This window comes from Epinephelus fuscoguttatus, linkage group LG8 (assembly GCF_011397635.1).
Source record: "Epinephelus fuscoguttatus linkage group LG8, E.fuscoguttatus.final_Chr_v1".
Taxonomy (NCBI): Eukaryota; Metazoa; Chordata; class Actinopteri; order Perciformes; family Serranidae; genus Epinephelus; species Epinephelus fuscoguttatus.
The window spans coordinates 39,833,110-39,894,057 of record NC_064759.1 but is presented as its reverse complement, the minus strand read 5'-3'; the positions used below and the strand labels follow the sequence as shown (position 1 = coordinate 39,894,057).

Sequence of the window (60,948 nt, the reverse complement as noted above, 5' to 3'; positions counted from 1 at the left end):
GCTCTGTGGAACTTTCATATTTACAGTTTTTATATTTTGGTGGTACTTTCTGACCTAGACAGTAAGGTCGTAACATTTAAAATCCTCAGAAGAAAGTAGTACCGAACAATACACTCATTTCTTGTTCATAGCCTCATTAATGTTTATTTACTGTACTTTTCTCATTTATTCCACTAAAGCTACATGTTGTTTCCGTGCTCTGTGATCTGTACCGAGAAAGCAGAGTCGTCTTCTGCCTAACTTTAAAGTCTCTCTACATAATTTGAGATATTTTGCTATTGCCATAGTCATTTTTGATTGGCCAGGTGGCATGTCATAAGTAATAATAAAGAATGAGTTGTCTTGATAGAGAGAAAAAAATACGGTTGAGTACGGTGGCCCTGAGAGCTCAGCGATCTGCAAAATAAGAAAACACATGCAAATAGACACAGCAAAAGCAAATGAAGAAGCATGTTCCCCTATTTTAAGACACATGCAAAGCATTTACAGCAAGAAATACCGCTGCAAGAAGCTCACAACACAACAGAAACAGTTTCCAAGGGACATTAAAAAGTGTTGGTGGGGACATGCTTGCAGGCCCCCAGGAAGTGCATCAGGCTTGGGATACAATTTTTGTCGAGGCCAAACAGTGGAATTACAACTTCTGAGTCTGTCACATGATGCCATAGGGCCCCAGATTTCTTCTCCATAGACCTACATTGTAAAATAGAAGTTTGTACATCAGTGGACACATTTTTTGTGTCACAACCCCCATGAAATTACTTGTTTCATCATCAGAATTTGATCCATTTGGTTTGATAACATTAAATTAATTAATAACGTCTAGAAGAGCCACACGATTGAATCATTTTATCCTCTTTAGTCTCTTGTGTGCTTGCTCTGTGGGCCCAATGATGCGAGCAACTGAGCAAATTTCATAGGAATAAACAGAGCCCTGCCTCCAATGCTGTTTCCACTTCTTATCATACATCCGTAGGACACACTTGTTGTCGCCATGGTTGGTGGCTTATGAAGATATTTAAGATTGCTATCCATCAGCAGTGTTGGAAAACTACCTCAAATGTTTTTGTTGTTTTTTTTGCTTATTTTAACATTATTATGACATGATTCATTTGTTATTGCAAATATCTACTGCTAACCTTGTTTTAGCCTTTTACCCATTATTATAATATCTGAATCATGTGATCACAATGATTGACAGCTGATTTTAATAATTTCATAAGCCACAAACCATGACAACAATTGTGTCCCAGTCTCTGTAACACTTTCTAGTGTCTACTGGAAATCGTTTCCATTAGGGATGCATGAAGATATTGGCACCTCATTGGTATTGATATTAGCTGTAAATCGAAATATAGGAATCGGCCAACATGCTGATTTCTACCGATAATAAATATCTATCTTTACATATATATATATATATATATATATATATACATACATACATACATAGTACATACATACATACTCAAATTTAAAGGAGACATTCTTTGTAAATGCATATAAATCAGACAATAATAGTAATACACAATGCAAACTTACATGGCTTAACTGGGTTATTACATAAGTAGGCCTACATAAATGAAGATACATATAAAAATTAAGATAAACCGGGATACAAGCATAATGAGGTATATTTCGTCAGCGGATTTGGGAATTAAAGTGCATAATTTTCCATAATTTATGGATATATCAATATTAGTTATCAGCCAAATGAGTTGGTATATATTGGCATTTTGGATATTAGCAAAAAATCCAATATCATGCATCCCTTGTTTCCATTGCAATGTGAGCTTCTTGCAGTGCTTATTCTGAATGCTGCTCAAGTGAAGATGCTTTCTAAATGCTCCAAATTTGTCTTCAATTTGGTAAAGATAATTGTAAATACTGTGCATGTCCTGACAACAATGAAGATGTTACTTCGTAGATTGCTGCAAGAATGAGTCTGAAAACCTTGAAATGAGTTAGCTTTTTTTTTTTTTACTCCTGGTTCCCTTGTCTTGAAGTCAGTGGATTTCTCAAATTAGTTTTTTGTTAGATGCCAAAAGTCTGTGGTAAGCTTAAGAGACTTTCATGTTTTGTTCTACAACATGAATTCGTCAGTAAATACCCCACTCATAAATGTTGAAGCCTGAACGTGTCTTAAATAAGGTTGTTTGCTAACAAGCGGCAATGAGACTACAGAAAGTCACTCCGCCATTACTCAGATTAACAATGTGTTCAAACTAGATAAACAAGTTCTTTTAAATCATACAAACTCACTTGACAATCAACATAGGCAACTAAACTGAAGAAAATAGCCAGTTAGTTAGCAGAGTTGGGTAAGGATTACATTAAAAGTAATCAAATTACTTTACTGCATTACTTTTTTGAAAAGTAACCAGTTACTTTACAAAGTTATTCCCTGAGAATAGTAACTCAAGCACTTTTAAAGTACCTTTGAGTATTCTACATTTCCTATTGGGCAATGGACCACAGGGCGCTAAGCCTACATTTTTTTGTCTCCAAAATTAAAGTTATGGACCACTTGCCCTTCACTGAGATCCAATTCTCCCATCACAGCCGCCACTTTGACCAGTAGAAACACAGAACGATCTGCTGCCGTAGACAACTGTATGACAACAACACCCCAGCATTTTTAATATTTCCTCTAGGGATGTTACCACACAGAGTAAAAGGGGGAAATGATGGTGTGAAACAGCAGAGGCACTTTGTCAACCCGCTGAGTTACTGTCATTAGCATCAAGCTAGCAAACAATGGTACATCCTCATGGTTGGACATAAAGTAATAAACATTAACAAATAGCGGTGGGGCTTTTACTCACCACAACTGCAGAGGCTCCCAGCTTCATTTGAAACAAACTACATTATAGACGGTCCGTTATTTATTAATCACTCTGTGTGTTTATATACTTACTTTTTATCCCCTCCGTTGTCTTTGTAAAGTATAGTTATAAACATATTGTGTCATCATTTCAAACTCAACACTGAATTGTTTCAAATTAAAAGCCCCTTATAACCTCGGTTGAGAGAATCCCTCCATTTTCTAAAGCTTCTAAGGCTTTTATTGTGAAACATTTGTAGAAAGTTGATTGTGGAGGATACAATAGCTTGTATGGTTACGTACTTCAAATGTAGCTCCTGCCATCTGCTGGCGCTTTAAGGTGACTACAACAACATTTCAGCACAGTGACTCAAATAATAGTAAAAGTAATTAAAATAAGACAAGAATAACCCGATGACATCACACACGCCGTGAAAGATGGGGATAATTGGTGAGTACCATTGTGTAGTGTGTCATGTCTGTCGGCCAAGTCACAGCACGATTTTATGACTCCACAATCGTGTAATGTGACATAGTGACTTTCAGAACGGGCAGAAAAGTCATGTAGTGTGTACCAGGCATAATACAAGTCCTGAGTCTGACCTGTCTGTCAGCGAGTCCTATGAATGAGACGTCATGGTTAACTCAGAGGTCATACGAAACTCATTTCTGAAACAATTTGCAATGTTGGAGCCTGCACTATTTTGGCCATGTCTGCCATTGCACGAAATGTCCAATGAAATTTACTTACCACAGTAGTGTGTGTGTGTGCACAGTTTTTCTGTGTAAACAGGGATCATTACAAAATTTTACCAGTCTTACCTTTTAAAAAAAAGGTAGCTTATCTGGATAAGCTGTTGACTTGTTTCTGACTTGTCTGACTGTCTGACTCCTTATGTTTTTCGACCCATCGGATGCAATTTATTGTGGTGTTGCTGTGTTCCTAGACCTCAGCAAAGTGATGCAATCAGCCTTGGTGAATACAGTTATGTCTTAACTAAACACACACACACACACACACACACACACACACACACACACACACACACAGAAATGCCAATGTATCAACTATTAAAGAAAAAATATTCTTAAGCAGCACGTTTGAACATTTATTTTATTGGTCAAAGACGCTTTCTGCAAAGCATTCTACACAATGTACTCTACAAGCAGTCAGGCTGTGCAGGGTTACTTTCCTGACTCATACTCAAGAGTTAAATAAGCTCATCAAAGTAGTCTGGCAATTTTTTTCTCATTCTGACTACAAAGCAGCCAAACATGTCAGTCAAGCTTGTTTAAAACACATTTGCAATTTCATCACAATTTTTTGGAAGAATCACAGAACTATTAAAGTTGTCACATAGAGATTTTACATCAGGAGTACATCACATTTCTATGCTAATGTGGGCTGCTGGCTGTCGAAGAGAGGCAAGAAGATTGGGGCCAATTATGTACGTCTCTTTCGCCTTATAATGTGCAGATGCGTAGATCTGGTCAATGTGTTTGTTGTTGTTGTTGTATCTCACCAAAACTCTGTCCATGTTACTGTTAGGGTCGCTGCGGTTGTAGTACTTCCTGACTTCATACGGCAGGTCCTTGGCATGAGGATAGTTGAGGTTTCCGATGGTGTAGTACGTGTATTGCTTTTTATCCTTTATTACTGGAAGCAGATGCCAGGGCTTGAGGTTCTGAAATTCATGAAATCCATACTCTCCTTGAGTAGGATCACACAGAGCCACCATGTTGTTGTCCACACAGTCCTGAACGTACCACACCAGCAACTTGAGGCCGTGGCGAGGTGGCGGTTGACCGAACCCACTGTCCTGCAGCTCTTGTTCTGAGTCTAGGGTCTTCAGAGCTGAGGTCAGAATGACTGACAACACCAGTGCCACATGGAACAGGAGCTGCATCTCTTTGACATGCGCCATATCAAGGTTGTCTGTGAAAAAAGACCCATCATAATATCCTGTTGAAAGCATTCACTGTGCATGAGTGCAACTACAGCACATACAGTTGTAACCTTTCACAACTTACCTCTGAGTTAGTAATAAAAGGAGCAAGTTTTTCTGTAACAGCCGTCTCCAAATGTACCTGCAACTACAGCTGAAGTCTATACGTTGTGCTACAGATGAAAACTGTGGCGCCCTGTGGTTTATTCTTGTTGTCTTGTGCGTGCAGGATGAAAGCAGCACAGTTGTTGTACAACTACTTTCACTCCCTATTTGCAGTGAAAGAGGAAGTGCTGTAGATGCTGCACAGCTGGGCTCTGCAGACAGTTGGGTTTAAATTTAGACAGGTTACGCCTCTGCTTGAAATCACCAGGTATGTCATGTTCACAATTGCAAAGCAGAGGTATGACACCACAAGTTGCATGTGTAAAAACTGATTATAGTAAATTATACATGTTTTTTGCAACTAGCACTGTGACTACACTGTGACAGAGGGGAGCAAGTGCAAATTAAGATCTAGAATCAAAGGACTTTGTGTTCATGAGTACAAATGGGGAAATAGTTTTGCTTCCATTCCCACGTGATAATAACATCTGTTGTCAAATGAAGTACAGCACAACTGCTCTGCTATAGCAAAGCAGCAACATTGTACTTTAAAAGACTACTCCAACAATTTGGGAGTTATGCCCTTTCTCTATCATTTTCATATTGAGACAACATGATCAATATCTTTTTTGTGTCTGTGCATTCAGTGGCTGGGTCTCAGCAGTTAGCATTGCACTTATAGGGGGTCAGTACGTCCTGTGCTGTAATCCGCGGAGGGATACACCGGTGAGCAGGCACAGGCACAGACGTAGCCTGTAAACAAAACTCAGTTGTTTAGCCTCGCAATATCTCCGGACTATAGTAGCTGCAATGGACGACTTTGAACGCGATTTTGAAGAGTTTCTTGTAGGGGACACAGATCCAGAGCCATACCTGTTTGAGCTGGAGCATACAGATGAGGAACTCCATGTGTTGGATGCTGAGCGAGTGAGAAGAGAGGCTGAATCCTCTGAGGCAGCGGAACAGCAAGGGGCCGAGGAGCTGATGGACAGCTTTCATTTCATTTTAAAGAAATATTTCAGTGGAAACGGTTGACGATGTGTTTTTTAAACATTTTGAGTGCTAAAATACATCACATCGTTTTTTGTAATATCCATGATGTCTCCACATTACGACTTAAACGCTAATGAACACACAATGAAATAAGAACGACTTCCCGACATGGGAAATCGGACCGTCCGAGGCGCACATGAATGATACTTGGTGGTTTAAGTATGACGAAAACACTTTGGGGCAAGCCCTCCTGGAACCCATAGAGATTGCACTGGAGTGCCTGCATTTAGAAAAAAAAAAGCATTTTACATGGAAGTCCATGAGAGTGAGTCGGAGACTGACTGATAACGCCCCAAAGGGTCGGAACGTGACTTCACACTGCATCTGATTGGATATTCAGAGCCAGGATGAGCTGTTTCAAGTGAAAATTATCAGAATAATTAATATATTGTGTGTGTATATATATGACAATAATGATGATGATAATCATACATTTATTATCATCTTTTCTTTTGTGGCTCAAGGAGGGGCGGTGCTCTATCGCCCTCTATTGGCCAGCCGCCCCTGCCGGTGTATCCCTCCACGCAGGACGTAAACACACTATACTTCCATGTATGAAATTTCTTCTTAAACGACTAAAAAGGACTCTCGTTTTTTGAATTAATGTTTAAACATGTTTATTTTAAATGCACGTGCAGAAATACCAGCTTCAGGGTTTCTGTAACGTTTATTTGTTCACGTTTACCGAGTAGGGTACTGACTCCCTGTAAGTGCAATGCTAACCGCTGACACCCAGCCACTGGACGTACAGACATAAAAAAGATATTGATTATGTTGTCTCAATATGAAAATGATAGAGAAAAGGCATAACTCCCAAATAGTCGGAGTATTCCTTTAAAGTAAAGTCAAGTAGTCGAGAGGAAGTCCATCAGACTAATGCAGACATTAAACTTGCGAAAATACATCTAAAAATCTCTTTAGATCTGTGGTGACATGGGTAACTGAAGATCACAGAGGCTTGCAGAACTGTCACCCTCCAGATCTCCACATTGCATGGTGCAGCCCTGCATGTCAAACAGCAGATTGTTTGAACTAATTTCCTGTATGATGACAGGTACATACTACATCAGAATCAGGCCGATCTTGACCCTGCTTCACCCTACTGACAATCGTCAGCCAAGCCCTGATTTTTTGTAGGTTCTAAAGATCGTCTTGTGAGATTTTTCTGTGGTGTGGGGTATTTTGAGGGTATTTTTTTCCCCAAATCTGATTAAAAGTCCATCCAATCGACATTGATTTCAACTTGCAAGTATCAAACAATTTGATATACATTTATGATCCGATACCCTGTGGTATAGAGGGAACCCAAAGGGGGTAGCGGTCCTGCAGGTTTTGAAGGGTTTTAATGCAGTATCGACTGGGATTTGACTCAGAACAGTGTCAGGCTTGTTACACTAAAAATGTAGTAAATTACTAATTACTCGTTACTCTTTTAAAAAGTAAAAAAAAATACCTTACTTATTACTCCTTGCCAACAATAATTTGTTACATTACTCATTGTATTACTTTCCCGTTACATCCCATGAACTTGGTAATTGCATATCTCCCCAAATTTAAGATAAGTGTGCCTCTGTGTGAATGTCACGGTAATCGCCAGTAAGCGTAGCTAATGCTAGATAGCGTGCAAATGATCTTTTTTTTTTTTTTTTTTTTACCTCGGGGTCTTCATTCACCACATATCTATCCACAACCTAGTTCCTTCTTTGTATCCTGCAGCTGTTTTTAAAAGAGACTGTATGCAAGCTGTAGATTTCCCGTGAAAACGGAAGTGTAATTTGAAAACAATGCATGTAACAGGCAGAAGTTGACACGGCGTCACAGAATGTCAGCAACCAACGCACCCAGGGTACCTTGCACGTCACATCTTGTCCATGCCCAAGCGTTGATATGTGACGAGGTCGGAGTGGGAATTTGTGTTGGTGAGCTCACACAAAGCCAAATAACAAGAAAACCTCCTCACACACAGTGGTCACCGAAGGACATAAAAGTTAATTAAGTAACAATAACTAAAACCGCCATTCCTCTGTCCCTGTTTTTGACCACTTTTAGCAGCAGAACAAGATGTGAACACAAGATGAGCATATTATCACCTTGTAAAGCAGTTGTGGTAAACATGTTAATAGTCGCCTATTTCCACATCTGTCAGACATGGAGTCATGTCTCTGGACACCTGATAATACTGCAGTTCCTATCTGATGATATAACCGAATTACACTGCTACAGTTAATCCTGGAAGTGCTTTTCTGATTGCTACAATTTGATGTTTACACAGTCAGGATCAAACTTTAGTTAGTTAGTATAGCCAAGCTGTGGGTACATAATTTGGTTAGCTGGGGTGTAAGCACACAATCAAACACTCCAATATTCACTCTCCTTTTAGCTCTGGTTTGGTCTTCACTAACTCCTGAGAAAAATATCTGTCTCTTTAGCTGCTTAAATGATCCACTGTGTTCCCCAGCTGGTCTCTAACTGTGTTTGTCTGCTGTTTGGTGCTGGACAGGGACTGTACAGTGGCTTTATCAGAGCTTCTCTCACTGAAAACAGCTGCCTGCTGTTGCTGCTGGAAATGAGGTGGGTGAGAGCAGTAAATGGAGGGGAATTACAGAAATGGTAATTCTGAGTGGGTTTGTCACTGTAAGTGACACCTTTCACATGACACTCATTTCATCCATTGTTAATATAAAAATATGTATGTATATGTAAACAAAAACAGCCACACCTGTGCACATCTGCTCTAGTGCAAAGAGGAATGTGCCACATTATATAGGCTACCATTCAGTCTGTAGTATGTGTTTTTGATAGTTTGTGGTTTGCTTGTCTAAGCTGGGCAGAGCTCATCAGGGTGAGTTTGTGTTACTGAGCCAGAGTCCTAAACTGTGCCCCATTTCAGGGTGTTCTTTGAAAGACCCAGCCTGTGATGGTGTAGCCCTCAGGGGACTGAGGCTAATAGCTGAACCTGCACCTCTTCCCCACATGAGATGTCATCACCAGGTCCTGCCCCTCAGTATGCCCCCACAGAGGCTGTGCTCGTTATTCACTGTGAGGCAGAAGGGCCTGATGCTGAAGTTAGCCATAAAAGTAAAGTGAAAGTGGCACCTGGCTGTGGAGGCACACAGGGGAATCCCATATATTATAATTAAAGAATTGCAATTGTAAAAAATGTTTAGCTTCTATACAGTAATAACTCTGAACAGCTTTGTGCAGTTTGGCTGCAAAACACACAGCTGCAAGGATAAACAGAGATAAAGAGCTAAATCACATCTTGTAGAAATACTTTGAGTGGTCACCAAAGGCATTCTCCTGGGAAATACATGAGAGAGATACATTTATCTCAAGGTAACCGTCTCTACCCACAGCCTTTATTGTGAAAGTGTAGCACACTTTTTTCCCCCCTGTTGTTTTCTTAGCAACAGTCTGGGTGCTGACAGGTTGTACTGGGTCATCCAGCAGACTGAGGCTACATCCACACTAATTTTTTGTTTTAAAAACATTAACTATTGCTAAACTAATGCCTAGCTCCCACACTACTCTGGTGTTTTGGAACCCCAGGAACGGAGACCTTTGGAAACGTTGCTGATCCTGTTCTGGTTTGAAAACTCTGGGGCTGCGTTTGTGTCTGGACGTGTGGAAACTGAGACTTTTGGGAATTATGACATATACAGGGTAGGACAGAGAACAGAATTTGGCCCTGGCAATTATTCTCTGAACTGGCCCCATCGCTACCATCCATTAACTGTCACTACATGAGCTAGCCTTGCATAAGCTGTATCACCTGCTGAGGTTGTCATATTGCTTGTCCTCAGCAGTGGGAAGCAACCTCCTGTTCATGCCCCTTGCCTGTAACATTACTAACACTGATATCAGCCTGCGGCTGATCTGTCCACTCCTTCCTCCTCTTTATTTGGTGCCTTTGCCATACTTTTGTTATTATTATTAGCACTGCTGCTAAGATTACAAACACTTCGCAGCATCAGTCTTGACTACTTCTTTATTTTGTCTCTGACCTTTTCTGCTCCACATTTCTATTTTCATTCCACATACTCCGCACTCTCTGGGCCTTTCCCAAACCACCCCCTACACCCTCCCCCTGTCTACTTCCACTCTGTTCCTGCGTTCAAGTGGAGTGTCCGCCACATTAAGTGCCATCCAACCAACTAGTGAGGAGTGGAAGTGGGTTATGAACTGTGTTCGTCATGGAAGAATCTATCTATCTATCTAGCTAGCTAGCTATCCAGCTATTGTTTTTCAGCTGTGAAGGTGACACTTCGAGATCCACCTGAAGGGTTGGATCAGTCTCTCACCACATAACCATATTTGCTTTATATGACTCTCAATCTGTTTATTCATGACATAAGTGAAATCTCTTGGCATCAAACTTTATTTTTGGGCTTGATGCTTATTATAGGCGTATCCCAGTTATGGTCATATTCAGGATATGGTGTTTACATGAGCACAGGGAAATTGGGTGATTCCTTGTATAGATCCCATTTTTTTTGTGTGTGTGTGTGTGTGTGTGTGTGTGTGTGTGTGTGTTTTTGTGAATACTCCAGCTAGCATATTTGGGTTTCCATGCTCAAACGCATAAATGGGATACCCCAAAAATCTAATCATAAACATTTTATTCATGTCCTTGTAAATGCATTGAGTAAGGAGTTGGGTCTGGGGGGTCTGTTAGATGTTGCCAACGCAGTCTCACTCTGACCTCATCACATATCGATGTTTGGTCATGGACTTTCCATGTTGAGATATGACGTGCAAGGAACCAAGGGCGCGATGGTTGTTGATGTTCTGGGATGTTGTGCCAACTTCAACCTGTTACATGCATTGCCTGTTTTCAAAATACACCTGTACAGGAAATTTACAGTTTGCATACAGTCTCTTTCAAAATAAACGCACTATGTTAGTACAACACCAAATTGACATTTTTCACCCTTCAACAAAAAACACATTTGGTAATGTTTTGCCAACACACGCACATGGTTAACTTTATGCAACAAAACACACTTTAGAAAAAAAAAGAACAGGGTTTGGCTTTACGCTCATATGGTTGTTTGACCTACCTACCACTCCTTCTGCCCACCTTACTCAAAATTCTGGCCGTTTAACTTTCATTTTTGTCTCACTGCAATTTCCCCTGATGACCCCAGGCACCATTAAACAATAACAGCGCCCGGCTACATATCATGCCAAGGTAAGAGGCTGGCTTTTCTTTTTCTTTCCTGGTTTCTTTATGCATTGTGGTGCTGTTGGGCTGTCCTCTGAAGAGGGTTTCTCTGAGTTCTCATCACAACACACAACTCTGATTACTTGGGCAGACAATTTTTTGAAAACACAATTCCAAAGAACCTACAGGCAGGCCCTCTGGGATTCTGCTTTTAAAGGGAAAATCCACCATAAAACAGAATTCACATTGTGCTGTTCTAGTGACCTTGGACAGTTGAAGACAGATGAATTACAATTTTTCTCAGTTGCTTTAGTGCATTTCTCTGATCAGAATTAAAATTGTCATAACCGTTAGTTCGGGCAGCACGGTGGTGTGGTGGTTAGCACTGTCGCCTCACAGCAAGAGGGTTGCCGGTTCGATCCCGGGCATGGGAGCCCTTCTGTGCGAAGTTTGCATGTTCTCCCTGTGTCAGCGTGGGTTCTCTCCGGGCACTCCGGCTTCCTCCCACAGTCCAAAGACATGCAGATTGGGGATTAGGTTAATTGATAACTCTAAATTGTCCGTAGATGTGAATGTGAGCATGAGTGGTTGTTTGTCTCTATGTGTCAGCCCTGCGATAGTCTGGCGACCTGTCCAGGGTGTACCCTGCCTCTCGCCCAATGTCAGCTGGGATAGGCTCCAGTGGTTAGAAGATGAATGAATGTTAGTTCAACCTCCACAACATTTAGTCATTTGTGCACATCAAAATAGCAGTTTCTCATTCCTTCCAACAAATTGCAAATGCTTTTGGACATGCATCAGTTGCTTTCATACAATTTTATAACATTATCATTTGCTTATGTCATGTCAGTCAGAATGAACTACACTTATGAATGCTGAATAGTCATTCCCTATAAAACTAATACTCCTCATTTCATTGCCTGAGCCTAACCTGTCTGTCAGCGAGTCCTCCTCCACCAATTTTTAGACTCCACCGTAGACAACGGCAGCATTTCTTCTACCACGTAGCGAGCCACAAGCTTCATGGCTTCTTTCAGACTGATAGGTTGAATGTTATCTCCGTTATTGGAACCAGAAGACAGCCGTTGCTGTTTTGGAGCTGAAGGACCAGCGTTCTAAAAGTAACGGAAGTAACTGATGGCTTGTTTGAAAATGTACTCAAGTATTTGATTACTCAAACAACAAACTAACGCGTTAGGTTACTCGTAACAGCAAAAACTAATCTAACTAAGTACTCAGTAACGCGTTATACCCAACTCTGATCATCACATTCATTTAGTTGTATGTTAATACTTATCAGTTATGTGTGTAGTCAATAATCTAATAAAGCTTTTCATTCAACATTTGATTAAGTGGTTTGTGTGTATGAAACATTACGTCACTGTACACTATTGCTACTTTGTCTGGAACTCAAAAGCAACTTTCAGAATTGAGACTAATTCATTAATTGGCTATCTGTTTCTCTTTTTGAAGGGTGGTACCCTGAGGTGGATTTAATGTAAGTTAAATTTTGTTATTTAAATGAAAAGTGAGGATTTCTGAGAGCCGAAGTTGAGTGCAATCACTCTCCTTTGTCTTTTGTGAACCCTGATGTGTTTATGATGCATATTTTTGGAGCCACTTGAGGCTTATGAATACTAATTATTATACTGTTACATATTCTGGTATCATTTAATGCATTTGTGCTAAGGTGACCGATCTTTTTGTGCATGTACAGCAATTCAGGCTTTAGTATTTATGTTGTTTACTTTATGAATACAATACCTAGCCTTTTCACACCATAATCACACATGCACAGAAATGTAATGAATTTGGCAAAGGGAAGAGGACAGGGGGATCTCTGGGCCCTGTGCATAATAAGCAGTCTTATAGGGTCCCTTCCCCTCTTAATACAATCAATTCTCACACATTTACATACAGTGGTGGAAGAAAAGTACTCAATGCATCAACATTTTTTTCATTAAACATATTTCCAATGCAGCTATTCACATGAAATTTATTTACACCCGACATCTTAATAAAACTATATAGATAAAGAAATCATAACATTACAATGTATAGAAACAGAGGAAATCAATCTCTCACAGTGATCAGATGATATTTTGGTCCATTCTTCCACATGGATAATCTTTAAATCTAGAAGATTTTGAGGGGCCTGCTGGTGATTCTTGATCTTCAGCTTCCTCCACAAATGTTCTATCAAGTTTCTGTCAGGTGACTGACTGGGTCAATTAAACACCTTTATGTTCCTCCTTTGGAACCAGTTGAGAGCAGTTTGTTTTGGATTGTTATCCTGCTGGAGTGTCAGTCTGCACATCTCATCCTGACTGTCCAGACAGATGCAACAGAATCTTCTCAGGACTCATATTGCATGACTCCATTCATCTTCCCTTTGATAATGTGGATTCTGTTGGTACCATGAGAAGAGAAACAGTCCCATACCATGATGCCTCCACCTCCAAACCACACTGTAGGTGTGTTTTTTTCTAAGGTCATATGCATAACTATTTCTCCTGCAAACATGGTATATTGTAAGTGCAAGTGACTCTGTGAGTTTTTAAAAAACAGTCTTTATTTTAAATTCCAGTGAATTTCTAACAGAGGTTTTACTTTGAAGTGCTGTTTCCTGCTGTAGAGTGACTAACCGACCACTACTTGAGAGCTTGACAGCAAATTAGCTCAAGGACATGGCCAAACGCAAGTATGACCCTGAATGTATTAAACTGTGCAGACCTTGAACTAATAACTAAGGAGAAATCTGGACCAGTTGGGAACCACTGTGCTACACAACATTTGGAGAAACCTGTAAATTACTGGAAGAACATAGTGTGGCCGAATTAGACAAAAAATCAACAAAAATTACTTTTCTGCAAAATAGTATGATTTGTTATGTTTGGAGGAGAAATGGCTCTGCTAATGACCTTTCAAACATCATGTCTAAGGTGCAGTTTGGAGGTGGAGGCATCTTGGTATGGGACTGTTTCTCTTCTCATGGTACCAGCAGAATCTGAATTAATCAAAGTAGGGGTGCACAATAACTATCGGGCTGATAACAGGAAATTATTACGTCATTCCAATAAGTCCGATATCATGACGAATAGCCCCGATAACATATATAATTTTGTCAGCACGGCAGTGTCCCGCTCCCACTATGAGACCTGAATGCCCTGCAGTGAATGCTGCGTTCAAGTGACGTCAGCATAATCAGAAAAACTCTTTCTGACTGGAAAGAGTCAAGAATACCCCCTCATGTCGGAAAACAACTCGTTAACTCAGTCATAATTTCACACAGATGCGCACACACTCTCTCTTTCACACACACACACACACACACACACACACACACACACACACACACACACACACAGATGCGCACACTCTCTCACACACTTTGCACGGTATACTGGTACCAACGGTAGACTGCGGCACTAAAACTCCACAGTACAAATCAGTGTTTCCACTACATTCATTTAGCAGCAGCGTGTCGCCGCTGCTAAATTATTGGCGTCGCTGCTGCTCCTTCAAAACATTTTTTGCAAATGCACCACCACTCTGAGACATCTGTGCACTTGCACAGCGCAGCAGCCAGTGTAATGAGGAGAGCAGTAGTGAGGGGAGTGGGGAGTGGGGGAAGGCTCCTATGTAGGGATGCACCAAATATATTCGGCCGAATATTGCAAAAAACACACATTCGGTATTTGGTGGAATAAGTGAAAAGCAAGGCCGAATAATAGCGGTGTGTTTTGATAACGCAATCAAACAACGTGCGGTGACGGACAGAGTAAAATGTCGGCAGTGTGGCGATAAACAGTAACGGCGAATCCCGTTGGTTGTGGGTTGAACGGGGCTCACAGACATGGACAGGAATAGGCCTATGTATTCCTGTCAAATACGGCGGCGCATTATAACGGCGTACCGGCGAAGAAGTCCGGCTCCAGGTGAATAACTTGTTGTCATGACTGCCCAAAAGTATCTGAACAGCTGAGCCATGGCAGCACACAGTATGTGGCATATCAGAGGAGAAACTGTAGGGACTGTTCGTTACTTATGAAGGGACTGTTCTTTACTTATGAAGGGACTTGTCAGGGGAGGAGGATGGCTGGTTGATTTTTATTTTATTTATTTATTTTATTTTGATCCCCCCTATGTTAATCACTGATTGATGCTGTTTTTGAAGTATGAATAAGTCAATAAGTAATTTATTCCATTGAAATATCATTGATGTATTATAGAAACATGATTTATCTTTTTATAAATGACAAAAGGTACATCTGCCTCATTTTCACTGTGGTATAGTGATACTGTCACTAGTATCGTACCGTGGGTCCCAATTTTGGTACCATGGCAACACTATCTGAAACACACACAGACTCTGTGTCTCTGTCTCTGTCTCTGTCTCTCTCTCTCCTAATATGAGATAAAAGAACAAGTGAACCCCAGTTACCTTAGTGAAAAGGTATTCATTTGAATGGAACCATAAGCCAAAATTCTTTAAACTTATTTTTTTGTTACTATGGAATGCACTTTTTCCAGTTTGTTTACATAGACAAGTCTGACTTGTTCAGTGCAATCATTTTCTATTTATTTTTTTGAACTTCTGGAATGAACTTTTTCAGTTTGTAATCCCGATGCATGTATTTGCATCAGTTTAAGGGGCCTTTATTTTTATATCAGTAAGTAATGCACCTGATTTAAATTGATGTTCATTTGAGATATCAAATAGTTTTTTGTTTGATATCTTTTCGAAAATGTTTGAGATGCTTGCCAATAGTTTTTCATTGGAAAAAACAAATATCTCTTCATTTAAAGAGTCAAAACTGTTTTGGTTTTGTTCATATATATATATATATATATATAAAATGTATATGTGTGTCTGTGTGTTATCGGTTATCAGTTATCGGTATCGGCCTTTAAGAGCTGAAAGTTATTTGTATCGGTTTAAAAGAAAAGTTATTGTGCATCCCTAAATCAAAGGGAAAATAAATGGAGCCATGTAAGAGTTCCTTGAGAAGAATCTGTTGCATCCACCAGGATGGTGAGGATGAGGCGCAGGTGGACCAAAAACTACTGAAAGGAGACTGTCAGCTGGTTCCAGAGGAGGAACATAAAGGTATTTAAATGGCCCAGTTAATCACCAAACTTAAACCTGATAGAACATTGGTGGAAGAAGCTGAAGATTATGCAATCACCAGCAGGCCCCTCAGAATCTCTTATATTTAAAGACTAACTGTGTGGACGAATGGACCAAAATCCCACCTGAACACTGTGAGAGATTAATTTCTTCATATAGGACGTATCTTGAAAGCTGGCATTGCAAACAAAAGCTTCTCCACCAATTATGAATACATTTCAGTTGGCGTGTTCAATACTTTTTTCCTGTGTAATTCCACTTTACTGCACGTAACTTTGTATATAGATTGTAATGTTATGATGTCTGTATCTGTATAGTTTAATTGAGTTAATATCAATGCCTGGTGTAAATTTCATTGGAAATATGACACATTGAATACTGATTCCCCCCACTGTATAAGTAAATAGATCTGTATTGATTATTAGGGTAATCAGCAATGAACTGTTAGTACCACGTCCAAGTGTTTGTATTTTAGTTTGAACGATCTGTAACGTTCTGCCTTCTTTTCTCAACATATTGTACAAGAATAGCCAAAACAATGTTTCACCTCTCGCCCTACTGCACACAGATTTATACAGCTTGTTTTGTGTAGGCCGACCTAACGTAACAATGGCAACCAGACCTGACGCCTAATTAGGTCCTGAGTTTATTTGTCAACACCTGTAACCACATCTGGGTAGTAAAAGGGACTCAGCGTTTCATTGGGGCTTGGCTTTATATTGTTTTACAGCAGCCATAAATTTGAACATTTTGGTGTCATCTCTGTATGCTGAGCTACTGACTCTATCAAATATATGACGCGTGAATTCAACAGACCTCAAGCTCAAAAAGGAACTGTTTGACTGTACCCCAATGTACCCCAACTCGCAAACTTAACTTAAAAACTCTTTTGGAAACAGCTTATACTCAAAACTTTAAGTTTAGTACAGTACAATAACATAAACATTTTAAGTACACTAGACTCAATATAAATGTGTCACATGACCCTTGTTAGACAGGGACTTTATGTCAGTTTAACATAGCTTCTTTTTTTTTTGTTTGAGCATTTACGTCTAAGTTATATGAACATAAAGCATTACACATTTTAAGGCTTTTTTTCTTTTTAAGTTAGTTGAACAAAGAAAATATTCTGTGGCAAGCTTAGGTTTCTCAAAAGTTAGAATAAGGCAAACAAATGAATTGTTGATTAGGAAGTGCTCTTTACTTCATCTCAGCACATCTTTACAATAGACACTCCAATAGTCACGCAGGTGTGAAATGTCTTTTACCACAACATTACTGCTATCCATTAAAACCATTGTGATATACAAAAACATTAATCACTGTGTAATGGGTAATAGAGTGATTTAGAACACATATAAACACAGTTTTCTTTGGCTTATGGCTTAAACACATTGTCTCATGCAGGGCCGCCCCTCCCTAAACGCAGAACACGCGCTGTGCGTAGGGCCTCATCTTCCATGGGGGGGCCACATTTTGCGTGAGGGGACGCATTTGCGCATATGCGCAATGGATGCGCACATGCGCTACCGTCAGGCGTGCGTAAAATCAGCTCGAGGAAGGAGAGAAGAGACCTGACCGCCCATGCGTCGCTGCAACGATTGACAGCACTCAACACCTGAACAATCAGAGGGGTGCGCTGGCAGGCACTTGCAGAGCTGCAGCAGGTGAAGAGTTGTCGACATGTCGTCCAAAAGAGCCTCAGGAGTATATGCGGGGACGGGAGGGCGGGTGGGCTCCACGGAGGGGGAGACCTGAGCCTCGGGGGTATGGGTGGGGCCAGGAGGTCGGATGCTCCCAGAGAGGGGAGAGGGAGGTATATAGCTAAATAAGATGAAAATAGAAAAGAATGTCTCTGTATTTTATTTCTGTTTTCAGTGTTTAATTAAGGTGGGAGAGGCGGAGGGCTGAGGGAGATCGGACGCCTCCAGAGAGGGGAGAGGGAGAAATATAACAAAATAAGATTAGGAAAAACCTGTCTCCCTCTTTTATTTTATTTTCAGTGTTTAATCAAGGATGGGGGATTGAGGTGGTGGAAGTTACTTTCTTTTGATGAATAATTGATGGCTATTTGTGACTCAGTTTTGTTTATTTATTTATTTCAATTTGAAGTTATTTTTATTTAATATTTATTTATTTATTTCAGGTTGAATTTTTTTATTTTTTATTATTATTATTTTTTTTATTGACTCATACAGCCAAACTACTGTATCTACAGTACATTTGTTATTGCCAGTAAAGGTTGTCAAGTTAAATGGCAAGTTGTTGTACGGTCATTTTGTATCTATGATACATTTGGGATGGGGGCCTCCAAATAAAATTTCGCTTAGGGCCCCATTTTGGTCAGGGGCAGCCCTGGTCTCATGGCATGCTGAGACACTCCACCCATTTAGCCCCAACATGCCACAATATGTTAAGTGCACAGTGATAATGTTGTTTATTGGCCTTAAACTAATTAGGAGAATTCAACTTTATACATTTTAATCAAATTTACTCAAAAATCAAAAACATAAAAAAAGGCAAAGCAAAGCAGTCAGTCAGGAATCCAAATGTAACAAAATCCCCATACGTTAACTCCAATCCCGTTATCTTCCTCACCGTCATCCTGTTTATTCCTCTTGCGATGCATGCACTAAAGTTTTTTTCTAGCTAGCTTTTCCTTCACATGGCTCGGCTGTCAAAAAGCCGCCACACGCGTTTAGTGGCAAAATAAAAAATATATATACATATCTATATATATGTCGTAGCCATCACGAAACAACGTCAGGCACAATAATTTACTTTTTCAACCTAAAGTGTTGACCGTCCGTCCAGCAGCCCGCTTGAGGCCTCACTTGATTTTGTTTTTACCACCGGACCAGAGTTGGCTCACAACAAAATAAGCCTTTTTGATTGGCCAATGTTAGCGCTAACCGCTCACTACTGCAAATGGTTAGCCATGACTTACATTACCATAACACTAAAAAGTCAACAAGAACCAATAGTTGCGGCAGCAGGCCAAAAGCTTTTGCCTTTTACTGAACATACATTGTAGATATTTATGCAGCTAGCACTGGAACTTTGTATTGGTCCTGAACTGCAGTAACACACAACAGACACTTCATGGCAGATACTATCAGTCTCTAAAAACTAGTACTAGTAACTATTACCTACTACAGCACCTAGTAAAAACACATTGTACATTAGTGCAAATCAGGAGGACATTGCTAATGTAGTGAGGTGCATGATTCTCCATGGACATTAGAAATAACTGTACATTGATACTTTTGATAGTCACAAAAGAATAATAACTAGTAGAACTGTAGAAAATAAGATAAGTCAGTGAGGAAAAGAACTGGTGACATTATGACATATGATTCTGGCTGCTACATTCTGTACCCAGGCTCCTACAAGAAATGTGATATTAACATCATGATTTTGTTAATTTTGTTTAATGTCCCTCAGAAGCAAAGCAAACACCCCCAGTGTTTACACACATTAATCTTATGATAATAAAACACCAAATAATTGTATTGATTCAACAAGCACTACAGCCAGAACCGGTATGGACATTGAACCAAAACCAATTACACCCAACCATCACTGAAACAAAACAGAGGATACATTGGATAGTTTTCTATGCATGATTATCGAAAGAATAACAACAAAACAAAAAGTGTTTAGATATATGATTCTTTAATAAATCAGTAGTCAAGATGTAAGAATATGATGTGGCCATATCTGTTTTGGCAACCGACTGCCACCCATCTGTACAGAAAGTCATGCGTCAGGAGTATAAATGCATACAGCATGAGTATGACCTCTGGCACATTGTGAAGTCTGTCAAAAAACGACTGCTGCAGTGCCACAACGAGGAGTTGTTCGAGTGGATTAGAATGATCACAAACCATCTCTGGTTTTGTGTCACAACGTGAGGGAAATGTGACAAGGTTAAAGGAGAAGTGAATCTCAGTCCTGCATCATATAAGCAATGTGCACCACTGGGTGTCTGTTGAGACAATCACAAAGTGTGAGCACCGTACCTACACCCCCGAGGAAGAGAGTCAGTGTCCATTGTAATCCAGTCTCCATCCTCTGTTTACAGTTCAAATCACTTATGTACATATCATCATATTACTGGAATAAGTCTTTCTTGCAGACAGTATTGATGTGTGAATTTCCCACAATTATAATATTAGTTTAAGTCCGAGCTCAGTTCAGTGTCAAAGAATTGTTTGATGATAAATTTTTAAACATGTATTAGAACAACACAACTACTAAATAGCATTTAAATGCACATCAACAACTTCATTAAATTCAAACAGTAATTCATATTCAATGGCAAACGAATCATCATACATGTAGGTATACTCAAATCAATGGTACACCGGGGAGGGAAAAACAGCCCTGATGGAGCTTACCACACAGGCAGGAATCGGGATCTGGTTCTTCCTCCCAAAATGGCCCCTGGCCCAGAGGGTAAATTGCCTGTATGCAGTCAACCTAAAGAGACTGATGGAAAAGAAATTTATTGATTAGACACAATAGGACACAATATTTGAACATAGGTGATGTACATTCTGATAGACAGGATGATGAATCTGATGTAATGTTTATATATAAGATACAGTACAGGCCAAAAGTTTGGATACACCTTCTCATTCAATGCGTTTTCTTTATTTTCATGACTATTTACATTGAAGATTCTCACTGAAGGCATCAAAACTATGAATGAACACGTGGAGTTATGTACTTAACAAAAAAAGGCGAAATAACTGAAAACATGTTTTATATTCTAGTTTCTTCAAAATAGCCATCCTTTGCTCTGCTTACTGCTTTGCACACTCTTGGCATTCTCTCCATGAGCTTCAAGAGGTAGTCACCTGAAATGGTTTCCACTTCACGGGTGTGCCTTATCAGGGTTAATTAGTGGAATTTCTTGCTTTATCAATGGGGTTGGGACCATCAGTTGCGTTGTGCAGAAGTCAGGTTAATACACAGCCGACAGCCCTATTGGACAACTGTTAAAATTCATATTATGGCAAGAACCAATCAGCTAACTAAAGAAAAACGAGTGGCCATCATTACTTTAAGAAATGAAGGTCAGTCAGTCCGGAAAATTGCAAAAACTTTAAATGTGTCCCCAAGTGGAGTCGCAAAAAAAACTAATGAAAATAAAGAAAACGCATTGAATGAGAAGGTGTGTCCAAACTTTTGGCCTCTACTGTATATGTTTGATATTTTGAAGTATGGCTGTTGTATTACTGCTTTTTTGTATATACTTTATTGAAATATTAATTGTTTTTGGATGTTTATCACCCTGGGCAGTTTGGATGGATAACCACACCTGCCATCATAGAGCTTATCAGCCTATTGGTGTGCATGATGTATAAATATAGGTATTAGGGATGGGTCACGATTTTCGAATTTCGAATAGTCGTTTTATTTTTGAAAAATCGTTTTTTTAATGCGACTATTAGTATTCGCTTTCTTATTTCCCCCCTTTATTTGACATGCAATTCAGCTCCTAACTGCACGAGGGCAGTATAGGATTGCTACAGCAGTGTGAGATGGGCTACCAGCTAGTTTGATGCTGAGACATGCAGAGACTACTACTCCACGAGGAATGTCCACAGTCATTTGGGCTTTCATAGTCGAGCACACTTCCGTGTTGTAGTTTCCTGTAAAAATGTCTGTGAAAAATCCCTGCGATGTGAAAAATACATGCCGAGCAGTCACTGGTGCGCGGAGCTTTGCGCGCACAGGGCTTGCAGACGTCTGTTTTGAGTCCGCGCAGACTGACAGCCCATTAGTCCGACGTCCCGCTGTTCCAATATGTGATACTAGGCTATACTGTATTTGTGTACCATAGAGGATCAGCAAACGCAACAAAAGTAGGCTACTGATCGAGATACAAGTGCCATAGAGAGAAGAGAATGAAACACCATAACCTCCTGTTATTAACTCTGGGGTCGGGGTTGTGTGGGGAGCTCTCTGCAGTGCTTAACGGCTCCCGGCAGGCGTATTTCTGCCTTGATGGTGCGCCGCGACCGGCTCTGGGTCAGCTGGGAAAGGCTTGAGGCAAAGCAGGCTCACAGCTTATGTGTTTGCCACTTTCTTTTTCGTTTTAACCCACACCCTGATCTTTTCCTGACCCTAACCAAGTGGTTTTTGTGCCTAAACCTAACCAGACCTTAACCACAGGACATCATGATGATTTTGGAACAATGGGACTTTGGAACAATGGGTTTAATATGGTCAGAACAATGGGATGTCGAAATAATGGGCTGTCGAACCAATGGGCAGACCCCGCAGAAGCTACCTTTTTTTCATAGTGTTAGTACAACCACATGTATCCATACATTTCTCAGTTCTCCAGAACTGTCTGCTATTCATGCAGTCTCAAATTTTTGAACCCAACTAAATGTCTGAAAAGCCGACATCAAACTGTCTATGTCACAGTGTTTTGACAGCGGTTTCCCAAACGTTGGTTTCATAACATGCTGCGCAACACGATGTAAACAAACTACATATAGAAAGCATTCATGTGGCATTATATTGTTACATCAGGTCTCTCAGACATGTTCCGCATCTAACCGGCTCATTCACCAGTAGCAATATGTAACATAGTGAGCTATGTGAACTGGCGAACTAACGTTAGGTACCATCATTGATAGCTTATAGCTGTTCGTGTCAACTTGCTTACGCTAAGGGTTAGCTAGCAATTAGTACCCGAGAAACGACATACACAAAGACGTTTCGGTCAGACAACAACTATATCTAAACAAGCTGCACGTGGAAACATTGTTCGCATTGTATGTTATCATATTCCTGGCCAACACCATACACCATGCATTTGTTTTCTTTACTGCATAAGGCTACTGAGTCATTTGCCCGCGGTTATGGCTAGCTTGACTTACCTGCTGTTGACAGGACGCTCCAGTGTTTCAGCTCTGACAACCCTCAGTGAAAGCATCGCCACGTCCAACATGTCCATCTCCCGGCACAGGACGCTGAATGTGCGCACCATGGTGATGCAGGTGTGGTCACACAGAAGATGGTCCAGACCAGCCTCCTGACAGCAGATGGACTCTGGCACAGTGGGCATCGGAGTACAAAAACCACACTGATGCCAAGTAGCTAATGTTGCCGACATGCCCTTGACCCTCGGCTAGAATGGGTACTAATTGGGGGACAACAACGGAGCACCCTGCCTAATCTAAACCTGAAAAGGATATATTAAATACTGTATTTTAAGTTTTTCAAATACAAAAATACAAGTTTTTAAAGTATTTTGTTACACATGACACATTTTTTGTCCAGCAAAATACAAATGACAAAATACTCAACAATAATTAAAGGGAAATTTTGGTTTATTTCAACCTGTCTCCTATCGTCCTAAATTTGTTGTAAGTGACTAGTGACATAAAAATAATAGTTAGCATGTTAGTCGTTAGCCTAGATACAGCTGGGGCGCATAGTAGCGTCAGACCTTTTAAAACGTAAGTGAACGGGCATACTTCAAGTGCAAAGTTAGTCCACTCCACAAAGACCGCCTCATATCGTTAGGATAAATGTCAGAGAACATATAGAAACCGACATGTAAACGTGTTGTCTTACCTTACCGGTGTGCTGCCATGTTTGTTTACCATCTAGCTCTGCTTTCCAAAGCGCGGCCGAAATATATCTCGCCAGCTCTAGATAAAGCCCAGCTGGATACTAACGTTACTCCAGGTGGAGGTGTCTCGTCCTCGGTCACATCCAGACCTTGAAAATAAGGCTGCAACCGGTCCCATTCCTTGCAACAGAGGCATTCCTCTTCTGTGGGCACTGGGGCACAGCATTCACAGGTACACCACCAACCTCCAGAGCTACGCAGCCTTGCAGTAGCCATTGCTCCTCTCTCGTCCTCTACCTGTTGTGCCTCTCTCTCTCTCCTCCTCCGTTCTTCAGTTTCACAAAGCTCTTCATCAGTGTATTCTGGCTCAAATAAATAAGGGCGGCCATCAAACCTATTTAGCTCTGCTTTCCAAAGCGCGGCCGAAATATCGTTAGAACAAGCAGCGATCTAATACCTTTCCTGAAATGTTATAACAATATAAGATTTATATTATACAATATAACAATAACAAGCAGCAACAGCTGGAAGGCAGAGCCAGAGAGTAGCCTGAAAAGTTCATTCATTTATTTTATGAAAGATTTATAGAACAACAGCTGACTTTTTGCCAAACTTCGACTTTGTGGAGGAGGAATTTTGATTTTTTTGAAATCTTATATTGTTATAACATTTCAGGAAAGGTATTAGATCGCTGCTTGTTCTCACAATATTTCGGCTGCACTTTGGAAAGCAGAGCTAAATAGGTTTGATGGCCGCCCTTATTTATTTGAGCCAGAATACACTGATGAAGAGCTTTGTGAAACTGAAGAACGGAGAAAAGAGAGAGAGGCACAACAGGTAGAGAATGAGAGAGGAGGAATGGCTGCTGCAAGGCTGCGTAGCTCTGGAGATTGGTGGTGTACCTGTGAATGCTGTGCCCCAGTGCCCACAGAAGAGGAATGCCTTTCTTGCAAGGAATGGGACCGGTTGCAGCCTTATTTTCAAGGTCTGGATGTGACCGAGGACGAAACACCTCCACCTGGAGTAGTATCCAGCTGGGCTTTATCTAGAGCTGGTGAGATATATTTCGGCCGCGCTTTGGAAAGCTGAGCCAGATGGTAAACAAACATGGCAGCGCACCGGTAAGGTAAGATAACACGTTTACATGTCATTTTCTATATGTTCTCTGACATTTATCCTAACGATATGAGGCGGTCTTTGTGGAGAAAAAGCTTGTTTAGTGGACTAACTTTGCACTTGAAGTATGCCCGTTCACTTACGTTTTATCAGCTCTGACGCTACTATGCGCCCCGGCTGTATCTAGGCTAACGACTAACATGCTAACTATTATTTTTATGTCACTAGTCACTTGAAACAAATTTAGGACGATAGGAGACAGGTTGATGAAATTTCCCTTTAAATTTGTATTTTGAATACATTTAATTGAAATATAGTCCATATTTGCATACAGCAACATCTAGTGGCCACAAGTCATCAAAGCAGCTTAATTAGTAATTTAATACATGTAGGATCATTATAGCATGACTAACAGTGCGACAGTATAATAACCAACCTTGGATATCTTTCCAAGTGTTCAACCTTTGGATCTCACTTGAGTCCTCCTCCCTAAACTCACCATTTACAACAATTTATAAGCTTTCATGACATTATGTTGTCTACCCCACTTTTGTGTGTGCATCCTTGATTGTGAGTTCATAGACAATTGGAAAGTGTCCATTTTCCAACTAACTTTGGATAAGCAAGTACTTGTGCAGGTTTGAATTAAGTGCTAAAGCTCCAGATCCATTTTAAGCTGGAATCCAACCTCCAACTGAGCTAACTCAGATACCCATGTGCTTATGTCACCAGGTGTAGGATTTGAGGTGGGGGAACCATCCAACAAGTTACAGAGAGTACTGTCAAGCATCGTGGTGTCTTGAAGTATGTGAATCCATGATGAATATGTCGAGGTAAGAATGAAAATAGCCAAATTGTCCTTTATGATAAGGGGTTACTCAGGGTTCCAATTTTGGGTTCCTGGTGATGGATGAGGCCAATAAAAGCCCTCACTGATGTGTGTTTGTGTGCGTATGAGAAAGAGAGAGACGGCGAGAATTTCATTGACATTGTCACACTTGGCAGACGTAAGTACATCTGTGCTTTTTGTGCTTCCTCGATGGAGCGTCGACATTGACTGAGTCAGACTGGCAGTAAAACTTCCCCTGTGAGCCAGTCTGACACTTCTATTGAGGAGCTGCCAGGCACCCCGGGGCTCGCTCTATACCTCATCCCTTTACTGCTTTGTCAGCCTGCTTCTGCAGCCACTTCTGAAATTACCCCGCACACTCGATTTACACCATGTTTTCCCCCCACAAAATGGACTCCCATTAAATCTGCTGCACACGTCAGCCCCAGTAACGACGCTAAAGTGTTTAATATCACTGCACATGATGACACTGGGACGTGAATGTCTTACTACTGTACATCTTTGGAATGGTGTGTGTCAGTTAATGGGCATGTGTGTGTGAGTGTGCAGGGTATCTGTGGGTTTCAGATAGTCATATTTAGGCCTTTCCTCCTACAACTACCTGGAACTGGATTTAAGACCAACTACTAAATCTGTAGTTTTTTATCTTATTCATTTATTCTCAGGGACAATGCACATCGATCAGCATCACTGTAAATGTGCCAGTGTTAGCCAAAAGGCTGATTTTCAACTGTTGTCCCCTGGCCAGATGTTAAATTAGCCATTAAAACAACAATAAAACACTCAACATATAAAATTAGAACCCGAGAAAGCAAAACACAAACAAATGAACAGGATAAAGGTCTTAGTGGAGTAAGGTAAGCACCATGCAAAGTAGGACAGGTAAAATGCAGGCAGTCAAATACAAAACAATGTTAGGCAGTCAATCAGCACCAAGATTTTTCACATGACAACAGAAAATCACATTTCATGACAGAACACCGATAAAACCAGAAGGGACAGTATCTGGCAAAGGAGTGTGCAGTCTGATGGCAGGTCTGGTTGCTTTTTAGCCACGTTTTAAGATTTTATGTGAAGAAAATGAAAGAGTAATTATCTTGTATATTAAATGGAAGGATGTTCCAAAACTGGGAAGCTCTTACTGTAAAAGCTGTCTAGTAAATAAACAAGATCCTGGATCCAGCTGATGGGTAATGCAAGTTGTAAAAAAGATGATGCCATAAAATTATTAAAAATAGCACAGACTTCAGCTGTTTTAATTAAGCAGACAGGATACTTAATCTTCTATTGACTCAATGTGGACTATTTATGCTGGCCAAACGATTTTTAAAGCAATTTCACTGTCAACAGATTCCAAATGTCTTATTAAATTCATGAGAGATTTACCTCAGTTGATGAGCTCCCCCGTAATTTAGATTTTGGAGTACGGTGGACATACAACTCAGTCCGGTCTTTTTCTCGTCTTGATGTCCTGACAAACATGTTCAATATTTTCATAAGATTTTACTCTTGGCTCATGCGCATAATGAAGTTCAATGACGTGTACGACATCTATTGCACGTCTGTCCGTCCTGGAAGAGGGATACCTCCTCAGTTGCTCTTCCTGAGGTTTCTACCGTTTTTTTTCCCCGTTAAAGGGTTTTTTTGGGGAGTTTTTCCTTATCCGCTGTGAGGGTCTTAAGGACAGAGGGATGTCGTATGCTGTAAAGCCCTGTGAGGCAAATTGTGATTTGTGATATTGGGCTTTCTAAATAAAATTGATTGATTGATTGATTGATTGACTGAACATTGTCAACAACCAAGAGCTGTGCTCTCTCCAACACCAAACAGGAAGCAGCACACTGGGTAGACAATTAACATGGAGAGGACTCTGATGAATTGCAAGAATGTGAACAAATCTCAGTTTTATGGTGGAAAAAGAGGAAAAACTGGTGGAGTGAACAAGAGTCGATGTTTGATTTGGTGTGTATCTGATCCACCAGCTCGTTCATATTTCAACGACATCAAATACCACTGCTTTGTCAGTGATTTCAGCATACGACACCAATGCCAAAACACACCTTTTGTGGTGGTATGATACACAGCCAGGCGGTATCAGTTTGTAACAAGGCCGGATGGAAACTTTCGCAGTGTTATGATTCGCTGCTGATTGGCCAGATGGCATCGGTTTGAAGTATGCCCTTCTCCTCCCACTAAAGTAGCCAGCTAAGAGGCTTGTACCAAGTTAAGACAACAAAATCCAAAATGTAAAGTTTGGACTCAAATACAGTTTATCTTTATATCAATCAATCAATCAATCAATCAATTTTATTTATAAAGCCCAATATCACAGATCACAATTTGCCTCACAGGGCTTTACAGCATACGACATCCCTCTGTCCTTAAGACCCTCACAGCGGATAAGGAAAAACTCCCCAAAAAAACCCCTTTAACGGGGGAAAAAAAACGGTAGAAACCTCAGGAAGAGCAACTGAGGAGGGATCCCTCTTCCAGGACGGACAGACGTGCAATAGATGTCGTACAGAACAGATCAACATGATAAATTAACAGTAATCCATATGACACAGTGAGAGAGAGAGAGAGAGAGAGAGAGAGAGAGAGAGAGAGGGAGAGAGAGAGAGAGAGCAAGAGAGAGATATGCAGGTAATGACAGTATCTTACAACAACATTAATGGAAGTAATAATATTATAGTTATAGTTCTGGTTACTGCGGTACAATATGTTGAAAGTATGTATTAATACCTGGCAGTATACATGTGTGACAATAATCATATGTGTATAATAACAGAAGAAGTATGACTAATGACTAATGATGGCAGCAGCAGCAGGAGGCATCTGGCGGGACCACGGCAGCAGCACAACCACACACGTCACGCTGTCCAGGCACCGCTGTGATATGAGTTAATCTGAGAGACAGTGGAGCACAAAGGCTCCGGAGAAGAAGCCGAGTTAGTGACATCCAGAATGGCCGGGTTAGCTAGATGCAGTAATAGGATACGAGAGAGAGAGAGAAGGAGAGAAGGGGCCCGGTGTATTATAGACGGGTCCTCCGGCAGACTAGGCCTAAGTCAGCCTAACTAAGGGCTGGTACAGGACAAGCCTGAGCCAGCCCTAACTATAAGCTTTATCAAAGAGGAAAGTCTTAAGTCTAGTCTTAAATGTGGAGACGGTGTCTGCCTCCCGGACCGTAACAGGAAGATGATTCCACAGGAGAGGAGCCTGATAGCTAAAGGCTCTGGCTCCTGATCTACTTTTGGAGACTTTAGGGACCACGAGTAACCCTGCGTTCTCAGAGCGCAGTGTTCTGGTGGGATAATATGGCACTATGAGCTCTCTAAGATATGATGGAGCTTGACCATTTAGAGCTTTATAAGTTAACAGTAGGATTTTAAATTCAATTCTGGATTTTACAGGGAGACAGTGCAGAGAAGCTAAAACAGGAGAGATATGATCGCGTTTATTAGTTCCTGTTAGTACACGTGCTGCTGCATTCTGAATTAGCTGGAGAGTTTTTAAGGACTTACTAGAGCTACCTGATAATAGAGAGTTACAATAATCCAGCCTTGAGGTAACAAAAGCGTGGACCAATTTTTCTGCATCTTTCGGGTCAGGATAGGCCTAATTTTCGCAATATTACGCAGATGAAAAATGCAGTCCGTGAGGTTTGCTTTAAATGAGAATTAAAAGACAAATCTTGATCAAATGTTACTCCGAGGTTTCTTACGGTAGTGGCAGGGCCAGAGCAATGCCATCTAGAGAAACTATGTCATCAGATAAAGAGTCTCTGAGTTGTTTGGGGCCAAGAACAATAACTTCAGTTTTGTCTGAATTTAACATCAGGAAATTGGTGCTCATCCAAGTTTTTATGTCTTTAAGGCAATTATGGAGTTTAGTTAATTGATTGCTTTCTTCTGGCTTCATTGATAAATACAACTGAGTATCATCCGCATAACAATGGAAATTTATAGAGTGATTTCTAATGATGTTACCTAACGGAAGCATATATAGAGTAAACAGGATTGGTCCGAGCACAGAACCTTGCGGAACTCCAAAACAAACTTTGAAATGCGTAAGGATGGTTCATTGCAAACGTCAACAAATTGAAAACGATCAGATAAATAAGATTTAAACCAGCTTAGTGCTGAACCTTTTAAGCCAATTAAGTGATCCAGTCTCTGCAGCAGAATTTGATGGTCAATTGTGTCAAACGCCGCACTAAGATCTAATAAAACAAGTACAGAGACGAGTCCTTTGTCTGAAGCAATCAGAAGGTCATTTGTAATTTTAACTAGAGCTGTCTCAGTGCTATGATGCACTCTAAATCCTGACTGAAATTCCTCAAATAAATTATTATCCTGGAGAAAATCACACAGCTGGTCTGCGACTACTTTCTCAAGGATCTTTGACATAAAGGGAAGATTAGATATTGGTCTATAGTTGGCTAACACCTCTGGATCCAGGGTGGGCTGTTTTAGTAGAGGTTTAATTACAGCTACCTTAAAAGACTGTGGTACATAACCTGTTAATAAGGATATATTGATCATATCTAATATATGAGTGTTAACTATAGGTAAGACCTCCTTAAGTAGCCTAGTTGGGATGGGGTCTAAGAGACACGTTGATGATTTGGATGAAGAAATCACTGCAGTCAATTCTTGAAGAGAAATTGGGGAGAAGCAATCTAAATATATATTAGATTTTACAGCTGTGTTTGAGGTTAGATAGGTACTATCTGAGGGCAGGAGGTCATGAATTTTGCCTCTAATAGTTAGAATTTTGTCATTAAAAAAGCTCATAAAATCATTACTGCTAAGGGCTAAGGGAATACGAGGCTCAATAGAGCTCTGACTCTCAGTCAGCCTGGCTACAGTGCTGAAAAGAAACCTGGGGTTGTTCTTATTGTCTTCTATTAGAGCTGAGTAATAGTTTGCTCTGGCATTGCGGAGGCCCCTCTTATAAGTTTTGAGACTGTCTGTCCAGATTAAACGAGATTCTTCCAGTTTGGTTAATCGCCAATTCCTTTCAAATTTTCGCGATATTTGTTTTAACTTACGGGTTTGAGAGTTATACCAAGGAGCGAACTTTCTTTGCTTTTTTAACTTCTTTTTAAGAGGAGCTACAGAGTCGGCGTTGTTAAGTAGCGAGCCTACGGTGCTATCAACAAAATGATCAATTCGGGAGAGGTTAAAGTCGGCACGGAAACCTCTGTTACTGAAGGTATTGGTATTGAATTTAACGAAGTAATCTTTTCCTTAAGTTTTGCGACAGCACTATCTGATAAACATCTAGTATAGTAACTGTTGCTGAGTGGCGTGTAATCGAGTAAAAGAAATCAAAATTAATCAGATAATGATCCGATAGCGAGGTATTCTGTGGAAAGACTTTTAGGTTATCAATTTCAATTCCATACGTCAGAACTAGATCAAGGGTATGGTTAAAACAATGAGTAGGTTCATGTACACCCTGACTGAAGCCAATGGAGTCTAATAATGAGATAAACGCGGTAGCCAGGAGTCATTATCAACGTCGACATGAATGTTAAAATCGCCTACAATAATAACTTTATCTGATTTAAGAACTAAACTGGATAAAAACTCTGAGAATTCAGATAAAAATTCAGAATACGGGCCAGGAGCACGGTACACTATAACAAATAAAAGTGGCTGCGAGGTTTTCCAGGTCGGATGTAAAAGACTAAGAACGAGGCTTTCAAATGAATTATAATCTAGTTTAGGTTTAGGACTGATTAACAGACTAGAGTTAAAAATGGCTGCAACTCCTCCTCGGCCGCTGCCTCGAGGAATGTGGGTATTATTATGACTGGGAGGAGTGGACTCATTTAGACTAACATATTCATCTGGACACAGCCAGGTTTCAGTGAGACTGAGTAAATCAATATGATTATCTGATGTTAATTCGTTTACTAACACTGCTTTAGACGATAGAGACCTGATATTTAACAGTCCGCATTTAATTCTCCTGTTTTGTCTTTCTGTCACAGAAGAGGTTTTAATTTTTATGAGGTTATTATGCACAACTCCTCTTTGTTTAATTTTAGATTTAGATAATTTAGGCGGTCGGGGGACAGACACCGTTTGTATAAAACTATTAAAACTATGGCTGGGTAACTGAACTAGAAGCTCAGAGAGGCGTTTAGGACTGCGACTCTGAGTCCTGATCTCAACTCTGGGTTGTCAGGGATTTAAATTACTAATAAAGTTTGCCAGGTTCCTAGAAATGAGAGCAGCTCCATCCAAAGTGGGATGAATGCCGTCTCTCCTAATAAGACCAGGTTTTCCCCAGAAAGTTTGCCAATTATTAACAAAACCCACATCGTTTGCTGGACACCACCTGGACAGCCAGCGGTTAAATGATGTATTCACACACCGAAGCAATATTAATTTTAGTGACCTCCGATTGGCGTAACCGGGTGTCATTGACGCCGACGTGAATAACAATCTTACTGAATCTACGTTTAGCTTTAGCCAGCAGTTTTAAATTAGATTCAATGTCGCCCGCTCTGGCCCCAGGAATACATTTGACTATGGCCGCTGGTGTTGCTAACTTCACGTTTCTCAGAATAGAGCTGCCAATAACCAGAGTTTTATCCTCAGCGGGTGTGTCGCTGAGTAAAAAGCGATTGGAAACGTGAACAGGCTGGTGGTGAGCCGTGGGCTTCGGCTTGGAGCTGTGCTTCTGGCGAATCAGAACCCAACCTCCCGGCTGAACGGGAGTTACCGGAGGACAGTTAGCAGAGGCTAAGGCTAGGCTATGTGGCTCCGCACCGGCTACAGGGGACTGGCTAACTACCGCAGCTGCTGAATGGTTTTCCATGGTGCGGAGCCGCGCTTCTAATTCACTAAGCCTCGCCTCCAACGCAGCAAATAAGCTACACTTGTTACAATTACCACTGTCGCTAAAGGAGGCAGAGGCATAACTGAACATTTGACACACCGGGCAACAGAGGGCAGGAGAAGGAGAAGCCATGGCTAAGCTAATGTAGCTACCAAGGCTAAGAGCGTGCAAACAACAGCTAAGAGATTAGCGAGAAAGTCGTAGAAAGGAGGAGAGCTATAGGTGCTTAAACAGAACCAGTGTGGGTTATGACTTGAAGTAGACGTTAAAGCAACTGAGGTGAGAAAGCAGGCAAGTGGAATTCACCAGAGCAGTACAGAGACGCTGTCACAGAAACACCGGAAATGACACAACTCGCTTACCGCAATACGTCAGCACGTCAGCACGTATTTTTTGGTGTATTTTTATAGATTGGACAATGCTGAAGTGACAAGAATACTATTAACATATGACACCTTTTATCTTGTATTTCAGGTTATGTGTCTTTGAGGACAGGCAAGGGATTTAAAATATGTCATATTTCTTCAAGCAACACTTTTCTTTATTTAAGTTAAAATGCTATTAATAAGCTGATGGCACACTAAAATGTAAGTGGATTCCATCAGAAATAAAAACTCATAATTATACCATTCTCATATGGGTTTAAGAAAACTCCGACCAATCATTGCATTGATTGGTCGGAGTTTTCTCCTGTCCTGTCTGTCTTCCCCCACATGGAGGCCTCCAACTGATGTAACCTCTCGCGTAACATCTCCCCCCCCACCCCCGCCCCTGAGTCTGTGAGACAACAAATACCCTAGTAACAGGGACGCTTGTGGATATAAACTAGTGACAGTGGATATAAACTTTTCTCCGTAACAATGGCAGACAAATGCGGACCACCGCTTCCACCTCCAGCCGCTCCACCAGGGAAAACAGTTGGTAAACGAAAGAATATAGCAGAAAAAGCTAACACTACGAGAGAACTCCATGCTGCAAGAGCCAAAACTCGGGTCAACATCGGCGCCGCTTTTGAATGATGGTGAAGACTAATGCAGCTTCATCCTGAGCTAAAAAGGGACGAGATGGCTGGAGTTTCTCCTGGACAGGCATTTTTAGTTTGTCTCTAAGTTTGAATCAACATAGCGGTGCGACCAATGCTTGCGGCAGCCTCTGCGTACACCGGTGAAGTAAACATGGTGCAACAAGAAGTAAATTCTTCAGTGCAATACAGTTGCGAGTTTCTAACAGACATTAGAAACCGCTGCAGAGATCTAACGCTACAACTTAGAGAGCTCAGGATGTGTAGCAAGCTTGGCCTGCTACATCGAGCTAGCCCTGAGATGACAGTGGTTTCGCCTGGAGCTGTCCCGATGAGGAGACGCAGGCAGCGCTGTGACAGGACGTGGAAGTGGGGGAAGCGCGGAGGGGTTAGCTCTAGGCTAATGCTGTGTTCCCACCAAACGCGAATTCGCAAATTCGCGCGTCAAGATTACATACAAAGTCAATGCAAAGACATGATTAGACTAGCATCTAGTGCGACGCGATGAACGCGATGGACGTGATAGAGGCGTCTAGCGCGGCGCGATAGACACGAAATTCGCGTCCAACGCCTCATCGCTCGAGTTGAAAATATTGAACTTTTGAAGTGAATTTGCATGATGCTGTGCCGCGAAAGCCAATCAGCGTTGAGATTCTCCCGATGTCACTGGTGTGTGTCAACAACGTAAACCAACAACGTCCAGTTGTTGACACAACAATAAACTGCTACTCACTGGAGACAGATGGACAGACGCTCCGCAGCTGAAATGGACCGCTTGTAGTTGGTGTCCTGCCGGGAGATCCTGGCGCCAACCCTCACCAACAGGTCCTCAAACTGGGCCCCAGTCAGCCTGAAGTACCGCTGAAAGCGGCTATCATCCAGACGGCGTTCCTGGAGGAGGTGGTGAAACTCGCTGAGCTGGATGCGCTTCTGCAGGATAAGGTGAACCCAAAAACGACGGCGTTTGGCCCTCCGATGCATCTGGGACTTCCAGAGCAGGTACAAAGCAGCGATGGTAGTTATCTCAGCCATGGTCATCAGTGGCTACCCGGAGCTATGTGATACTACGTGTCTCCTCTACAGAGACGGCAACAAAAAGAAGCAGGCTTGGGTGAAAGTCGCCAAGGAGACTGGTCTACTTGGTAAGTTCTGTAAATATGTGTCTTTAATTAGTTTGCAGAATGGTTGTACTATGAACGTTAGCACTAGCTTAGCTCCAGTTAGCACAGCCGGCTTCCCCGCTACTTGCGCGAATGACGCGATAACGCGATAACGCGAATTAACAAAATGGTCAGGCGTCCAAACTCGGGCGTTACGGGCGGCGCATTACTCGCGTTATGAGCAATTAAATCGCCTTCATCGCGTTTGGTGGGAACACAGCATAAGAGCTAACCCCATCAAACCAGCTGTTCCCAACGTCCTTCTGGCGAATGGACACGAAAAATGGATTTCATCCGACTGTGGAGATCCACTCACCGAGGACTGAGGCACTGCTGCGTCCTTGTGTTCACTGAGGCATGGATGAATGGTAACATATTAGACTCTGGTGTTGAGCTAACAGGGCTAACACTACATAGAGCAGACAAGGAGGCTGCATCATCTGGTAAGCTCCATGGTGGCGGTCTGGCAATATACACAAACAATTCATGGTGCTGTCACCAGCCGTCACCACCCCTTTAACTGAGGGACGCCTCACAAAGGTTACAAAGTTCCATTTGTTACTTGAAAAGAACACTGACTTTTGGTGTCATACCGGACACAAACTGCTCTCTCTTGGGTGAAAGTCATGTTTTGTTTGACCCATCCATCTCCCCTCCCTCCTGCCCTACATGGACTTTATCGTTCTTAATGTCTGTGGAGTATGGCTGCGGATGAGTTAACACTGGAGTTAGTCGAAGCCTGCTGCGTCTCGTAAAGATGCTAGAGGGTGCCTTTGGCGTCGATATCACGCGTTGCACAAGACAAGCAAGATTTATACTTTTGCAAGATGTGTCATATATTTTATTGAGTCTAACAAATTACTATTGACATGTGAATGAATGGGGCCTTTCTGCTCATAGAAGCCACACCTTTTTCATTGTATCGATTATATTTTATTATTTCTCCTAAATCATTATAAAGCAACAGACGGACCTGTGAAGCTATATAGACATTGCTCTAGCCAGCATAAAGCAATACTATTAAGTTCTTATTTTTGAATACTTTTGTAATACTTACTCAGAAGGGTTGAAGGCCCTAAAAAGACAATTTCTTACTATTTCACATGAGAGTTTTCTGTATTTATGTTTTTGTCTGTGCCCTTTTGTCTGGTTTGTAGTGGGCAGCTTCAGTTGGAAATGTCTGTGCACAGAGCTATGGCTGGTAACCAAAACAATATTTTATGTAATTACTGGGAATTATATGTATGAGGTCACTTATTGACAGTTTAACAAAGTATTTGTCGTGATCATCGTCAGCATTGTAAGGCATCCACATTCTGTTTTTCAGTCTATTTTTCTCCATATAGGCTCAAGGTTCATAACTTAAGGGCAGAGAGTCGGACACCCTGCCAGACCCAACTGATGTCCATGTCATAAAAATTTATTCCTGTCACCAGACAGTGTCAGCATAATGTGTGCTCCGCTCTGCTTCATGATGACACTGCTCTGCTGTCTGAGCGTGTGTGACGTACCTGTCTGTCTGCCTAAAGCTCTGACTGACTGATCTCAGCTCCCTGAAGCACACACTGCTTTGTACTCAGTGAAGCACACCTCCACTGTTTCACAACATCTTCACACACAGCGGAAAATACAGTGTGATGGCTGCTAGCATGTAGCTTAGCTCTGTTAATAACTGGCTGCTTCATGCAATAGCAAGTTTATGTGACTGCAATTCACAGAGGGGCTGATAAATAAATGAAAGCAATTTGTTAACATTTGTGTTAACATTGTGACAAAAATAAACAGGGTTATGCTAAAATAAGAGGTAGTTTGTGTAACTTAGTGTTACCTATTCTAAATCTAACTACTTCTATTGTTGGTTTACTTTGTAGCAGTCATCCTCCTAATGTTAATACATTGAATCACTGTCATTGTGAAATCACTGTTGAATCACAAAGCATCATAACACACAAATTTCCCCACCATGAAACTGCCACATCAGCCAATGTGATCTCACAGAAATAAATAAAATATCCACAGAGGCCTTCCCCGGAGGTCTGCCGCTTAACCTGGTCCGTCTCCTCCGCCACACTTTGATTTATTTCCACACTGCCAACATTGGGACTTACATTCATTGTGCCGACAGTGGCTTGGAAAACTGCCCATAACCGTGTCACACAGGGAAGAGGAAGGAGGGAAGGCTGCTGGAGTTCCTCCAACATATTTTTTTTATTGACAAAAATAGGCTATAGGCTGCTTCGGCTGATTTTTTTATGTGCGCATGTGCCCCTAAATATTTTTTACAGTTCGCACACACCTATTTTTAGTCGCAAATGCAAGTGAAACGCTTGCACTGTCAAGCGCTGCTTACATTCCGTAACTTCAAGTAACTGTGTAAAGGACATAGCTATGTTAAGTTTTCAGTGTCACATTGGACACAAACAGCAGTCTCCTGGTGAAAATCTGGTGTTACATAATGTACTTGCGTCCTGTCACCTGAAATAACTATGTCAAGAACATAAGTGTGTAAAGTTAAAAGAAATCAACGATGACTTTCAGTTTGACACGGGACACCAGTAGCAGTTTCCCCATTGAGAGTCTGGTGTAACACGATGTACTTACCTCCCATTACCTGAAATATGTAAGACATCAATACATTAAGTTAAAAGAAGTCAGCGTTGACTTTTACTTTGACAACGGACACAAATAGCAGTCTCGTGGGTGAAAGTCTGGTTTCACATGACGTACTCATGTCCTGTAACCTAAAATAATTATGTCAAGGACATGAGTGCCTAAAGTTAAAAGAAGTCAACGCTGATCTTAGTTTCACACGGGACACGAATAGCAGTCTCCCGATTGAAAGTCTGGTGTTACATGACATACATACATATGGGGCGGGTTTGGTCAAAAATGTAGCTATAAATTGTATTTGGGCTCGGGTCGGATTTGGTCAGCTTTCAGTGAAAATATAGTGTAAAATTAAATAAAATCCTGTTATCTGTCCTGTTTATTGCTTGGGCACTGTTATTTACGTGACAACACCTGAACATAACACACACAGACACACATTGGCTGTTTGTTTCTACCTCTCTCCTCGCTGGAAGTCTCGGACCTCCAGCCGCCCACCTCCGCCTTGATTAAACGCTGAAAATAAAATAAAAGAGGGAGACAGGTTTTAATAATGTCGGGCTCGGTTCAGGTTTGGACAGAAATATGCGGCCCGTGCCGCACTCTAACACACACACACAAACACACGGAAAACCGGACATTATCATCAGTTTATAAAAAACCCTGGACGCCCTGGACACCCCAGACGGGACGTGAAAAGTGGACATGTCCGGGCAAAAGAGGACGTTTGGTCAACCTAAGTAATTTACAGCTATGGATCGCTTCTATCAGCTCTTCTAGTCACTGAGCCTCGCCTCCATCTCAGCATATATATTACAAAAATTCACATGAACGTACGTACGCAGCCAGACCGGCTTGTAAACAATGGGCTGGAGATCAACACAGAGAGAGGGTGTGTGAGGTCATGCTATACTCCAGATGAAATTACACCTTAAGTTCTTCACATGGCAATTTTTTAATTTCTTCAGTCTAGAAATGATGAATTTTGCTTATTGCTCCTTTAAGTTAAAAGAAGTCAACATTGACTTTTAGTTTCACGTGGAACACAAACAGTGGTCTCCTGGATGAAAGTCCACTGTTTGTTGACCCATCCACCATCCTGACCTCCCTTAGACTACCTGTGGGGTCGTAACATTAACCTCTGCCCAGGACCTTACATTGTTGTACCAGGGACTTTGTGTGTCCACCACAACAAAAGATCCTAATTTACTTTCCACTGGCATTGTTTCACTTCATTTCAAGACAGTAAGTGCCACCACCGCAGTGTTAAGAGGTTTTGGTCATTTAAAGTATTTTTGTGAGATCAGGTTCAGTATAGTGACCAGCTGAAGCCAAGGTTAGAACATACCAGTGCACTAAAGCAAAGCATGTTCAGAAACCCGGCCGTTGCTTTGCTTCTTCTCTCATCTTGGTCTGCTGGACCAGGCAATTTTTCTAACTGACCTTCTGCTGATTAAGATAAGAATTCAATTTTTTTATTAGAAAAATGTTATCAAATGTACTGTATTTACATTCAAGACTTTGCAAAGTTATGCTATGAACATTTAATCACCAACAGTGTAAACTCCACAAACTTTGTGCACAATCATGGTTTTTCTTTGTGGATGCATGTAATTCACAGAGATGCCTACGGAGACACATGCAGACTTCCATCATTATAGTCTGACTGCTGATGTCAATCCTATTTCATGCAATGTAACTGCACATACACACTGCCAGCGGGTGCTGCCCTCCGTCTGTCTGGATGATTAGCTGTGCATTAACTAGGTAATTTATGTATGAGGGCACTTATTATGACCTGAGCCTCTTACCACAGATTGTCATGCCACATCTCATTTATTGTGAGAGGCTGGCGGAGTCCCCTCAGAGCAGCTATTCTATAGGCCAAGCAAACAGAGCTCAAACACGATTGCATCTCTCAAACAAATAAAGCCATAATGAAGAGTGTTAGAGGGAAAAAAAAGGAATGCAGTAGAAACAATAAGTGACATTTGCTCCTGTAACCTCTCTCCATCTGTGCCGAGTAGAAGGCATAATGAAAAATACAATTTCAATTTAAGATCCATTTCTCATTTCACCATGGGTGCTGTGTCAGACGTGAGAAATTAAGTTACGGCAGCAGAGACATTGTGTTGGACAGAGGCTTTTAAGGATGCAAATATGCCTCACAGTTGTTCTGACGAGACATAAAAAAAAGAATTTAAAAACAAAATGTCTCATAGGTTGTGATAACCCTGATGGGTAGATATAAAGGACCACAAAATCAAAGCACAAGTGGCAAACTTTAATGTCAAAGAAGGAATTCAAATATGAAAAATAATAACACAGAGCGATAACTTGTTCCTTCGTTCATCCATAACAATAGTGTTCATGAATTTAGAAGGTCAGCACGTCTCTGTAGACTCAGTTTTGATGGACTCGGCCTCCTCCCTCTTGCAAACACTTCTCACTCAGTTTGACTTGTTCTGGAAATCAACAACTTGGGAATATTTCTGCAGGGACCAGTCAAATGAACACAATCATTTGGTTGCGTCCCATGTGTAAGAGAACTGTCTGTGTCCTTTCTCAACAGCTGCCTCATGATGCACCTCTAAACATTTATGGAAATGTGAGTGACCAAAGCACCAAAACAGTCAGCATTTGTCTTGCCATATTTGCAGCCTTATGTACAACTTGAAAAGGGTCGCTCGTACAAATGAACACACAGAGAATCATTACCCACTCAGCTCTGTGGAGCATTTTAGCATCTTTCAGCTCATAGTTTTGGTGTTATGGCTGCAACTTCTTATCAACCTCATTTCCATTTTCATTCAAAAATCTCTGATAAACCCACTGTACTATACCTGCTCAGCACCAAACACCAGACAGACGCAGTTAGAGACTAGCAGGTAAACATAATGGAGCATTCAGCAGCTAAAGAGCCAGATATCTTTCTCAGGAGATGGTGGAGACCAAACCAGAGTGTGAATCTTGGATTTACATTCATCAGAATTCCAGAAATACGGATTGTAATGAATGCATATGATTCTCTGCGTCTGCTAGATGTGTAAACGGGAAAGAGTTTCCTAACACATTAGCCATATAAAACCTGTGATTTTTAGCTTGTTGGAGTTTTGCCCCTTGAGGTTAAAACTGATTTAAAGGACCAGTGTGGAGGATTTAGGGGGATATATTGGCAGAAATGGAATATAGTATAGTAAGTATGTTTTCTTTAGCATATAATCACCTGAAAATAAGAATTATGTTTTCCTTACTTTAGAATGAGCTGTTTCTATCTACATAGTTAGCAGGTACTCATTCACAGAGTCCACCATGTTGCACCGCCATGTTTTTACAGTTGCTTAGAACAGACAAACCAAACACTGGCTCTAGATAGTGCCATTCACATTTTTGCGTCAGCCAATGCATTAAGCCAAACTTCTTTATACAATGTTTTTACTGGTTTAAATTAATGGGTTCATCTGTTTTGGAGAAGAAGAGACCTCTGTGGAGAATTTAGCTCCTGGTGGAAATCCTCTGAATGACTGGATCTAAAGTTATCAGAGAAATACAGGTGAGCACATATTAGGTGGTACTAGGCTAGCGTGTCATCTCGGACATGCCGAACAGCATTGGGACTGCTTTATTCAGTTTTTTTTTTTTTTTTCAACTGGTTTTAATCACCAGGTCTGTTTGTTTTGGAAAGGAGGAGAGCTCTGCAGAAAATGTGGCTCCTGGTAAAAAACTCCTGAATGAGAATCAGAAATTAGGTGATCTCAGAGTCATGCAATGGATCAGGTACCCAACCCGCAATAACTGGGTAATTGATAAAAAATATGCATAATTATGAATTAATGGGCATGGGGAAAAATGAACTACACATGGGTAGGCAACATGTGAGAACAAAAATGTATTCGTAATATCTTGACATCTAAATCACTATTTTCAAGACGCAATTAAATTCATTTTGAAAGTCAATGATACAAGTCAAACCTTTGCCCCTGTGTCACATTCGTCACCGACGTGGAGGACTCCAGCCATGACCTACATCGTGTTCAAGATACCCAAGGAGGATCCTTTTGAGGTTTTATGGGGGTGGAAGGGGCATGCTAAAATATTTCCTGTTTTGCCATCCTGACATCGAGGGAAGCCAGTAAAAAACTTTTCCTCCGCTGGATTTGTAATTCAAGAATGGCAAACCCAGTTTAATGTGAGTAACTGTAGCCTGTCCTTGACTTGGACATTATGATGGGTAGCAGGTCGGGTCTGTGAAACAGCATTGGAGAAAAACTGATTTGTTACATTGTTTTGGAGAGGAAGAGACCTCTGTGGATAATTTGGCTCCTGGTAAAAAACCATCTGAACAAACAACACTGAAGGAATTCTAACTGGGAGAAGTTTCAGCTGGTTGCAACTCACAGTCCTCACAGCAAGATGACACTAAATCCCACTAAATGTTGTTACTTTAATGCAGCTTTACTTTTTTCAAGAATGAAACAAATAGATGACAAATCTTTTCAAACAAATATTGAAGTAATGGAGGTTAGTCCAGCTTACTTTCTGTAAGCTGTATCTCCCTCATAGGGTTTTTTTCTTTTCTTTTTTTTTTAAAGATATTTTTATGGGCATTTTTTGCCTTTAATTGATAGGACAGCAAAGCGTGAAAGGGGGAGAGAGAGAGGGAGAGACATGCAGCAAAGGGCCACAGGCTGGAGTCGAACCCAGGCCGCTGCAGCAACAGCCTTGTACATGGGGCGCCTGCTCTACCATTAAGCCACCGACGCCCCAGGGTTTTTTCTTCTTTTTTGATGTTTTGGGGGGCATTACATGCTTTTTAGATTATTTTTGGGGCATTATGCCTTTGTCAGATAGTTACAGATAGACAGATGGAGTCGTTGTGGACCAGGGTTGACACCTTAATCCCTACGCCACCAGGGCGCCCTGAAGGAATGTCTTCTGTTATACAGAAGTAGCTATGGCATATCTATGTGCAAGTTTTGTAATGATTTTTATCCTTTAGGAAATTGGCACAGAAATGGTATGAGTTTTAAAGCCCTTACTACTGTACCCTTTGAAATTCACATTCTTCTGAGCCTTATTTATAAGCGGGTCATTGATGTCTCTTTTAAGGAGAAGTACCACAATCTTCCTCTAACGAATGAAAAGCTGATTTTATAAGTAATAAAACAGATCCTTACTCAATTTAATACACTCAAGAGGTTTTACTGCAGTACACTTTGAAAAGACCTTTAAAAGTGTGACATCCTTTCAATTCTAAAGACAATGTGAGTTTTTAGTCACACATTATAAGATGAGAATGTAAGATTTTGCAAAGACTTTGGATCTTGCAGGGTTGCTATCTGCAAGACTGCAACTTGCTTCCCGTTTAGATAATTTCCCGTCTTTCTCCTGGTGGAAAATATTACACCAAAGTCGCTTTAAGAAATATGACATATTGACATAACTTACTATGTGTCCGCAAAAACACATAACTCTAGAAAAGATAACGATCAAGGGTGTAATTTGTCAACAGTATTCATGTCAATTCAGCATCAATAAAGTTAATAAAGATAAACTGTATCTATGTAAAAACTTTACATTTTTGATTTTGTTGCCTCAACTCGCTACCAGGCTCCGCTGGTTAGCTGGGATATTTTAGTGCAAAGAGATTGTGGGAATGAGAGGCGAACTGTTACAGAAATTACACAGCGAATTAAAAACAGATTCTTGTTCATTCCACAACTCCACTAGTTTTTCCTCCTTTTCCACAGTACAGAAGAACTGAGACTTGTTCATGTTTTTGCTCTTCCCCGGAGTCCTGTCCATGTTTACTGACTACATGGTTTGCTGCTTCCTGTTTGGTTGTTGTCAATGTTCCCGTCATTGAACTTCACTATTTGCATGAGCCAAGACTAAAAACTATCAATAATATAAGAAATGTTGGATTTTGTGGAAACCTTGAGATGAGAAAATGACTTTCTCAAGACAGCTTGGACTGAGTTTCCTGAGCACCCAGCACATGCTCATCCCAAGTCACCACATATTGTCGCTTTGCCAGTGGCCGTTCATGTCTACTTATTATGCACTAGGTATCCTTCTGCGTCTGTTGTTGATGATCTGGGATGCTGCAACCAATGCCAGGGTGCCAACAATAAAACGTTGTTAGGTTTAGGCAACAAAAGCAGTGGTAAACAATGCCAGGATGTTAATAAAAGCACATGGTTAGGTTTAGAAAAAAACATCATGGTTTGGCTCTACATTCATACGGTACGCGAATACCATAGGCTTCTGGGTGAAAATCCAGGGTTTGTTGAACCCATCCACCACTTGTTCCACCCACCTTATAAGGACTTTCCAGATTCTTATATTACGTTGATACCTGCAACATTTCAACCTGATGCCGTCCAGCACAGCACCACACTGTGACAGATACCATCTGGCTGACCAGCAGTGTATCATATCACCACAACAGGTTACATCCAACGGTGTCACAAACTGATGCCGCTCGACAGTGTATCAAAGCACTGCGAAAGTTGGCTTTTGGCATTAGATGTCTGACAAAGCAATGGCAGGAAACGATGACTTCAGAATAAGAACAGGCTGGACTGCCATACACCTAACTGAGGTAAAGCTGTCATGATTTTAATCCAACATTGGACTTTTGTCATGACAGTGAAATTGATTAAAAAGTTGTTTGGTTAGCCATGCTACTGTTACCTTAAATTAGCATGTCTCAGATTAAAATTAAGATTCAAAAAAGGGGCCCTTGTGTTATTCAAATATGTTTTCAGTTGGTGAACTAGACCAAGACTACTTTTTAAACTCATGATATGATGCAACTTCTATGTGTGGACTGTGTACAGTGCTTCATATCTGATCTTGTGTGTCCATGTTTTAGTTTGCAGCAACATTGCTACTCTGTGTTATGGTCTTCTTACCATTTCACTATCTTACACTTTGGTGTCACATGTAAGGTTTTCCTAAACCAATCAGATTAGGTCTGCCTTCAGATCAGCTTTTTGCCAGAACAATGTTGCACTAAAACTACAGCCTGTTGTTGTACCGTATGGTTATTCCCAAACAGTTCTGTTTTCTGGTCTGTGAGAGAACTGTGAGCCTATTAAAATTATGTTTATATGTATGTGAAGTGTGTGCGTGTGTGTCTGTTAATAGGGCTTGGTAAATGATGGGGAGGTATCTGGCTGGAGGGCTGCCAGCTCTGTCGATTCTGTAGATAAAACCAATGTGAAGAAAATGAGAGCAGGAGCTGATTGGACTGAGGGGGCCCTGGCTATAAAAGAAGAAATGAAGACTAATGGGCATATGATTGGCCGGGGAGATGGGACACAAATGAGAGGCTGGAGGGGAGGGTGGCAGCCTGGACAATGACTAATGACAACTCCATTCCACAATCAGGACATCCACCTACTGAGAGGATCATTGGCCTTTTGGTCTGGATGGCAGGCTCATCGACCACACACACACACACACACACACACACACACACACACACACACACACACACACACACACACACACACACGCGCCAGATGGAATCAGCATGAGGGAGGAACCAAACACATGCACACCATACTCAGCATTTCAATAACTTAATTTAATGTGACTATTTGTCATCACTTAAAGTTATTAACATCACTATCAGATAAATGCACCTGCCCTCTTCTTCTCTGTCATCACCAAGTGATATTTAACAGCCACTCTGAACAATTATATCACCAGTGACTAAATGTTCAGCCTTCAGTAGTAAATAATGTATCTCAAGTCAACAATGGGCAGCTCCAACAAGGCAAGATTACCACTTGGACAAAGTCAGCAACAGCTCCACATCACCATCAACTGTGGTGATATGGGTTTTATTAAAATACCAAATTTCCAGACTGTCTAACAGAGGAGCCCTGTGTCAACATATAGTTTTAGGACCTTTATTTTTTCCATTTTATATGATGTAAATACATGTGCTTAATCACATGATTAGCCTACAAACGAATTTGACACAGAAAAACTAGGCCCAGCCCAGGTAGCAGACTGTCACAAGATTGTTGTGAGGCCCTGTGTGTGCTTGATGTTCACACTACACTAGTTCAAAGACATCATTTTGCTGTCCTGTACACACTACACAACTCGCTGTCTTGTTATTGTGATAAGCGATATTGTTGTGGTTTTCAAACTACATGACTGAGCGGTGACAGGGGTCACACACTACAAGATCTTTCACCAGGAGGAATCCTTGATGACACGTGCGTCATGTGCCACAACCCGCAGGTCTAGAAAATATCACGGTTTCAAGTGGGCAGGTCAAATGTGATAAAGCAGCATAATTGTTTGTTTCTTAGACACACACACCTTGGGAGGTGTTGCAGTGCTCAGTCCTCTCTGTCTGTAGCTTGTGTCTTGCTGTCACATTGGCTGTAGCTCACCAATAACAGGTCCAGATATTTAGCCACAGACTGTAAAAATAATGGATGTAGCTACTGTGATGTCACCCATTGGTCTGTGGACTCCAGATCTGAAGCCTTGGCGTTGGGCAGTTTGGCTGTCACCATCTTCAGTTTTTGGAGCCAAAAGTGAGAAGGTGGCCTTTGGAGGGATGGATCTGACTGAAGGCGAGGACACTATCAGCAGACAGCCTGTCACTCAAAGCTGCCCACCCTTAATTATACGCAACTTTATGCCTTAATAAATTGTAAATGGGTGAGTTATGTAAAAGCAGTTGTCATATAGCTGCAAATTAGCTATAAAGTCAAAAACCAGGCTGTAAAAATGTTTATTTTTGCTGCCAAGTCGAGCAGTTTAACATGGGGGTCTATGGGTAAAGACTGGCTTCTAGAGCCAGCCTTAAGTGGCCATTAGAGGAACTGCTGTTTTTGGCACTTCCGTGTCAGCCCTAAAGGTTGCAATTTGTATTTAGCCTAGTAGATACCTGGGAAGCCTCTGCGATACATCTGTGAGCCTCTTGACTTGCGTCTTTGAGTAGGTCACACAGCGCTTGAGTGCCGTTTTGCCTCTGATCTGGGGCTTGTATTAGGGAGCTCCAAAAAATCAGCGGAGATAAAGTCATGAGGTCTCAGTCGAGTATTGACATTACGATGTCACAGGGAGGTTATCCTTTGACCTTTGGGATATATAATATCATCACTTTATAACAATCAGCTTACCTTTAAATCCTAGTTTTGAGTTAAATTCCAAAGCTGCAGTGATTACTTTAACTTGGGTAGAAGAGGGTAAGCAAAATAAGGGGGCTGCCTTTAATTCCCTTCTGACACCAGCAAAAGGAAGTACTAAAAGGAAACTTAAATAAGGCTCAAACATGACTTATTAACATGATTTATTTATTTGTACAGCTTCCACCACTGTCCTGCTTTCCTCCTCCAGAAACAAAAACAAAAAATCCTATCCAAATAATTCAATGCTCCATTGTTCCCAAAGGCCACACCTCCTTCACCTGTGTGTAGCAGCATACCTGAACAGAGTGAACTAATAGGTGGTAAAAAGAAAGCAGGGGCGAGACATATAAACTGTGAGTCACTCTGACAGTATATCTACTTTAAAACCCTCTAACAATACTATATGTTTATCCCCTCACCTTTGTGGCAGTGTCACAACTTAATCAGTTCATCCTATTAGACATTTGTGTGAACTTTTGTCATAACTGATGAATGAATTTTTGTGTTATGGCCAAAAACATGTGTTGTTATTTCACAGTGATCTTTGACCAGCAAAATCTAACTGGGTGCAAGTGAACTTCTGTGGCAAAATTGAGGACTTTTCAGGGCTTAGACGAGAATGGGACAGACGGACATACTAACGGACAAAATTACAACCTGAAAACATAATGCCTCCAGCCACTGCTGTCGCCAGTGTGGAGGTATAAAAATCAGCAACTTCTCAAGATGTAAGCATAAATTCAAACTGTACATAAATACATAATATTAAGTTTTGTTTGATTCCCAGGTGAAATGTTTGACTCAAAGTGCAGTAAACAACACAACAATGAGCGCTTAGCAGCACAGGGAGGGAAAAACAATCCATCCTGATGATTACCATTTCAGGGATGAACATGATTACACTTATTTTGTTGTCATGTTGCACCACACAGCACACAATATAATCTGTCACTGTAGATGTCGAACTCTTCCTGTTTTGTTTCACAGCTTTAAACACAGTTCCTGTTTACTAAAAGCAGGGAGTGACAGGGAGCAGACACAAGTCTTTGTTGCACTGATAGAGATCCTCTGCTCTCTCTGTCACTTTTTACAGGCTGTTTCATTCAATGTTCCACTGCCGTCTTTACTCAAAGAGAGCCGTCTGAATGTGCAAACCTTGTAATCCTCTCTGATTAATTAGCTGGGCTTTTTCAGCACTTTGGCCTGATAGCAGCAGTGGGAGCTCAGTAATGGCAATGTCATTTTCATGCTGCTTTAAGTGGGACTTTATTATAGGAAATAAAGTGTCTCGTAGAGCTATAAAGTGGCTGAGTGAAGGGAGTGGCATTCTGCTCTTACATTCCTACTTTACATAGATCAGGCTGTCAACGGGAACTACATCAGCTGGACTGACAGTGGACACACACACACACACTTTAGCTATAGTAAATAATAATGAGAGAGTGCTCTGAAGGGCTAACTGACTGCACTCAACATCTTTTTAATAGAGGGAATAACTTCACAGTCATAATGGTAATACAACCTTTTTCGGCAATCACATTTCACTTTTGATATGAATGGAAGGTGAATCTCTGCACAGAGAGGGTCAATGATGAGTTTTCCATTGAGGTCATGATGTAATGTAAGCATCAGTGTGCTCTGTATTCCACCACAGAGAACTGATTAAGAAGCCACATGCCCTTATTGCCTCTTCAGTGAAGCTAAAAGAAGACAAGAGCAGAGATATATGAGAATATTTTAAGAATATGACTTTATTTGGAACATTTTGCCATACCATAAAGTGTCAAATAAAAGTCTGCAGTCAGTTAATGGCATGGGATGTGGTCTGTAAACAATCAAAGGCTGGTAACTGAATGAAGGTGAAGTAATATATCTTATCCTGGGGCACTGCTCTCAAGTTAAGTCATTTTCATTTATATAGCCCAATATCACAAATCACAGGTTTGCCTCGAGGGGCTTTGTGAAGGACAACCAGGGCGAGCCGTTAAGAAAGTAACACTTTTCAGATGAACATCATTTTAAAAGATAACTTGAATAACGTGATCAACAACTCATACGAGTGTTCTATCAGTACCAGATGATATTTTGTACAAATGTGAAATGACCTTGGTAGTGACATGCGGACTGATTCTTTTCACAGTTTTGATTCCTTTGAGTTGATACATGGAAATATATCGAACCTTTCAAAACTCATCAATGTGTTGTCTAAACGCTACGAGCAATGAAATGCAACACATCTTCTTTTCAGCATCAATGTTGTTTCTACATTACAACTTAAAGCTCATGAACACACTGAAATCAAAAGAATACCATCCGAGGAGCACCTCAGTGCACCGTTGGCCTTGGCTGGCAGAGGTCTCAACTTGAGCCTGATTTAATCGCATCTCGCTCGTTCATTCAGTACCATTGCTGTACTGTATTACTGCCTAACAACAAAATGAGCTGCAGGAATAGGAGTGTTAATTTGGTAGCAGGCTGTTTCTGACCGCTTTAATACTAGAACTACTAGAACTACACTAGAACTGCCAAGGGGGTCATTTTTATCCCCTCATTTCTCAGTTCTTGACCTCTCCTAAAATTGTATTATTAATCATCTACTGAATTTTAGGAGTTGTGGGGCAAAAAGACATAAAAATGTATCATGCTTTTTACCTCCAACCGCTGCACTGAGTCATTTTGATCCCCCATAGAAACAGCTATGGTGAACCAATGACACTGAAAGCTTAGCGTCAGTGACTGCTACTGTTGCTAAGCAACTGGACCTGTGGTGCAAATGCCCCATCAGTGCAGTTGTTTAGACTTCTAGAAAGAAGAATTATTTAAGTGTTTTTTTATGGTAAGTTTTTTTTAAGCTTCCCTTGAATGTTCTTTCCCTAGTTAGGAAAAATGTTATCTTAAATATATTCTTTTTAAAAAAGGAAACACTCCTATAACATTCTGATACATTACTGAAATGTTTTTTTCCCTTTGGTTAGTTTTGTCCCCTAAGATTCCCATAAGGTTACGAAAATGCTATCTTTGAACCATTCTGATAAAGTTTTTTAAGTGTTCTTTCAGTTAGGAAAATGTTACTTGAAAAATGTTCTTAAATGAAAAAACAAAACGAAAAACAAACAAATAAAAATATTCAGGTACATTATTGAAACTTTTGATATACATGGGTCAATAACAAGCTGCAACCTCCAGGGCTGGAAAATGAAGCCACCACGCAAGTGCCAAAAAACGTCTTAATCTCTACAGCTAATTTCAACATTAATTATAACTGTAAATGGGATAAATTGTTTGTTCTCTATCGTATCGAGATTATCTCCCTACCCAGTAGTTATATCATAACTATGGGAATTATCCCCATCTGGAGTAATCAATGTGGAAAATTAATAATTTAAAGACACGCCACATTACATGGCCGGCTATAAAAGCCCCGTCTTGCGTGTGCAACCACTGGTCCATTGATTTCCACCTGTCGAAATGAGTCAACATGAGAGCAGACAGAAAAGAGCGCGGAGTTTAACGCTTTGTCCTCTTACCTTCATTTACGTTAGAGAGCTGGCCTTCGCCGGTCCCTCTCGAGGATAGCTAAAGGCCATTTCTTCTTCTTGGCAATAAGGAGTGAAACAGTTGAGAGGGGTGCCATATCTGTGTATTGCAGCTGTCTGTTTACGCACAGTGGAGGCATAGCAGCTTGCTCGAGCCTGACACAGTCAGGGGACAGCGTGCTGTGTCCCTCTAGAAGGTAGTTGCTGGCTCAAACCTGACAGAGTCAGGGAGCAGTTTGCAAAGTTCCTCAGGGGTTTAGTTGCCTGCGAGCGGCTTGCCTCCACAGTTAGCCACCACAAGATGTGGCTGGTTTTCGCACCTGCAGAGGCTTCCCATTTCCTCATTACAACAAAACATCTCCCTCCAGTAGAAGTGTCCCACTGTCCGGTGTCAAAGAAAATAATCCATACTGTGGCCACACTTACATCTGTTGGCTCAGGGAAACTAATTAAAGACAGTTAGCAGCACTAAGCTATAGCTAAAGAGTGCACTTTCTGGTCGGGCTACAATGATGTCACTCTCTTAAAAAAAAAAAAAAAAAAAAAAAAAAGGAAAAAAAAGGACAAAGAGAGACGATGGCAAGCTGACAGGGCCCTTCTTGTGTGGGTTGTAATGTTTATATGCCAGTAGAGGATCGCCATGACTACTGTGTGTTATGTTTCGGAATTGAGCATGATGTAGTGCTGCTCGTGATAATCCAGCTTCATGCATGAACTGCTTCTACATGTCTGCTAGGCAAAGAGAAGCCAGGCGTCCAGGCGTCCACCCACCCCATCTCAGGACCTGCAGCCAGCTAAGTGCCCTAGGTTGGCGGGTCCAGTTGTATGGGACGGGGGCCCATCAGATTGTCCCCCGCCTCCTTTATTACAGTTTCAGTAGGGGGTGAGCGGACTGTGTCATATAGGAACTTCCTCTGCTGGGTTGGAGGGGCAGGTGCCTATAAAGGAGTACGACCAGCAGTCACCTTTCCTTCAAGAAATTATTGGCTGGGCTGCTTCGGCTCTGGGGCTTGACCTGCCAGCTGATAAGGGTCTTGCCCTCTCCCGTTTAAATGATGAAACAGGGGGGTGACCCACATGGCTCCTTGTGCCTCTCCTTTCTGATTTCAAGGAGATGGCCAGGAGTCAGTTTACAACACCAACTGCAGGGGCACACTGGTTGGAGCCCTGTTGTCATAATGCAGTGGTTGACAACTGGGGGGGTAGGCTGTGGGCCATTTCCCCCCATGGTTCAGGCTGCCAGGACTGTCTTAGACCTCAGGGGGCTGAGCAAGTTCCTCAGGACCCTGCAAAGTGTTGACCATGTCCAGGATCAAGCAGGCTATCCAGTTAGGCGAATGGTTTGTAACCGTCAACCTCAAGGATACCTATTTTCAAATCCCAATCTGGGAGGGGCTCAAGGCTGCTCAGTACCCATTCCAATCAATGCTAATTAGTGGGTGCATGTGCAAGGTGGAGCTTTGTAAAGTGGTGTGTCTTAAAAATTATAAATTTTCCATGCCGATTACCCCAGATAGGGATAATTCCCATAGTTATGATATAACTACTGGGTGATGATGGACTTGGGGCTCATCCTACTCTCCAATGTGCTATGTGTGAGCTCAGTCCTGCGTGTTCTTTAATGAAGCAATAGGAGAAGATATTCGGTCTCAGTTAATGTAGTTTATTAAGCAGTAAAGGAATAAAATTACAGAGCTCTGGGTCTCAACTTCACGTCCCTGACGAACAACAAAGGTGTGTCAGTTCACGAAGTCTGACCTCCTGTCCTTTCCCTGACCCAGTATATTTGAGCGTAACAGAGTGTCATTGTGCACGCAAGGCGTTGTCCTCTTCTCATTGGCAGTTCCACTTCCTCCTTCACCACACCACGCCCCTGCCTCGTGTTAATCTGACTCCTTCCCGCTGACAGTGGGGGCGTGGTTCCTGTTTTGAAAGACAAGAGAACAACACAACTCCCTACACGTGCTGTACCTTACTATCTGTTCATCACTTTCTATTCTTACTACCATATATGAAACTAATTATCTAAGCGTTGCAGTATGTGCTCCTCAGACTTTATGTCTCTTCCTCTCCTGTACTTCTCCACTTCTGCAAAGCAAACACATTCAGATCAGCTGAAATCATCTCAGTATTCTCATTGTTCACACATCTAAAATTTATATAGTGAAACACAACTGATAGTAAAACATATAAAATCCTTCTATTCCCAACAGTGAGGAGATAATCTCCTCAATCAGAGAACCAAGGTTACAGTGTAACTGAACATTACATTACTCATCTGTTTATATTTTGCTAAGGCTTAAAGTTACACATATTTAAGTGCTCCATTATCTATAAACCCATATCACCTCTGGAGGGTGCAAATTTGCCAACACAAGTATGGAAAAAAATATATTATGTGAATGTAAATAAACTTAAATAAGCTCCTGCTCTAATTTTTTTTTGTATTCACTGTCACAGTTGTGACAGATGTAGTGCTCTGCACCCTCAGTAATCAGTATATGCCTCATGGAACCCTTGCAGACAAAAGAGACACTGCAGCCACACTTCCCCAGGCCAGAATGAGCTGAATGTCTCCCCAACACACAAGACATTCTTCATCCTTATCCTGGGAAACTGGAGGTGCAGGGTTTTGATGAGAGCAGCAGAGCCTTTTCTTCAGCGTTTTGGATGACAATCTCTGGCCTATAGATAGATACACTAGTTGTTACTGTAGGCGTACAGATCCTAATTAATAGGTAGTTAAAGGTGGTTGTGTTGAGCCATGACGTGAAGGGCCACAAGCAGGCAAGAGTGTTTTCATTGCACCGCACAACATGGTAATGTAGTTTACCTGTGGCTGTTTCTGTGTTCCTCCCTGCTATATTTAAAACTGATCCACTAATCAGATAATGTTGAATATGTCCATATCTAGTTGATTAGAAAGTACAAACTGGAAGAGGAGGAGGAAAATCCAAACCACAGATATTCAAGTAGAAGTTTTTTCTTTTAATAGCTTTCTGTCTCCAGCAGAGACAAACATGACTTTAGCTGCCCCAGACACAGCTTAAAGGTAGGGGACTGTCATGGATTGGCCGCGGTCAGCCCTGCATCAACCAAGCTGAAAAACCTTATATGTAGCCTCTGAAAATAACACAATCCTCTTACAAATAAAAAATTAAAGTTAGAAATGGGCACATACATGGCAAGTGTTTTCAGCCCCTCCATTCTTCTGAGACTTATTTATAAACTCAACCCACTCTCACTCTGAATTCGTTGACAACTGGCGCTGGGTCAGTGACCTGTGACATCAGACACCAACGAAAAAGCTGTTCTTTCATTTACCTGGCTTCATATCAGTAGAGGAAATCTCCACTAGTTGCTAGGCTAATTTATACAATGTAAAATGCCATGGCTTGTGCTAATAATGTTAACATGTTGTATTTGCTTGGAAAATGTGTTAAGCATAAGACAGCTGTTTTGTCGGTACACCTTTTGAGCTGTAATGGAGCCAAATTTTGTAATGTTACCTTTGTTAAATGTTGCTGTTGCCCCTGGCTTCATATGAGAAGAGGAAATCTTTTAGCTGCTAGGATAATTTCTACAATATAAAATGCCATAGGCTTGTGCTAATAGCATTAGCATGTTGTATTTGTGGGGTAATGTGTCCAGCAAAAGACAAGTGTTTTGGCTGTGATTCCTGTGAGTTATAATAAAGCCAATTTATGTACTTGTGTTTAAAACTGTCGCTATTAAGCTATGTTTAATGTGTGTTTTGAAGCCACTCAATTTTAAAGGACTTCACAGAAACCCCACCGCCAACTAGTGTTCTGGAGGTGTAACTGCAGAGTGACACAGACACACCACCACACAAGTACAGTATAAATGCTCACAACGGCAAAGGTCACGTGTGTCCGAATAAGGTGTAGGTTCTGCATACAGCTAAATCTACCTTTAATAGTCAAACCAGCTTGACTGAGCTCTTGTGTCATTCATACTTTTCAGTTCTGTTTACAAGTGAATAAGACCAGAGTGACTTTTTAACTCCTGATAGTCAGTCTGTCAATTTCCTCAGCAAACAACTGTTGTGACATTATATCAGCATTTTTATTTTAACAGGTACATAAACCCAGTGGCATATACTCTCACTAACAGATGATTAACCATTTTTTTCGTTTTTGTTTTCTGGTTGTTTTTCTGATACTGTTACTGTCATTTCTTGGAGCCATTAAAAAAACTTTGGCAAGTGTGAATGCCGACTCACACGCCTCTCTGCTGCCTTAGATCTGACCCAGGAACATGATCGAACAGAAAGCTGCACAGACTGCAAATTTCACTACACAAATAGAACAAAAACATTTTATTTTTATATATTATATATATTTTTATATATTTGCAGAGGTGGCTGGTATAAATGGGCTAGCAGGGCCAAGCCCTGCCTATATTTTACAATAAACACGAGAAAATTATTAAATTAAAGAAAATATTAAAATATTAATTACTGAACCTTAGAACTGATTGTATTTGGTGGAACCTATAGCAGCAACAGCACTAAAATAGTCACAAAAACGCAGGATTTATCTAAATGGGCTGTTGTTGTTGTTTTTTTTTTTACAGCCCATACTTAGAATCAGCTTCCAATCATTGTTGTCACATCATGAGTGACAGGTGTCGTGACCAGCCCCCTTGATTTACTGTCCAGCTGAGCTAAATTCATTCAGCCCAGGCCACTGACTTTTGGCCAATGACAGTGCGTGGAAGTACAGTGACGGCCTGCCCGCTGTTACTGTAGTGGGAGCGTGAGCTTTGAGTCTTGCGAATCCACGAGGTGGATTATTTTAAATGCTGTCTATGGAGCGGGACCTCGTCCAAAAATCATCGGACTGAAATGACTTGGTGATTAACCTGTTTGCATCCCATAAAGGCCGTCGATGTGAGCTTCTCTTCAAATAAGGTAGGCCCAAGTAGGGCTGGGCGGTATTCGCCGTGACGGTAACTTAAACGTGAGCCACAGTACTGCTTTTGTGGTTACCTTCATACACTCAGAAAAATTTAACTATGCTCTACCCAATTTAATCTGTGTAACAATATTACACACAAAATATTGAGTAAATTTGAAAGCTGTGAAATCAGTTAGATTTACCTTATGAATTAAGTAAATGTAATTAAAAAATTTAAGCTGATCTAGATAACTACATTGAGTACCATGAAATCTAAAATTTATTTTATAGAATTAAAATTTTAAGTCTATGCAATAGTAACCCTAAGTTTGAACCACTCAAAAAAATGAGTAGATAAAATTACAATGTTAGGTAGATGTAACTGAAAATGAGATTATTATTTAACAAAACAAATTTGCTACATTTACTTGATGTTTTTAACAGAATGTAATTAATAATGGACTATCAAATATCAGAATAAATATGTTCTATTTACTTAATGTTTTAAAATGTATTTTCTCTTTAATCTATTTTAGTACTTCAGGTCAATATATGAAACAAACAAACAAAAAAAACAAAGCAATTCTACACGCCAACATTTTTCATTAAACATTTATTTGTCTACTTTGACAAATATAAAATATCAACTTTATCTCTGAACAGAGTCTGATTGAGATTTCTCAACTTGCATTATATAAACTCTGGGTATATTATCTACTGGTAGTTTGATTTTCAACATGAGCATGTGAGCATCCGGCTGAAATGAATGCAGCATATGGCTGAAATGCACCAACAACAACATTTTGACAACATTAAGACTCCTATCTAAACATTAACCTTCTATACTTCGGTCAGGTAAACTTTGCCAATGAAAAATTCACTCAATCAGAGAGCATCTTACTGAACAGTAGCCAGCAACAACATACAGAGGTAATTCTTCAGTCTTTGAACTGTGATCTATTCTCACCAGTGAGCATGACATTGTTCATGTGAGCATCCGGCTGAAATGGATGCAGCATATGGCTGAAATGCACCAAGAACGACATTTTGATGACATTAAGACTTTTATATAAACATTAACCACAATAAACTTGTATACTTCGGACAGGTAAACCTTGCCAATGAAAACTTCCCTCAATCAGAGAGCATCTTGCTGAACAGTAGCCAGCAACTACATACAGAGGTAATTCTTCAGTCTTTGAACTCTGTTGGAAAGGTTTCCAGAATCCAGCTCCAGCAGTACTTTCTGGAATACCTCAAAACTGTATTTGAGGTTCTTGGGGTATCGCAGATCTAATGCATAGGTCAGTCCCATCAGATAGCAGCAGGCTCTGCTAAGATCCCCAAGACTGCTGAGGACGGTGCTGCCCTCAATCACTATGCCGACATCAACTGACCCATCTTTCCGCAGCAGGTAAATCGTCATCACTTCATCTGCCAACTGCTCTTGAACGCTGGCTGATCCATCCGCAGCATCCTGCAGACATTGTAAAAATAACTGTTAAGAGCTCACTTTCAACCTGCATGTCACAAGACAAATACCACCTACTAACATAAAAGAGCATAGCAGGACATTAAGTGGAGAAAAACACACTAAAAACATGTCAGTTAGGTTCAGTGGCGGCTGGTGGTGAAATTGATTGAGGGGGGGGCTAACAAATAAATTATAGCCACAGAATAAAGTAAAAGTAACATCCTCTCACTCTCTCTCACACACACACACACACACACACACACACACACACACACACAGAGCTGTTTGCAATTTTGTTCCGACGAATACAGCGATTTCGGCGCTACTCAAGCTAGCCATAGTGAGCAACACACTTCCTGTTATCTTCACAAAATAAAATACCGTTGCCGTCATAAGGAAAGCCATTGCGACAGAATTGGTGCTTTCATTTTGAAAATAGGAAGGAAACCTAGCCTCGCTGTAGCTAACTTGAAACGCCGTTTTAGCATATCTCATTCTGTTAACGGAATTTAACTGCTCATCACGCCGTACCGGAGAGTCCCGGCCCTCTGTCTGTGCTCCATCATGCTCAGTATCCACTTGGGATTGTTCTCGGACCTTTGTTACTTTTTAAATCAACTATAAATCTAAACAGAGATAGCTAATGGGACATAATAACCCAATGGCCGACATTAACAACAGAGTAAATAAAAAATGAATTGTTATATTATTTAAACTGTTCAGTAGTTTCATCCATAAAAATCCATCTTCTTTGTCTTTTTCTTCTTCTTCTTCTCTCCCATCTTGTCACTGGTCTGTAAACATCAGTGTTGGGCTAAAAGAAATCAGCCCAAATGACAAGTAAATCACGGGGGTGGGACATGACACCTGTCAATCATTTACACCCGGAAAATGAATGAGAGCAGACTCGGTGAGCTTGGGCTGCATAAAATTAGCCCATTGAGAGATATCCTGTGTTTTTCTTTTAACTATTTGGTGCTGTTGACACTTTAGGTTTCACTATAAATAAACTTTAAACTTATAACAATCTTTTGTATGTTATTTAGACAATAACTCTCTCATCTTTAGTGCATAATGTAGGGAGGGCTTAGCCCCACTAGCCCATTGATACCAGCCGTCCCTGGTTAGGTTAATCCTCCAGTCAGCGACCCTGACCAAAGGCACTGGCTCAAGATCTGAAGCTGGTCCCCGGGCGCTGCGCCATGGCTGCCCACTGGTCCTCAGGGATGGGTTAAATGCAGAGAAAGAATCTCACTGTACAAGCTGTATGTCAGCATCGACCTATAAATAAATGTGGGTGACTCGTACAGTATCTGATGTCCACTAGGGATGGGCATGATTAATCGATGATCAATTATTGATCATTAAAGCTATAGTGCGTAACTTCTACGTGTCTGTAAATATCCGTTTCACCCAAGCCACTACAAGAGGAGTTGATACAGCGCTGATTAAGCTGTTCGGCTCCTCTAACACCTCGTGGTATTTTTCAGTATTTGTTCTTTTTGTATTTGGTGTTGTGGGGTGACATTACTGCGCTTGGCACAGGAAATGAGCTGTTCTGACAATGAGAAGGGAAGGGGAGGCATCGACTGTTCTTCTTCAAAAAAGCATAAAAATGTTGTTGAATCGTATACGGTGGTGGAGGGGTAGTGGTGGGGAGGGGATATTATTATTCTTGTTATTACTATATATTATTATTGCACAGTTTATGCGTGAAATAGTTAATTTGCAACATAATATTGATCAAAGTACGACGGGGCGTGTTTGTGTTGCGGACTCGTGGTGCCACCGGTCAGAGACGAGAGCTGTCAGAGGCTCTGATCATGCAGGTTTGGTTTTCAGCAGCGGTGTGGAAAACGAGCCTCCACTCTCTCTGTAACAAGCTACAATTCATTTATCTAACATCACAATTAGTCCAAAGCTGTTTAATGAAGGTAAAAATGAAACACAAGGTAAATGTCCTGCTCCTCTGATCAGAGCGGCGTCCCACGGTGTGTTGACAACAGACTGTTATAGGCTACTGAAATAAAAATAAAACACACACGCTTCCACATTTTGAAAGTGCTTGTGACTTTTTTTGTACAAGTGCAGCCAAAGACCAGGCTGAAGAGAGAGGGACAGCAGAGCTACTCCGTTCGGCTGCAGGTGAGCCAGGTGGAGAGTGCAGCCTCTTCTTTTTTTTTTTTTTTTTTTTTAATGCCGACATGAAGCACAAGCACACAGACATCCATGTACGTTGTCGTCTGACATTCCTTCACGGGGACTGCCCTGCATTACTGGCACGTGTCCTCCCGTGTACCTTTTTGCTGCTAGTCGAATTCTGCACGCACATGAGCATTCACACCATAGCCACGCACGTTTAAAAAAAATGTTAATATGAATATTAAGGATTAATCAATAACTGATCATTCATTTTCCTGATGATGAATCGAAAAGATTTCTTCAAATGGCCATCCCTAATGTCCACAGCTGCTTTATACCATATGGAAAGTAGCTTCTTCTTTGTGTGCGGTAAGGAAAAAATTAACTGTACTGCAGCTGTGCACTCGAGATTACATTTGTTAAAACCTTAAAACCTTTAAAATCATGAAAACTACAGTATTATACTAACCTCAAAGTCCTTGAATGGGGCACTAGCATCTTCTGCAAGATAGTCAATAAGGCATCGGATGACAACCTCCCTTGTCTGCTCAATGGGGATTCCACCCTGCCGAACAGAAAGTATTTCAACTAATAAAATGCAACACTACACATTGAAGCAGAGCTTTGATTCATTGGAAAAACTTAAGTGTCAAACCTTTCAATTGAATTTACATTAGAAAAATTGAAAAAAAAAAAACTGAAGTTGGAAAGTAGTGATGTCAGAAAAAAAAATAAAACAGAAAATTTTTGCATATGACAAGGCAGAAGCCAAAGCAGGCGGATGAATATAAATGGATATTGTGGTGCGGTGTGCAGAGGATGTGAGAGATTGAGGGACAGAAAACTAAGGAAGAAAAAGTAAGAACTGTTAAAAGGGGCTGTATGTAAGACTGTGGCTAAAACTGTTGCTGGAGTCAAATTAAAAAAAATCAGTACTGCAACTACCAGCAGTCAGAGGAATGAAGCAGCAGTACATCTATATCTGTTATCACAGTAATATCTGTTCAGGTTTCTGTAGCTTAAGCAGGTTGGATGGATGAATATTTAGCTTTTTACTCTGACTCACAGTAACTACGAGCAGAGTTCATGTCACTCAGGTGATCTGCGGGTTATTGTTTCACTTTCACCGCCCTGACACCATGTCTGTGCGCGCAGCGCTGACACACACACTGTAACCCCGCATCTACAGAAGGCTTGTTGTCAGATCAGTATTTCAAATGAACATGATTTCTTAGTCTCTGATGACATATTGTGTGATTTTATGTTTACTTGATGTGCATTTCATACATACAGCTCCTTTAAGGAAGACTGGAGAATAGGATGAATAATGAATAGGAGGGAGAGTCAGAGAGGATAAAGGTAAGTTGTCTGATTTGGATATTAATATGTAATTATTGATGGTAATTAACTTAACAGAGAGAAATGTGAATGAGACAGGTGGAACTATGATTATTGCAGGTAAGGTACAAATTGAATAGGTGGAGGATAATTTTTAATACCTGAAGTAGAACACTCATTTGTGCTTGAATTCTTGCTCCTACAGCGCCTTTCTTTGCTTGAAACAAGGACAGCAGTTTCGGTGTATACAGGTCCAACATCTCCATGAATTTTGGCTCAAGATTCTGTTTTGTGAGCCTTTGAAACTCTGCGCTAACCTGAAAGAGATATGAAAAAAGAGACAAAAGAACCGGTGACAACAAAAACTTAAGTCCATACTTAAGTATAATTGTATAATTGTGAAACATACAGGTTGTCAGTCCATAATGTGTTGAACACTCTGCTACAACAATTCCAATTACTCACTTGTGAGACATTAAACAAGGTAGGCCACCTGTCCTTGATGTCACTGATGCTCATCTGTAGGTTGACAACATCATGTCTCCTGTGTGCAAAAGTTCTGCACATCAAGTCCTTGATGACTGTGCTGTCTCTCTTCTTTGATTCGGCGATTAGTTGGTTTCGGTTCAGCTCTTGTTGTTCCTTACTGTCTCCTGCAGGATAGTGTGGAAGAAATACCATTTCTCCTTTCCGTGCTTTCTTTATGTTCTTTGCAGCAGACCTGTCATTCGGGCGCTTGTTCTTGAGGGAGTTGCAGGTAACCTCAGGAAATCCAAGGTTCCGGAGCTTCGACCTATAATTTCCCATCTTGTACTTAAGAGTATACATCCACCCAAGCCAGCCGTTACGACTGCCTAGCTCTGTCAGGCATGGATGCTTTCTGACTAAAGCCTCTGCCACCTCACCAATCTGAAGGCCTGTGGGGTAGGGTGTGTAGCTGTACATG

General features: G+C 41.0%; 1 protein-coding gene across 1 annotated transcript; it reads right to left on the bottom strand.

Moving 5' to 3' along the window:
- Nucleotides 1–3,926: 3,926 nt before the first annotated feature.
- si:ch211-198c19.1 (uncharacterized protein LOC100151013 homolog) lies at nt 3,927–5,031 on the bottom strand. The gene is made up of 2 exons (XM_049584044.1): nt 4,856–5,031; nt 3,927–4,760 (listed from the first exon to the last, which is right to left on the bottom strand). The coding sequence occupies exon 2, from the start codon at nt 4,747–4,749 to the stop codon at nt 4,207–4,209; it is 543 nt and encodes a 180-aa protein (XP_049440001.1). The 5' UTR covers nt 4,750–4,760; nt 4,856–5,031; the 3' UTR covers nt 3,927–4,206.
- Between the last annotated feature and the right edge of the window lie 55,917 nt (nt 5,032–60,948).

Excerpts from the sequence above, each read along its gene's own strand:
- si:ch211-198c19.1 (XM_049584044.1), bottom strand. The coding sequence starts at position 4,749 with ATGGCGCATGTCAAAGAGATGCAGCTCCTGTTCCATGTGGCACTGGTG.